The sequence below is a fragment of the Canis lupus genome, unplaced genomic scaffold (genome assembly GCF_011100685.1).
Source record: "Canis lupus familiaris isolate Mischka breed German Shepherd unplaced genomic scaffold, alternate assembly UU_Cfam_GSD_1.0 chrUn_S1783H1980, whole genome shotgun sequence".
Lineage (NCBI taxonomy): Eukaryota > Metazoa > Chordata > Mammalia > Carnivora > Canidae > Canis > Canis lupus.
Window position 1 is genome coordinate 1 of NW_023330638.1, and position 70,838 is coordinate 70,838.

The 70,838-nt window shown below is 47.5% G+C and overlaps 3 protein-coding genes and 1 long non-coding RNA gene across 5 annotated transcripts; 3 read left to right on the forward strand and 1 right to left on the reverse strand.

The window, feature by feature from the left end:
- The first annotated feature begins 2,436 nt into the window (after window positions 1-2,436).
- LOC119878653 (beta-defensin 107A-like) lies at window positions 2,437-6,111 on the forward strand. Its single transcript, XM_038589242.1, has 2 exons — window positions 2,437-2,625; window positions 5,962-6,111. Exons 1-2 carry the CDS (start codon window positions 2,556-2,558, stop codon window positions 6,102-6,104), a joined length of 213 nt encoding a protein of 70 aa, XP_038445170.1. The 5' UTR covers window positions 2,437-2,555; the 3' UTR covers window positions 6,105-6,111.
- Window positions 6,112-6,937: 826 nt separating this feature from the next.
- Window positions 6,938-8,715, forward strand: LOC119869259. 2 transcript variants are annotated; one of them, XR_005387044.1, is made up of 2 exons: window positions 6,938-7,059; window positions 7,630-8,715. It is a non-coding gene; the product is annotated as an uncharacterized LOC119869259 (long non-coding RNA). The 2 variants fall into 2 exon arrangements; XR_005387043.1 differs by having other exon boundaries at window positions 6,943-7,059; window positions 7,591-8,715.
- A 5,777-nt stretch (window positions 8,716-14,492) lies between these two features.
- LOC119878655 (ral guanine nucleotide dissociation stimulator-like) lies at window positions 14,493-18,387 on the reverse strand. The gene is made up of 6 exons (XM_038589244.1): window positions 18,212-18,387; window positions 17,714-17,824; window positions 16,919-17,112; window positions 16,291-16,347; window positions 15,197-15,390; window positions 14,493-14,957 (listed from the first exon to the last, which is right to left on the reverse strand). Exons 1-6 carry the CDS (start codon window positions 18,347-18,349, stop codon window positions 14,635-14,637), a joined length of 1,017 nt encoding a protein of 338 aa, XP_038445172.1. The 5' UTR covers window positions 18,350-18,387; the 3' UTR covers window positions 14,493-14,634.
- Window positions 18,388-27,716: 9,329 nt separating this feature from the next.
- Window positions 27,717-29,324, forward strand: LOC119878654 (ubiquitin carboxyl-terminal hydrolase 17-like protein 6). Its single transcript, XM_038589243.1, has one exon. The coding sequence runs from the start codon at window positions 27,717-27,719 to the stop codon at window positions 29,322-29,324; it is 1,608 nt and encodes a 535-aa protein (XP_038445171.1).
- The last annotated feature ends 41,514 nt before the right edge of the window (window positions 29,325-70,838 follow it).

Genomic DNA, 70,838 nt, shown 5'->3' on the forward strand with positions numbered 1-70,838 from the left:
GTATTATAATTATGGCTTCACTTCAATACACATCCAACTTAGGGTTGATGTTAATCCATTGTTCTTAAAATTTGGAAGGCTTGTAATCAATAGGTAGACCTATTTCTTCCTATTCTCATAGTTTTGCTATATTTTTTGTATGTATCACATCCACATACAGTATAAACCCACAAGGCAATGTTACAGATTTTGCTTTAAGAAGTCACATAAATTTCAAATAAATTAAAAGACAATGTATTTTTTAAGTACTTACACTGATATTTATCTTTTCTGATGTTTTTCATTTTCCTTGAAAACCACATTTCCTTCTGGTATTTCCCTTCAGCCTGAAGAATTTCCTTTTATAGTTACTGTAGGGAATCTCTCCTAGAGAAAAATACTTTCAATTTTCTTTGCCCTGAATATATGTTTATTCTATCTTCCCTTTTAAAGGAATCTTTCCTGCAGATGGAGTTTGGGGCTGTGGCAGTGTGTGCTTGTCTTCCTTCAGCTGCTGCAAGATGTGTGCACAGTCACCTGACCTCTTTCAATTCTGAGGAGAAGCCAATTGCTATTTCCCTGAACTGGACGTGTTTTTTTTTTCTTTGTGTACTTTCACAATTTTCTCCCTTTTCTAGACTTTAGAAGTTTGACTGTGATGTGCCTGAGCATAGTATTTATATTCTTTGTGATTCAAGGAGCTTCCTGGTTTTGTCAGTTTGTGCTTCTCACCAAATTTGAGAGTTTTCAGCCATTATTTCCTCGAACTACTTTTTAATGCATTCGGTTTCTCTCCTCATTCTCAGACTCCAATGACCTGTCTGCTCTAGCTTTTGATATTATCCCTCAGACCCTCAAAGGTCTATTTTCTCAATCTTTTTCTCTCTGATCTATAGGTTGCATAATTTTTATTGATTCAGTGACTCTTGATCCTGTCATATTTGCTATGCTATCAAATTTATTCAGTTAATCTTTTTCAGGTATTATATCTTTCAGTATCAACATTTCTTTATATTTTCTGTTCTCTAATGACATTTCCCATGTTTAATACTCATTGCAAGTATATTTTCTTTACTATTGGAGCAGATTAAAGTGAATATATTAAAGTCATTTGTCTGATTATTTCAACATCATTGAAGTCCTGGACACAGAGAATGTTGTGTGGAAGAGGATATGAATACTGCTATACCCTCTGAAGAAGGCTGACATTTTGTTTTAACAGGAAAGTATCTCTATTAAACTCAATTGACAGGTATTGCCTAGTGTGTAATGAGCAGCAGCTCAAATCTCAGAGGTATTTGTGTGTTTATCTTGTTTTGTTTTACCTTAATTAGATGCATGCATGGTTTGGGAGTCAACAAAAGTCATGGGGAGAGTTCATACAAAGAACCTAAGCTCCCTTCTCTGAGTCTTCATTTCCAGCAGCCATGGTCTTCCTTGACTCTGCCTTTATAAGTTCAAAAGAGGATAGATATTTTTGTTTTTTGAGTTAGCCTCTCCATGCCACATTGCAATCAGAAAGAATGTACTCTTTGCTGTTTAATTTTTCCAAGTTCTAACTTTTTTTCCAAAAAGTTAAATACGCCTGTATTTATTTCAACTTTCATATTCTTCAGGTAATTTTTTTTCCCACAGTTTCACTTGTTATTAGTGGGAGGGTCTTCTTGTCAGGAGCTCACTTTGCTTTATTTGAAATGGAACTCCTCATTTGAGTTTTAATATTTCAAATAACCCCCCTGCTTAAAAATCCTTCAATAGTTTCCCCTTGATTTTAGGATAAAATTCAAATTTCTTAGTAAAATGAATAAACATATACATAGTTCTCCAACCCATATTTGTTGAATGAAAGCTATTCCCATAACATATGAGGTATGGTCATATTTTGTCATAATACCATTATCCTTAATAATAATATTTACAAATGTAAAATCTTTAAAAGTTCAGTAAGATTTGTGAATTAACTGTTTGACTATTCAGGAGTTTCCCTAGTTAGACAGCTATCAATTAAGTCAAAGAACCTGTATATTTTGAACGGCTATTGCTGCAAAGCACTTTATGAGGAATCAATGGAAAGAGAAGAGGAAGGAGAAGAATTGGTTTCTTCCGTTGAGTTGATAGTCAAACTGGATGGATAAAAATTCTTCACATACTATAATTTTTGAAAAGCATTATTACAGGTACCCATTAGTAACTGCCAAGATAATCTTATAAGAGACCAAGTTGCAAGTAACATCTTGAAGAAGAAAAGGAGTGGGGGTTATAGATCTTCTGGAAGTGTAGGCACCTGAGATGGGGCTTCAGAGAATAGATGCCTAGGCAGAGACATAGAATGTAGGAATGCAGGCAGGGGGACTAGCTGTGTGCCTTACTCTCCGATAGACATCATTGAGGTAACACCTGATCCAGCAGCCCACACGTTACTCAGTGGAGCATGAAGAATAGCTTCCTTTTAATGGACATTTCAAACTGAAGTTGACTTCCAGCCCTTTCAGAGCTGTAGAACTTGTTTTAATCAACTTCCCTTGATAAAAGAGCTGGATTCTAGCAACTATACCTCCTTTATCCTCTCTCTACTGATGTCTGGAGCCATGAGAATTTTTTTCTTAGTTTCTGCTGCTCTCATTCTCCTTGCTCACATTTTCTCAGGTAAGAGGGAAATCCTAATAGATGTAAGGGTGGCAATCTGTCTTTTGAGAGAAAGTTCAGGCTTTAGAAAAGTGCATGACTAATCCCTGTATTCTAAAAATGTCCCAGCACAAAGCAGTTACTAGAAATCTTTTCTTGAGCTTAAATACAAAATTACTGAGCTGAACTATCTCCACCCAGAAGGGTATCTGGTTAATTTCCCTCAAAGCTCCACCAAGGGATTCAGACTTCTCTTCACAGTTAGCTCTTTTCCATCTTCTGTAATCATCCACACAGCTTCAGCGTGTGCCAAAGTGATAGCTCTAAAATGAGAGAAAATTTCAGAGGCAAATTTCAAGCACACGTGTTAATTTAGAGAAGTATAGCTTTTGTAGCCTAAATGAAAAAAAAAAAACTTATGATAAGAGATTCTTAGTCTCTTTTTTTGTGTTTTTTTCCTATTTTTATGTTTTATTAGTTGGTCTAAATCTCCTAATCTTAGATTACTTAGAATTTCTTTCTAGTTCTCACATACGAATAGAAAATTATGTCATTTAAACAACTAACATCTTGATTGGTTTGCTTTTACATGTTTGAGAGCTTTGAAATGATCTCTTTTTGCTCAGTACTGCCAAGACTCTATCCCTAAGACATTTTAAAAAGATTTATTTATTTATTTTAGAGAGAGAGAGAGAGCTGGAAGAGGGGCAGAGGGAAAGAGAGAATCTCAAGCAGACTCTCCAGTGAACAGAGCCTGATGTGGTGCTTAATCCATGACCTGAGATCATGGCCTGGGCCAAAATTAAGAGTCTGATGCCCAACTGAGACAGTCAGGTGCCATCGCCCCCCCACCAAGAAACTTTTATATCCATCCCTTCTCAACTATACTTCTGTTATTAAGTCATGACTAATGGGGGTTCCTCATGTATTATGAAGCACTTTACTACTTCATGATTTCCGGATTTCTGCACTTACTTACTACACAATCGGGCCTTAATAGGCCTACCAGACCAATACATATAGCACTTAATAAGCAATTGTTTGGGCACTATAGAAAAAGCAGGTAAAATGGAGATAAAAAATGTAATTAGAGTATGATCTTCATGCTTAATTTACTTGAAGTTTACTATTTTATTATTTGTGTGTTGGTAAAAAATAGGTTCCCTGGAATACTAAATAAGTATTTGATAAAATTCAAATGTACAAATAAGTGAATGGGTGATATGAGAAGATTCATAAAAACTATAACACAAAAACAGTTCTCAGAAGTGCCATAAATGATGCAGACTATAAAGGAAAGCCATGGGAGTAGAACCGTGGTTCTAACTGTGGGATCCGAAGGGCCTTCTTGGGAAGTGTTCTTCACCTTGCACTTTTGAAAACAGGTATAAAAACATGCCCTTACATTTCAAAGTCTCATTTATCAGGTCACTTACTTGGTTTCTGCTCCTGTCTTTTCCTGGAGGTCAGACAATGGATCCAGGTAGAGAAGCACATTTTAAGCCATCTTCTCCATTCCCATTCAACAAGTCTCTGATTCATTAAGGGTCCTTTGTTCCCAAACTCAGCTCAGGTACATTTGAATCCTAACAACAAGCCTAGTGTGGGCTCAAAGTAGGAGCGCCACAATCACAACAACCACACAGAATCTCAGAGCTGGAACTGAGAAGAGGAAATGAATACAGATTTTTTTACACCAAAACACCTGAAGTTGGATCTCAGGTCTAATCCTTCTAAGTTGTGTAAACCATTGTGCTTCAGTTTCCTTTCTAGAAGTGGTAATAATAATAGGATTGTTTGAAAGATTAAGATACTTGTTATGTTAATTAGAGGCAAACTTATTTTAACAAAGACATTTAAAAAGAGAGTAAATGAAAAAATAGTTTATTTTTCTTTTAGGGAAAAATCCAAAAAACAAGTAAGTTGACTATTATGGTTAGAAAGAAGACTCTTCTCCACCAAGTTACTTTGAGTCTAGGGAGGAAGGTCAACTTTGTGTCCTAAACATGTGTCTTCCATCTGGTTCTAAAGATGCTCTGACAGGAAGGGCTGAAAAGTAAGTAAAGCGCTTGATCAAAAATATTGCACAGAAGCATCTGCATCATTTGATTCCTGTTTCATTGGTCCAAACTTATCAATGCAACCATACAGAGACATGGGGCCTGGGACTGATGTGTTTTGCTGAGTCTCCTTGTGTTATCCAGAGATTCCATTACTCATTGTTTGAAGTGAGAAATAACTGTTTGGGAAGGTTTAACAATCCCTCTGTTTTTATAATCTGCTTAAACAAAGGCAGGCACATCCTCTGTGCCCTGAGAAAGTACAATATTATTATTGTCTGCTTATCATTGTTTTTAAATCATCATTCTCATTCTTATTATCTGCCTCAATTAAGTATTTAAACACCTTATGAGTATTCCATGTCAGTTGATTAGCTAGATGCCTGATGAACTTCAGTAGTCTATTACAATATCCCCAGTTCAACTTTGGACTCTATTAAAAATTTCCTCTTACTTTGAGCAGAAATCTAAGGCTGTGCAATTCCTTTCTGTTGGTCTGAGTCCTAACTGGGGTACAAACAGGCTCAGTGTTTCTTCAGCATGGCATTATCTCAGGTATATGACAGCAATATGTGTTCTTTCTCCTCCTCAAAGCTGTATTTTCCAAGAACTCCCTTTGGGAGTGACTGCCAGTTCTTTGTATTATTTCTCCTGAGAACATCTATCACCAAAAACTTTTTTCAATCATTTATCTCAAAATACCTTTACTCTTTCAGCTTAATCTTTATTCTGAAGAAAAACTTGTTGTCCACATCACCCTGAATTCCAGAATTAAACCCATTATTCATTGATATTTCTTACAGAACAGATCAGCCTCAGGTTTCTTTTATCTTTGCACCTAAATCTTGAAACTCCACAGCCACATGGCTGTGGTCTATCGTTGCATGTGGGCTATCGTTGACCTGCCTACAGTATAAACAGCACCATCTTTACCTTTTGTCATATATCTGAGACTATTAATTTGGAGACATGAAAACAATCACACATTGGGAAGGAATGTTATTGAAAATAGAAAGTAGACTGCCTCCATCCCAGGAAGACATACTCTGCTTCTAGATATCCTAGAAATGAATATGGCAAAGGAATTGAATACCCAGTAGGGACACTGTGTAAGTTGTGCAGGGAATCTGAGCTCCCATACAGCTGCTCAGGTGACATGTGCTTTTTTGATCGCAGGCGTGTACTCGGTGTCGCAGGAGACTCGGTAATAGGGAATTGTGATTTTGGCCTGGGTGATGTTATGTTGCTTTCTGGTCACCAAGTACTGGATAACTGAGGCCTTGCTTTCTCCACACAGCCCATGGAGCTATACACAGAAGGATGCAGTGTCAGAAGATGGATGGTCGCTGTGAGGTTGAGTGCCTTTCCTTTGAAGATAAGATTGGGGGCTGTAGAGCTGAACTGACACCACTTTGCTGCAAAAAAAGGAAGAATAATTAAAAGCCAAGCGGAGCTCCAGAAAGTGAGAAGCAAAGATCCTCTGGCTGTGAGCTCCATGCGGCAAACATCTCTGGATTTTTCTCTTGACCTCCAACATGGGCATTCTTTGAATGAAGCTGTCAATCCAGCTTCTGACACTGCAGAGAAATACGATCTGTAGGCCGTGAGGGGCCTGGGGGAAGGCACTGTGTTATGTTGACCTTCGGAATCCTCACTTGCTGGCAGAGGCCCCCTTAATTATTTTATGGATTGATAAAGTGAGTGAGCAGATTAACAGATTAAACAGGTAGAATGGAAAGGTGGGACCATGGTTGAAATGTTCTAAAACCCTGGCTTCAGACAGAGCTGTGACCCTGGGTCTTTGTCGTTCAGACTCTGGTCTCTGTAATATGAGACGACTCAACCACATAGTACATGCCCAGTGATGGACACAAATTGTGGCCGCCTTAGCAGTCCTGCTGGCTCATGCTTCTCCGGCTCCTTCACAGATAGCTGTTAGCATGGCTTCCCCTCCCTCTTCAATCTGGAACATCAAGTGCCATAATGAAAAGGGCCTGTGTCAAAGTTTAAGCTGGCCAAAGATTGGGTAGCGTCTTCATGCTGGCCTCTTGTAGTGAGAATGTAGCAGTCATGGCCTCTTCAAGAGCAGGGTTCCTAGAGATAGTCTAATTCAACACCTTCATTACAGCGGAGGAGATAGAGACCCCAGAAGATGCCACTGTTGCCGGCTTAGTCACAGCAACACTTTGGCTTTTGGTCTTATGTTCTTAGCATGTCCACAAAATGGGGTCCTGGCTGAGAGCAGAAGCCTGAACAGGGATTATTTATAGCAGCTCGGTGAGCAGCTGGGTGGAAGAAGAAGTGGAAACAGCTGCAGAAGAGTTGGACACTTTCCAAGATCCCTCCTGTGACCTTGTGATCCTTGCTTGTCTGGGCTGATGGTAACAGCACACAGGTTTGCTTTTGCCCTTATTTGCCAAAATTCAGACTCCCAGCTTTCAGGGCTAGCAATATATATGTCATAGGCCACTGTCATCCTAGACTGACAGCACACTGCTCCAGAACAGAAGAAAGATAGCCCCTTGGCTCAGTCTGGAGAATGTCCTTACCTATTTGACTAAGCCTGCTTTCTGTAGAGATGTAAATAAAGGAGAGCAGAAAAAACACAACTTACTTCCAAGGATGAGCCAATTTATAAAGGCTGTAAAATAAGAAATCAAAACATTTTTTCTAAAAAATGTTCTGGTGCTGCTACATATCTTCATGGCTAATGGGCTGATTTTTTTATTCTGAAAACTACACAAGAGACGAGTGGGTGGAAGAAGCTCTCTTTTTGCAAGTATCACAGGTCCTGGGGTCTTCCCAGAAGTTGCTTACCCAGGCCTCAGATAAAACTAACTGCCTTTGAGAATCTAAATGTATTTAGGCCTCATACCCTGTTCTTTCTGTTTTTTTTTTTTCTCCTGTTTCCTTGCAAAATTAACAGTGGTGTGTATAGTGTCTTCCTCTGCTTCTCGACTTACAGAAACATCCTCTACCACCTTCAGCCTGCTGGGATTTCTCTTAATGAGGAGACCATGACCTCTTAGACATGTGTTGGTCACCATGCTCTTTGTAAAGACTCCAGGGGCACCCTCGGCAATCTATGGTTGGTATCTCTTGTTACCTCGATACATCGCAAGCATTTCACAATGTGGTCTGTCTCCTCCTTCATTCCTGTCTCCTCTGCCCTTGAAGATAGAAGTCTTCCAGCTACTTTCTTTCTCTTCTTCCCTGTTGTCCTATGTTCTCCCTTTCCTGCGATTGCACACACCCTGGATTCATCCATCTTCATATTACACATGTCTCTAAGCAATTCCAGGAGCTCCTGTGGTTTCAGCCTCTCCTGTTGATGTGGCATTATCTCCTCACCAGCCTTTCCAGGCTCCAAGCCTCCATTCTCTACTCCACTCCACGGCAGTGCATGGATGCCCTGCACACTGCATCTTCCAGACCTTGAGGCCAGTTGCTTCCCATTAGCCCCTTTAATGCAAGACATTGGCAGTAGACAGGAAAATAAGATGAAGGGTGAAGACAGTCCCTTTCATTTCCAGCTCTGGCCAGCAGCACCCCAACAGCAACAGATGGTTGGCTCCAGGCTCCAACTCCTTTTGGCTTTCTCAGCAGCCTTGCAATAACCCTTGAAGGAACTAACAGCACCCAGCACCCATAAAGGCATGGCTGGGCCACAACCTGTTTTGCTGTGTACCCTGGTTCTCCATGGCCCCTGTTTGGCCGTATCTTCTCCTCAAAAGTCTGAACATTGGCTGCAGGATGTCTCCACCCCACTTGTCTGGGCCCCAGCCATGGAGCACTCCTTCCTTAAAGTCTTAAGCATCATTCATGAGCTGTTCTTGACTTAGAGGTCTGAGCACCAGCTGGCTGTGTCCCATACTCACACATCCAGCCTCCAGCTGTAGGTAGCTAACACCAGGATTTCGGACCCCTGCCGCTGATAGCGCCTTTCCCATGTCCTCCTCTGGGCCCGTAGTTATTAATCTCTGTGGACATTTGACCATCTGCTACCTGTGTAAGCAATCCTTTGCATTAAATTTCGTGTTCTGAATACCCAGCATGATTTTTGTTGACCTAAATGAGCTTTGTCTGATAAAAATCCTACACTGTATTTCCGACTTCAACTTCATGCTAAAGTTTTACAGGGCATTGGTCTTCCCTAACTGGATCTCTGATGGGCACCCACAAATAACTAGTTTTTATTGCACTTTATCCCTTCCTTTCCAAAACTGATCTTCATTTACTGTTCTAGATCTTAGTAAATATTGTTACCACTTACTCAGGCACTCAAGTTAAAAATGACTTCCTCAGGCTTCTTGTCCCTTACAAATCACACAATTCCCTCACAGCATAAATGTACATAGATTATTCCCCAGTATGTGCAAATTGTGCCATACCTTTTCCTCCCTTCTCTCTCCTCACTAACATTGTTCTCATTTACCAAGAATTAGGGATTGGATATGGTTCTACATTTCATGCTACATATTATGCATATATGCACACACGCATACACACCCACAGACCGGGTTTCTTGTTCAATCATAAAAACTAAGGATAAGTGTCACACTCAGATTTACAAGAATTCTTAGAATATTAAAATGTTAGAGCTAGAAGTGGCCTTGGAGGTAATATAAATCAGTGTTTCTAGAGCCAAATGGATTCTAGTCACCTAGGGATGCTTGGGTGGCTCAATGGTTGAGCATCTGCCTTTGACTCAGATCATGATCCCGGGGTCCTGGGATCAAGTTCCACATCGGGCTCCCCAGAGGAAGCCTGCTTCCCCCTCTGCCTGTGTCTCTGCATCTCTCTCGGTGTCTATCATGAATAAATAAAAAAAAATCTTTTTAGAAAGTTGATTCTAGTCACCTAGAATATTTTTGAAAATCAGAGGTCTGTTCCTGACTCTCACACTTTCATATTCGGAATTCTTAAGTTAAGAATCTGAATTTTTAAAACCACATGTCCGATCAAATCTCCTGCATAGTGATGTTTGGCAACTATAGATCACCGACCAGAGGAGCATCTGAGATTTGAAAGTGCCCTGGTTCTGTGTCCCACACTTCCAGTTAGAAGCCAGAGTGGAGCTTCAGCACTCAAATCTAGAAGTTCTGTCTTTCAGCCCAGTGGTATTTCACTGTCCTGCACTTTTTGAAAAGGAGATATTGAGAGGAACATAACAAATGGCTCACCTCCTTGCTCGGGAAAGAGAAGTTCAGACTTTATAGATAGATTTACTTATTGTTTGTTTGTTTGTTTGTTTGTTTTTCAATTGAGAGAGAGCTGGTATACACAAGTGGGAAGGCAGGGGCAGAGGGAGAAGCAGACTCCCTGCTGAGCAAAACGGGGCTGGATCCCTGGACTCCAGGATCATGACCTGAGCCAAACGCAGATGCTTAACCGTTTGAGCCACCCAGGTGCCCTAGAACCTCAGACTTTCATTGGAAAATACATGTCCAGCAAAGTAACATAGAACATGGCAGTTTCCACAGCCTGATGGGAAGCCTGTGGGAGCTCAGAACAGAATGACTGAGTTTCACTTTAGTTAGCAGAGTCTGAAACAAGTTCTCAGACAAAATACCCTGTCCTCGTTCAAACCAACTTCTTGTCAATCTAGTCAAAATCACTTTAACTGACCTGAAAGATTGCTGTTCCATTTTATTGCCAAAGTGTCCGTAGCTTATGTTCCCATTTGACAATTACCTTCCATTCAAAACTGCCCACTTCCATGAGCATCCAAAATAACAAGGACTCTCTGTCCTCCCTTGAAGGCCGTTCTGCTATCATAGGACACCCCTGTCCTCAGATACCTGTAGGGAGGTATTAAAATGTCCTCATGATGCAGGGACATTCTACTAGTCCTGGTGAGTGCGGACTGAAATGAAGTCATTTTCCACCTGTCTGTATGGACACCATCACCCATGAGAACCATTACTATCTTCGTGCAAATCTATTCTTTTTTGAACCAAGTCTCCTCAGGTAACAAAACAAGTTTATAAAAGACTTATTCAGTTTGAGAAACTGAGCACTTGAGAGAATCCTACACATAGGCCAAAGACTCCACGACCTACACTACCTACATCCCACTACGTCCTATGGGATAGTCAGTGTTTGAGAGACCATAGTTCCCTGGTACCTGAATGCTCCCTCCTGATTGTGTGCATCACATCCTAGGTCTGGTAAGATGGACTTGGATGAACTGCAGTCAGGGGCTTTCCAGGTGTTTAGAACCATCTGTACTTCATCAGTGAAACAGAACAGGAGATGGGTAACAGAAAATGGGGCATTTTCCTAACAGTGTTTTTGTCTCCAAACCTCCTCTGCTTATATTCTCCAAGAGTTAGTGACTTTCAGATAATAGCATGACAGAGCCATGATACAGCTCAGGGGCCCAGGCAATGGGAAATGATAAGGATCTACTTATAGGAAAACTGAGTCTAAGAAAATTAGCTCCATACAACTGATCTTTGGGGCTTAAGTCATTTTTTATGGCTTTATTCCACCCTTGGCTCCCCCTGTTACCTTTCAACTCTGGTCTTCTCAAATGGATTCCTCCTGAGATTCCAGCTGACTCCCAAAACCGAATGTGCCCTTCTACATTTAGGGTAGAAACAGGAACTAGAGGTCTTAACCATCCTGTCCAACCATGCCTTACCATAGCCTGCATCCAGACTCCCTGCTTTTGACCAAGGAAAGAACTGGAAGTATAAAAGAGAACAGCCAGTATCTAAAAGTCCTGGCCAAGTATATTCAAGGAGGAATAGGCGATATTATTACACTTGAGGTAGGATATTTATTCATTTGTTTTGATGAACAGAAACCTAGGGTTTGCTGAAATGTAATGAAGTAGACACAGAGGTGACAACAGTGCTTAATTACCAATGGTAGTAACTCAAATGGGGGAAGAGTAATGATGACGGTGGTCCTGGAGTTTTTATTAACACACATTGCAGACTTATGGACAAATGGGGCACACTCTCTAGTCTCAAGGAACCTACTAGATCTTCAATGAAACAATTATGTATACTTCACTTCTATATTTTCTCCATATATAATTTTACTAAGCAAAGTTATTTGCTTTTAAAGAACCAAGGCCAATTGTGAAAACTGCAGCAAAGTATTTTCATCAAATGAGACAATGAAGTATGTAAGAAACATAGAGAATCCATAGGGGTTTCTCCAGTGAGATACCACCATACGACTATTAAAATGACTCATTGTAGGTTTTAGGCCTCCAAACCTGTAAAAAAAAAAAAAAAGAAAGAAATATTTTCTGTTGTTTTAGTTACTAAGTGTATGGTAATTCATTACAGTGACAATAGGAAACTAGTGGAAAACTCAAGAGAACACTCTGGTGGGAATCCCAGGATGAGAGCCAAGAGACATCTCCATGCGACAGGGAGCAACATACACAGCTGGCAACAATATTGGTTGTGACACCTCAGAAATCTCTGAGACAGAGTTCTACAAGATGATGAGATTGATGGACATACCTGATCAGACTGAACTTTTTAAGAGGGTCGAACAAAAGGCAGAGAGCTTAGGATTGAAACACAGAAAAGGGGGAAACAAAATCAGATATATTAAAAAAGAGAAAAGAATGAGCCCTGGGGAGAATGTCACGTCGAGCAGGACAGGAACTCTGTAGCGCTCTCTAAACAGCACCAACTTCCAAAGCAAGCACTGACCACGGCTGTGCCTGAACACCCAGGGGATAAGGCTGGGGGCAGGGGTGAGGGGTGGGGAGATGTGCTTGTCTACTCTGACAGTTGGGGTTGGTGGTCCCTATTCATGGAGCTCAGGTTCCCTCCCCAAGTAGCTCTCCCTTCTCCTTTTATCTGCTCCATCTCTACTCCATCCTCATTTCAGGGAGTTAACTGAGCTATGCCTGGTTTTCCCTCTGAACGCCTCCTAGAAACCCTCTCCACATAGCAAGCTGCGGCCATTTCCGGGCATCCTTGGTCCACCAGAACCTCCACAAAGTTTTTAAAGAACACTTGGGGGCCCAGGGATCACTCGCCTCTGTGAAGATGATGGAGAAAGTTATCCTGAACTGAAGCATCCTCAGAATTATCTGCTTCAGCTCAGACCCTGAGAACTGATAGTGTCAAAACTTGAAATCCAACCAGGCTTCCCATGACCTAACTGAATCTCTAATAAAACTTTATGAGAGCTCCTGTAGGTCCAGATACCTCCTGTGATGAGCGGGAAGACATAGCGGGATTTTGTTCTTGGATGGCCAGAGTCGTCAAATGTTTTCGAGTCTACTTGGGAACCAAGGAGCAGCTCTTGTCTTCCTGGAGAGGTTTCAGCTGACACCTGCCCAAATATCCTTAGAATTTTGTACTTCAGCTCAGCGTCAGGGAACCACCATTGGACAATCTCAGCCAGCCTGAGTCCCTGGATAAGTTTAAAGTCCTCTCGTTGTTCCAAAAAAGGGGAACTTGCCTTTTGAAGGCACCGGGTGGTGACTGCCCACCTACTCCAGCAACTTCAGCACTTCCTGGGTTCACCCAAAGGCAATATGAAACTCAGATGCTTGCCTTTGTCACCCCTGCTGGTCTGGTTGACAGAGGCTCACACTCCAACAGCCCAGAGCCTCTATATGCAAATATGGTTACCTGGACCTCCAGTGGTTGGATGGAAGAGGTGGAAGAAGGGCAATGGGATGCTAAGGCTAAGAAAATGCTGGGGTTTAGTGGGAGTCATAGCATGGTTCATGGACCCTGGCTGTGAGTCTGGCTCCTGCCTTCTCTGCATGCACCCTGGGCTGGCCAAATACTTGAAATCTGATGGGTATCATGTGGCTGGCCAGCCCCAGACAGCCCCCCTTCCACCTCCATTCTTTAAAGCTCCCCCACTGGTATGTGCACACAAGTTCCCAAGATCCCCCATTACCTGGACCTAGTTGGTTTGACTTTCTATGCCACAGGCTACCTGTTTTGGCCTTATGAAATAATTTTCTTGATCAGAACATGGGGCTCAGAGCCTGAGATACCCCAGGAAGAAGGTCCTGATATCTTGTGATTTGACAAGGAATTTGAGAAATATGTACCGGAATCTCCCAACTTCTTAGGTTTGTTGTAGGAGACTTGGCAGTATTAATTGCTTTAATAGCGTTAAAGTCACTGTGATCGTCCTCCAATCATTACATTGCTCTTGATTATTACTTTTACTATTATGTCTCTTATTATGGATTGTTCATGGGTGGTTGTTATAAAACACTGACTACATTTTCTATTCAAGAGGAGGGTCTGATATTTGGAGACCATTTCTGATTGTTCCCCAGAAGACTTTTACACAACGAGGCTACAGTTCTCCCACTCCACTGCTTGGTTTCCTTTCATGCGGAAACCCTCTCAGCATGTTCCACATTCCTCTCCTGAGGCATATACCCTCCATGAGGGCAGGGAAGCCAAGTGGATAATGTCCCCAGGTTGGCAGATCCTAGAAAAATGTACACGTTCCGTCCAGAGATCAGCACCATTCCCTGTAGACCTGGGAGAGTCACACAACCCTCCTTGCCTCACTAGAGCCCGCATAAAATTTCTAATGTCATTTGGGTGCCCTGGAACTGCTCTTGCAATCCAAAAATACTGGAAAACAAATTAGCAGGGGCCTGAGTACCCTCAAAATTTTGCCGCGGCCCGGCGGCAGGAGTGACCTGATGTCCTGTGTCCTCCCGTCCTCTGCCTTTGCCAGGGGAGCACCGGATCCTGGGCTGTGTCCCCCGGTGCCCTGGGCTCCGGGCCTGCCACACTGTGAAGGACCTAAAGTACAACAATGTAGCATTTAAAAGCATCAGAGTCAATTTTGTGTGAAGTTAACTTATCCTTTATTATAATAAAACTCATAAGCCATTATACAGGTTAAAGGTTAAAGAAAAATGGAAAATATAGAAACAGTGAAATGCCAGGGGAGGGCAAGCCTCCGTTGGGCTGCAGCCACCACAAGCCCTGCGTTGGGAGCTGGGGCGAGCTCAGGGGTCGAAGCCAGTTGTTCCAGATGCAGGTGGCGGCTCTGGCACTCTGGGGACCCCGATTGCAGGTGCCGGGGCCTGCTCCTCCTCTGGGGTGGCCGCGGGTGCAGGGGGCTCCTCCAGGGCGGAGCAGTGAACTAGAGCAGTGACCACTATCTGCAGGGGCTTCACCTCCCCAGCGGGCGCTTCAGCGCGGGCCGAGCCCTCAGCCCCAGCAGCCGGAACGGCCTGGATCCCCGCAGGCCCCGACGGGGCAGCAGTCCCCACGGTCAGAGCTGGGACTTGCTCCTGAGCTGCTTCAGGGTGTTTTCCTTGGGCTGAAGCTGTAGCTCCAGGAAGGCAAAGTATCCCCATTAGGACGGACGTTCCACGTGCCTCCCAAGTCAAGACCACTCTTCCCACTGCTCCACGTGCGTGAGGGCATGAGCCCTGGGAGGTGTCCCCAGGCTGCAGCCCGTGGGGTGAAGTGTGAGTCCACCCCCTGCTCCCAGCCCAGCTGCATGGAGGCTGGATCGGCGGGGCCCACCCTGTCCCCAGCTCAGTCACCCCCAGGCCTCCTCACCCCCAGCCTCTGGCTCCACTGTATGGAGGTGTCTGAATTGCTGGAGGTTACGCCGGGCACGGAGTTCCACGTCTGAACCTGGCATGTGCTGTCTTACGAATTGCAGAATTTTCATAAGGGAGGGAAATTCGGGGAGCTGACAAAAGTCGTCCCCATAATAATCCAGCCATATTTCCAGCATGCAGGAGATGGCCCTGTGGAGGGACAGGCGGGCACAGGTGTCAGAAGACAGGGCTCTGTCACATGCAGGTGTCCCGGGGAAGCCGTGCAGGACCCGGGGACCCGGCCTCCCGTGCGGGGTGTCAGAGGCCAGTCCTGCTCCTTGTGCCCCTGCCACCTGGCGGTCCTGCCTGCCACAGACCTGCTCCCTGAGGAGGGGCTGATATGCAGCCTCTGTTCTGGGGAGCCCACGCCAAGCCGGGTGACCATCACCGTCTCTCCTGGGGAAGCGGGACTCCCTCCTCAGCCTGGTCCCTGCCCACCTGCCCCTTGAGTCCACCGGCAGGCGTCAGGGGACTGGGGGCGTCTGGCCTGTCATTGCCCTCACTGCACACACTGTCGCTCTGGGAAGCTCCAAGGCAGGAGGGCTCGGGCTCTGTGTCCTGCCAGGCCTTGCCAGGAGCCGCCCAGGACCGCCACCTTCCCTACTGTGGCTCTGGCCTGCCTCCCTCCAGAGGGGCCCCCGGGGGTGTCCTTCCACTGACTCTAATCTCTCATCTCCCACAGGGTGGGGGCCGCCTGGTCTGGAGGCCTCACCAGCCCTCCTGAGCACCTGCTGTGCCCCCTGGTCCAGGTGCCACCAGATTGGGGAGTGCGATGCTCCCCACCCCCTCTGCTCTGGGCCCCAGGTGTGGGGCAGAGAGAGGGTTGGGGGGCATGGAGAAGTTCTCATTAGGGTTCCCAGTGTCTCCCACCAAGACCGCACCCCATCCTGGCTCTCCTGCCCTCTTTTCCAGAAGGGGCCTTAGACCTTTACTCTGTCACAGGAATTGCAGATGTGTGAGGTGAGGGTGCAGCCGCCCCCCCCGCCCCACAGCCCCTTCGCTGCCCTCCTGGAGAGGGAAGGCCCTCCTGCAGGAGCCGGAGTCACTCACAGTTTCCAACGCTGGACCGTGTCGTCGTCACCACATGCAGCTACGATGTACCCATATCTAGAGGAGGGTGGGGGCATCCATGAATCGTCCTGTGGACGTGACCTCTCATAATGGGGGCTGTCACCCTCTGACCCCTGACTAGGCCGGAGCCCCGGGGGCCGTCAGCTCTGTGCGTGGGGCCACGGGCAGCTCCCGGAGAAGCGCCCGCACCTGCTGGGGCCTCCTGAAGGCTTGAGCATGAAAGGGCTCGGCGAGGCCCATGGCCCATAACCGAGTGGGCCCGGGGTGCCCCGGGGTCCCCCTGTCTGGTTGCCCGAGGACACAGACCCCCGATAGACTCTCAAACCTCCCTTTCAAATGGGAAACAGGCCGCTCAGGACCCTGGTGACGGGGTGGAGGAGGCCCAGGCCTCATGATGGGGGAGGAAGCCAGCTGCTGAGCACAGGCACAGACCCTCTGGGTGACACGCCACAGGCCAGGCCCCGGGGCTGCCCTCCAGGACCCCGCTAGGCCCTGGGGGACCCTGCTCCAGGCGGGGGAGCAGCCCGAGGCCGGGAAGCTCACACCATCCCCAGCCTCCCTAGCAGCAGGTGGCACAGCACTGGGCTGAGGAGGGGCAGGTGCTCACTCGGTGAACAGCAGGTCCAGCACCTCGTCCGTGGTGGCGAATCCACGATAGTCGTCTAAGAAGCTGCAAATGGAGATGACATCTCTGCGCTGCAAGGCGAGCAGCAGTTGTCGGTCTTCGTGCCCCAGCAGCTCCGTCCGGCTGAGCTTCTTCGGGACAATCTGATGCCCCTTCCCGGCCGCGGCCCCAGCACCCTGAGGTGGGACAGAGGGGACGTGCAGCCTGCAGGGAGCCGCCAGGAGACCTGGGATCCCGCCCCGGCAGGCCCTGCGCTGGGGCCCCGTGGGCTTGAGGAGCTGGGGCTCCCTCTCCCGCTCAAGCTCCCTGCCTGTCTCTTACACAAACAGGACCAACTATGCAATAAAGAAACAATCTCAGAGGATAAATGTTCAAAATATTTGGATCAATACGAGGACCTCAAGAGACACAGAGAGAGAGACCGAGAGAGGCAGCCACACAGACGGAGGGAGAAGCAGCCCGTGCAGGGAGCCCAGGCGGGCTCGATCCCGGGCCTCGGAGATCAGGCCTGGCGGAAGGCAGGCGCTAACCCCCGGGTGACCAGGCCTCCCCTGAGGGCTCTATTCTGATGTTCCCACACATCTGTGCGCAGGGACTCTGCATCTGGCCCAGGCAGGGGCAGGGCCATGGGGGCAGGTGTGGGGAGGAGGGGATCCAGACTCATGTGGGAGCAGGAGTGTCGGGGGGCCCAGGGGGTAGCAGGCTGGCTTCTGGGACCCGGGGTCCTTCCTGCCGCATCGGGGCCCGGATGTCGGGGGGCCCAGCCCCTGCACTCACCCTGAGCCCGCGCTGGCCTCCGTTAGCTGCGCAGGGCACCTCCCTGCTCCTGGAGGCGGTGGGGCAGACGACCCCTTCCTCCCGCTCGCGCCCCACGTCCCGGGTGGAGCTCTGTGGAGACAGTGCCCGGCAGCCAGGCAGGAGGCCTCAGCGCCTGGTCTGGCCCCCTCGCCTGTGCCGCACCCCCAGCTGCCTCCACCCAGACACACCACAGCGCAGGCGGCACCCACCGCCCCTGGAACGAGGAAAGGGATGTGGCTGCAGGGCCTCGGGGTGACTCCGGGGGGGGTAGAGGACCTCAGGAACCCTGTTTCCCCCCTGCCCACTGTGACATCAGGGTGACCCTGAAGGGATCCCCGGGGAATGTGCCACCCTGCAGCGTCCCCCAGCCTGCATGGGACCTGCCCACACATTTCTGGTTCCCTGAACCTGAGGAGGAGGGGATGAGGCTCCCAGGATGGTGGCACAGGGGGCCTGGCCTGGCCTGCGCTGTGTTACCTGACGGCGCCTCCGGATCACCGCCCTGACGCCTTGGTATCTATCCTGGAGCCACTGCCTACAGCATTGGAACAAGCGGCTCCCCCGGGGTTCCTGGGAGCCAGAGCCCCGAGAGGTGGGCCGGCAGCAAGAGAACATCCTCCAGTAGCAGATGTCTCCAGCCAAGTGAGCCTGAGCTGGGGCTGCACTGGATTTGGGTGCCTGGTTACGGGGGTTCCAAGTTCTGTTGGGCTCTGTGACACGGAAGTGACCTCACTCCCTGGGACCCCCTCCCTGACCCACTCCTGGAGGAAGCTGCAGGGGCAGTGCTCGTGCTGCCAATGCTTCCCCCCTCCCTGCAGGCGATGGCCTGTGCACACAGGGACATGACCGCAGCCCTGTCCACAGGCCCCAGGGAAGGACTGTGTGCACCCAGGACCCCAGCCTGGACACACGCCTGGGTTCAGACATGACTGTCCAGTCTTCCCCGGTTTGACACCAACAAGCCGTTGTGCCCATGGGGATGGTCGGCGTCTTGACTGTGGGACAGGGAGTATCCTAGCGGGTGCTTCCCCCAGATGTCCCCAGGCCACTGTGGCCTCATATCTATGACCTTGGAGGCGGGTGTCACCTGCAGGACATACCTCCACCCACACGTTCTTCCTTGGTGTGTACATGCGTCCAGGTCCACGAGGTCCTCTGTGCACACACGTGGGCACCGGTACCCTCATTCTGGAGGCCCAGAAGGTGACAGTCCCCTTGGGCAGGGATGGGCAACAGCTTCCCAGGATCCTAGGCTCCTGAATCCAAGGCAAACCCTGCAGAAGGTGTCGTCTGGTCTCCTGTTGTGATTCTGAGTCTCGGGTTGTGGATTTGCTCCCGAATGGGACCCTCTGTGCCCTGTGACCCTGGGTCAGGTGTTCAAAACTGCAGCTATTTCAGAAAACCGATCTATTCCTCAACTTTCGATTCATGAGTTACACATCCAAGAAGACTGACTCCACACAAATTATTCCAAATTTAATGATATCTATGCTGACACGCATGTTCACTATCTCATGTGCTATTTAGAAGAGTCCAGAAGGGGGTGGTTGTCCTATGTCTTCTGGAACGCTTGCTTTCACAGAACTGAAGCTCCAGTGCAGCTCGTGTGCTGACTGTGTCACAGCGATGGGGAAGGCTATGGGCCATGGGGCAAGCGCTCAGGAGGACAAAGGATCAGGCTCTGGGCCAGGCCACGTGCAGACATGTTCATGACCAGGTTAATGGAGGACATTGTGGTGTTTGTCCAAACGGGGGCTCCTGTGTTTCCTTTTTCTCTTCTCTTGGACATGGAGCTATTCACCAGGAAGCAGCAGCCTTGCAGGCAGGACTTTCTAGGAAAGAGAGGAGTCAACATGCCTGTGCCAATGTCATTTTCAATGGATTTATTCACAGGCTAAGTGATTTGAAAACACGAGACAGTTACGTTTAAAAACTACCATGTACTGGGCCAAGACAGTCCTGCCTTAGTAGTTTCTGTGAAATCAGGTGCAGAGTGGCAGGAAAGTCATCTCATCTCCTATTATGTGAAAGTGAATATGTGCATTGTGAGGAATGAGAAATTTCTAGGTGTATGATGGAGAGATGATGGAGGAGAGATGGATGACAGGGAGGCTCTTCAGCGATAGATGGACACACAGTCGATGGAGAAATAGATAGGGAGTAACATTGCTCTTGAGAGCTATTCCTCAGCCCTCCTTCCCTGCTTGGAAGGTCCTGGCCAGGGGTGAAGCAGGAGGACCCATTACTCGCAGGGCAATATTATCAGAAACTTCCTGGCACTTACAGGGTCACAACCTGATCTACTCTTTTCCAAACCAATATTGACCTCCCAGTAGGGCCTCCAGGCTTCCAATGAAAGCCATGGTTTCCCCAGGTGCAGGGGCTGCACAGGGGATGAGCAAGGACTGCGGAGCATTGGAAGCACAGCACAGGAAAGATTTTTCTCCTTTCCTCAGCAGGCAGTGTCCAGCTGTGGCAACATTAGAGTTGCAAGGTGGGAACCACGTCCCCAGACCTTCTGTCAATACTCATCGTGCCTCTGCAGCTCTAGCAAATGCACACGCTGCAGCCCAAAGTGTGGAGCTGCACACCTGCCAGCCTGAGCAGCTGCACAAAGTGGGGTCCTTTGGAAGCCTAGGAACAACTTGGGCTGGCCAGCGTCGCCCTCTGCTGGTCTGAGCTCACGGTGCAAGGCTCCTTCCTGTGACCTCCCCTATGCAATGGGAATAGGTGGGTGGACTTGCTCAGGTGTGGATAGCACAGGTGGGAGAAGGTCATCCGGGAGGTGCTGGCCACAGCGTGCAGGGAGCTGAATGGATGATTCTGTGGGTTTTCATAGTGTGGGTGTGTGAGCGTGTGTGTGTGTGTGTGTGTGTGTGTCTGAATGCAGATGTTAATCCAGCAGAGGTTTGGATACAGAAATTTATACACATTGACTTGCATATGTGGATTTTTCTGTGGCTTTTTCCTTCATCATTCATGTGTCCTGCCCTATTGCCATTTCACTTAAGATTCCTGTCAGTTCAGATCAAATCAACAATAAAAGACACTTCATTGGATGTAGTCATTCAAAATCTAACTCCACTTTGTGAATTTAAACCCTTTAATTCCAAAAATACTTGTCAGTCTTCATTCATCTAGAATTCCTGGATCCAGGGCTGTAGAGGATGGTTGGTTTTCCAAAGCGGCTCCGGCCAGAATGACCGACACAGGATTTCAGGGCACAGAGGGAACTATTTAGGAGGAGATCCACAGCCCAGGCTCAGAGTCACAACTCGACTTAGACATGATTGTTGTCGGAGAGAGAAAATTTCAGGAAGAGTGACAGGTCACTCATCACTAGAATTTTCAGGGTAGTTGGGGCTTTGGAGGACAGGGGTGTGGGATGGGCAAGGTCTGCTCTTCCTCCAGGTAGACCCTCTTTCCTGAAACAAACCCCCAACACACACAGATACTCAAAGAATACACACATTCATACATAAAGGAATGATTATAAATGCTGTATTAGAAAGTCAAATGGTTTTCCACATGTATTCATACCTCATTAGGTCTGGTGTCAATGTATTTTAACTTTTTGAAGCAAGTGACACATATTTATTTTACGTTATAAAAGAGAAGAGGATACTTTCTCTACATGTGTGTGGATTCCTCAGGATAGGAAAACCACCAGCTATGCCTGAGCATCCTCTATTAAATAAGCAAAGGTAGAGTCATCAGATCCTGCTACATCAGTTAAACAACAGTTGAGCAAGAAGCGTATTCTATATCCGATTTGAAAATTCCCAAATAGGATTCGGTGCATTTAACAGAAATTAGGAGGACGGTGGGCGTTCCGGCTTCCGATAAATGCATCCGTATCTACTGTTGGATTTGAAATAAGGTATTGTCATCCTCTAACCCTGTTCCTCTGCACATCATAAACTCAAAATTGATTCATCACAATACTTGTATTTTCATAATTACTTACTGAATATATTAGGCTTTGTGTATGTACCAACTCCCCGAGGAACCTGAGATAATTGATTATTGTTATCGCAAGAATAAATATATTTAAAAATTCAGTGAGCTCAACTGTGTAAAACACTGGCAAAATTACAATTGCAAAGAAATAAGATAGTGAAGGGGCAAGATTGTCGAAAACTGGGGACCTCCGCTCAGCTGGATCCTTGATGGTAGGTAGATGCTATCCGATCGTTGTGAAAAGGTAGGAATCCCACCTGACGTTTAATAAAAGAATTGCTGGAACTCTTCAGTAGAAAAGCGACCACCCTCTGCAAGGTGGGAGATGCGAGACGTGAATCCAAAGTGATATATCAGAAGGTGAATGGCAGGGCGGGCAGTTTACGCACCCCAGAATCGGGAAAGGGAAGGGCCACAGAGCCCACATTTCAATCTGCCTTAGCAATCTGATCCGGTGAGACACAACCTTGCCTGAAATGAGCTCAGGTGGTGAAATGGGCAGAGACTACTCTGGACACAGTGTCTCAGAATTCTCAGAGTCCCAGAAAGAATGGGGGTGCCCACGGGGGTGGAGTTCCCAAGCCTTGGGGTGTGGACACTGGTCATGGCCAACAAGAGTGCAAGGTGCCTCACAGCTCAGTTGGCCCTAAAACTGGAACCACTTTGCCTAATCGGCTGACCACTCTCCACATGGGAACCCTGCAAAGGACAGGGAAGTGGGGACCCTGCCCCTTCCCCTGGGATAGGCAGAGAGTGTAGGTGCACCCCCGGGGGACAGCTCTCAGTGCAGAGACCCTGGAAGGAACAGTAACAGGGCAACCCTCTCTCTTCTCCTGGCAGACTGGTCTGGGCACCCACCACAGGCATCTGCAGCATCTGGCACACCCCAGTGACTCCTGCTTGGCCCTGAGTGCTTACTGAAGAGCGGGACCCTGATCTTTCTGCTCTCAGGCTGGAGATCAGATTCCAGCCATTTCGTGTTGGTCTCCTAAAGAGGCACAGGGGGCTTTCAGGGAACAAAGCCACGCAGGAAAACCAGAAAGAGCTCACAGTGAGCCCAGCCCCGAGTCAAGGGGACGTGTAAGCCGGACCAGGAACAGACCCTGAGCATCAGTGCAGCAGGCCGCTCCCCCGGGAGATCAGCTCCCAAGATGCCATGAACACCATGTGTATGGACATCAAAGGGCTGCGTATTCCAGGTGTGGGACAACACAGTATAGAGAATTTGACTGTTCATCTAATGATTCCTATATCTGCAGTTTAAAATTCCGTGATGCTTTTTTGTCTTTTTCCCCTTTTCCACTGGTTTCGTGTTTTCTCAACTCTTTGATTTTAAGACATTTGGTAACTTCAATTTTTTACACTCATATTTTATAGATACATTCTTTATGTTTGGTTCTTGTCACTGGAATGAATTTTATTGTTCTCCATATATAAGTTTTGCTTCTTGACAATTTGAGATTTAGTGTCTCAGGCTCATGGTATATCCATAACCTATGCCAGCTTGTCCAGATAACTCTGTCTTCCTCCATATCTGGATGAGAGTTGATTTTCCATTGGGAAGATAGATTTGGTCTGGTTTGCTTTGGTTTGGTGTTTTGATGGCAGGGAAGAAAAGACACGTGAGGTGACTAGAGGGGAGAGCACAGGCCTGCTCAGACCTTCTTCCGCTAGCCTTTCTCCCTGGTCTCCCTGGGCACATGGACCAAATCCCCTTCAAGCACATGAAGTGCCAGTTCTGCTGGAGAGCCCAGCCTGAAGGCCCTTTGCTCAAGCCTGCCTGCATCCTCACCCCTGTGCCCTATACACCTGCAGGTCCAAGGATCCTTAGGCTACTTCACTAGCTCCAATCCCGACATCCCCTGTGAGGATAGGCCTTCCTACCCTTGGACCCCTGGGATCCTCATAGGCTTCCAGAAAGTAGGGAATATTTCTGTTGTGGCATGCATCCCTTGAGTGCCCAGGAAGCTGCATTTTCCTCTGAAGCCATGAGGCAGCAATAGGGCAGCTTTCATGGAATGAGACAGGGGCCTGAGGCTCCAGGGACCAGAATCTGACCCGGGTCACATAATGATTGCATGAATGGGAGTTACTTAGGGCTTGAGGGTGGGAGAAGGATCCCACACCGTGGCTTCTCTACTGCCCTCTGACTTTTAAAAGCCTAGTGTGCACATCGAGGAGCTCCTCTACCCTCCATATGCACAGAGAGAGGGAACACCCTTGAACAGGAGCTCTGGAGTGAGGTAAGAGCAGTCAATGTTTTTCCTAAAAAAGAAATCCTCACGACACAACTATGGATGTGCTTTGGTTTGGTTTCGTTTGGGTTGGTTTGGTTTTGCTGAGTTTCATTTGGTTTGGTATCACATAGTGTTGTATTGTTTCCATTGGCCCACTTCAGAGATATGCCTGAGAACGAGGGACAGAGAGAGAAAGACAGACAGTCAGAGGGAACTACCCAGTCCTGGGTCCTGTGCTATTTGGACCATTACATGCCCACTAGTCAAACTCTGCCTTCTTAGGAAATCATCTGGAGAGAGATAAATCTCCATGCTCAAGCCTCTGAAAGGAAGCATCATTACCCAACATTGAAGTGGGTTTCAGGATATATAAAGAATGAAACTGTCAACTCATCCCATTACAGACCATGTGCGACCGCGGCCCCATGTGGAGCACATGGCACCCATACTGGATGCTCAGGGATCCACATTGCCTGGCTAGTACTTCACGCAGAACACTGGGTGTGCAGGAGACCCTCAATGTCTACGTATCCCCTGAACCTATCAAGGAGCATGAGAGGCAGCAGGCTGTGGACCCAGGATTCCCATGCAAAGGAGCTGAGCAAGTGCTGATTCCCCATATCAGTCCAGGAGTGGCCACGTCCTCAGGTCCGCAGTCACCCCCTCAGGGTGCTTGGGGTGGAGGATAATGTCCGAGGCCAGGAGCTGGCTCATTCGCTCTCAGTGTCTTCTGAGGATGAGGACACCTGTAGGTCACCGTGGAGGACACTCCAGGGGCCACAGACACAGGCTCCGTCCGACAGGTGGGGGGCAGGAGGGCCCTGAGCAGGGCCTGGCTTCTCGGGAGGAAGGAATGAGGGAGCTGCGAGGAACCGGGAGCTCCAGCAGCTTCTGTTCAATCTGGTGAAGACCATTCTCAGGGGCTGAGTGGGGGCCGGCGCAGAGGGCGGCCGTGGGGGCTCGTGCACGGCTGCAGCGTTCCCAGGTGAGGTGTGGCAGGTGTGGGCTGGGGGCCCTTGCTTGGATGGAGGGCAGGTGTCTTCCTGGTCTGCGGGGGCCGGGCTGTGCATCCATGGGCACGTCTGTTTCCTGGAGGACACAGACTCCCCAATATCCCTAGAGGGGCTTCCTCAATGATCCTGCAGGTGTGCTGGGAGGGCCTCCATCCCGGTTTTTTTCGGGAGTTCTAGGACCTGTCTAGGGGCATCTGGGCACATTTCTTGCCTGGAGTCTGGAGGGGCATTTGGGAATTGTCTGCCAATGCGTTGCTGACAGCGGGACGGGTGTTCTCCTCAGGATACTTGGGTGGTGCCTGGGTGTGTCCCAGCCCATGGCCCTTGGAGCCAGCCTGGGGACCCTCAAGGGAGACTCTGCAGGGCCTCTTGGCTCTCTGCTGCACAACCAGGCTGTCAGCCCTGACACAGGGTTGGCGAGCCGGCAGAGGGGTGTCAGTGATCGGCACTTGCTGGGCACCTCTAGGTCCACCAGGTGGGCTGAGGCTAACTTTAGGGCTTCTGAGATGAGAGGTGGAATGGGACGGGAGTCTTATGTCAGGGGGCTGAGTACGTGGTTCCATCAGCAGGGCAGGCTCAGGGATAGAAGGCCTCCTGGTGGTGTAGACAGGCATCGGCATGTGTGGACACTGTGGGAAAAGAGAACACACAGGACTCCATGAGTTTGGCCCCGGCACCAAGGCAAAATGAACATTCAGGAAAGAAAGAAAGAAACCAACAAATGGCCAGGACCCTAGTAACCACCCCCTCCCCCGGAACAGGGAAAGAAAGAGTTGGGATCTGTTGACCTAGGAGTAGGAATCTGGCTGCAGGGCTCGTCCAGAACAAAGGCCTGACAGGATGCTGTTGATGCCCTTGAGACATGGGGGGGACACGCAAAGTCCTGCCTCACAGCGATGCTTCCTCCATTGGACCAGCGCTTCCATCCTCTCTGCTCATGAGGAGATAGGAGTCCTGCTGCTGGAGAGTCATGGTGGGAGCTCCTGAGTGGGGATGGGCAGTGTGGGATGATGTGTCACAAAGGACAGCGGCCTGTTCTTCTCTGAGGTTGGTATGTGCTCCAGGAGTGCCCGCCAATGACCTTCACACGTCAAACAGCCAGTGTTCACACACATAGAAGGTGGGAGGCAACATCATGGGCACCAAGGGAAAACTGGGTGCAAATCCACCCTACTCAACTGCCACTGGTCAGAGAGGAAGTGGAGCCCCGCTTCCACCAGGAGGCCCATGGAGCCCAGGGAGTCCCCAAGGGCACAGCCCGGGAAGCAGCGCACACTCACCCTCACATAGTCACAAGATTCCGTGTCTTCCTTCCAGGTGCGCTTCTGCCCCTCCTGGGGTCTCCTGGGGAACCTGTGGAGCAGGGCCTTCCTCTGCTCGGCTTCTTGCCTGCACGAGAAATCAAAGCAGGGAAAGGAGTAGGAACTCCCTTCCCTGGCTTCCATGCGGACACCTGCTTGGGGCTTGGGCCAACCTGGTCCTTTCCGTCCTCAGCCAATCTACGCCCACCTCTGCCCCTCGTCCTAACTACAGGGAGCTGAACAGGTCGTCCAGGCAGTTTCTTACATACAGAGTCTGAAAGGGTCTGCCTTGGCATGTGCCAAGCTCCATACATTCACTGGTGCAGGGACACTGCTCCAGCCACAAACCCCACACCAAATCAGCAGGGACAGCTCCATCACCCAAATGTGGACCCTCTTAGCCTGGGAGCTCCTCTGGCTGCCTCGCCCTGCCTGGCTCTGCCCGCAGCCGCCCTGCACACTGTGCATGCACACGGACTCGGGGTCTGTCGTATCAGCCCTGGCGTTTGGGTCACAAGCCCCATTCCTCACCTTCGTCTCCCTGCCTTCTCCCTCTCAGCCTGGTTCAGCAGCCCAGCCTGGTGCCGCTGGTCCCGCTGACTCCCCGGCTCCACATTCTCCTTCAGCCTCCTGGAGCCCAAGGCAAGGGGAAGGAAGGTTGCACCCCAGTGTGTTACCGGGCATCTGGTGCTTGGTGCCTTGTGTTCAAGGTCCCGCGGTCTTGTACAGGTAAAATGAGGCATATAAACACTGGATTTAGGATATAGACTCTTGTAGGAAAGGAAGTTTCAAAGGAATGTTTCCCAAAAACATTAAACCAGTGAGAAAATTCCTGTTGTGGTGGACCCGGGCCACACCAAGGCAGAAACTGGTATTCATCAAAACATTCACAATCTTTGTAGATTGGAATCATAGTCCCGAGAGATAGAAGTGGAGAAGCCAAGCAATGGATGCCATATTCCCAAATAATTGGTTTCAGCTACAAACATTCTGCTGGTGAGGAGAACGAGTTCCTATGTGATACCTGAGCTCCTTTGGGAGAGTGATCTTCCCTGTCCTAGAGCACTAACGTCTAACACTCCTTGGCTCCCTTGGGGTTACTCAAAGGAAAGGACATTCAAAAAGGTTTCCTCTGAACATAGAAACTCTGAACAAATTCTGTTGAGAAAGGTGCAGGGACAGTTGAGGTGGTTGAGAATAATCTGAAAGTTGCCTGTTGTGGGAGGCAAGAATAGGAGCTGGGCTGACCTGAATGGTCTCCGTCAGGGAGGGACCACACCCAAATCCCGTAATCCAATCAAGCAATTAGAGTGGATTAGAGGACTTTGTGCCTTATCCCAGGGCCCAAAAGCCATAAAGGTGGAGGTGAGGTTCACTATCTGCCATTTGAAAACGGCTCAGTGAGAGGAGCATCCCTTTGCGACCTGAAGCTCCTGGTTGAATGTATCTTGTGGACACTGTTTCTGCAGACATGGAGGCTGCCCACCTCCACCCCTCAGAGGAGCCTCAGTTCAGCGCCTCTCCCAAACCCCAGTCATACTGGTCAAGGAGAGGCGGTGCTGAAGTCCACGGAGGACCCACTGTGCCCGAGAGGACATCTCCTGCATCAAAGACGCTCTCCTCCCCGACTGACCCGTTGGCTCCCGCATCAGCAGGGCTGCCTCCCACCAAGACGCCTCTGAGTTGGAAGAGCCTTTCCCAGGTGGGAGCCGGGCTTCAGAACATGGGCAACACTTGCTATGTGAATGCGACCCTACAGTGTCTGACCTACACAGAGCCCCTCGCCAGCTACATGCTGTCCCAGCAGCACGGGACCACCTGTAGGAGGCAGACATCCTGCATGCTGTGTACCCTGCAGGCTCACCTGACGCGGGTTCTCTGCCATCCTGGACGTGTGCTCCGGCCCCTGCCACTCCTGCTCGCCGCCTTCCACAGACACAAGCAGGAAGATGCCCATGAGTATCTCATGTTCATTCTGGATGCAATGCAGCAAGCGTGCTTGCCTGAGGACAAGCTCTCAGACCCTGAGTGTCCTCAGGACAGCACCCTCATCCAGCAACTCTTTGGGGGGTACTGGAGGTCTCAAATCCAGTGTCTCCACTGCCAAGGCATTTCGAGCACTCTGGAACCTTACCTGGACATCAGCCTGGACATCGGGGATGCTCACAGCGTCATCCAAGCTTTGGAGCAGTTGGTGAAGCCCGAACTGCTGGAAGGTGAAAATGCCTACCATTGTCGTAAGTGTCTGGAGAAGGTGCCTGCGTCCAAGGTGTTGACTTTGCACACTTCCCCGAAGGTCCTCATCCTGGTCTTGAGACGATTCTCAGACTTGACAGGCAACAAAATGACTAAGGAGGTGCAATATCCTGAGCGCCTTGACATGCAACACTACCTGTCTGAGCAGAGGGCAGGACCCTTGGTTTATGTGCTCTATGCCGTGCTGGTGCACGCTGGGAGGAGTTGCCACAGCGGACATTACTTCTGTTTCGTAAAGGCAGGAAATGGCCAGTGGTATAAAATGGATGATGCTAAGGTCAGCGCCTGTGATGTGACTTGCGCGCTGCGCCAACCTGCCTATGTCCTCTTTTATATGCAGAAGACTGATCTGGAGAGAGAACTTGGGAGGGAGTCAGTCAAAGAGGGAGGACTCGCATCTCCCGAGGCAGACCCCACAGTGGTGGGTGAGGCCTCAGGAGAGCCGGCAACGGATCCCTCCGTGAACCTTCCTGAGTTGGAGGAGCGTGGGGAAGAGACCTCAAGGCAACAAATGACATTAGACCAGTGGAGATGCCTCCAAGAATGCAACCGCCCTAAGCCTGAACTTAATGTCAGGAGAATAGAAATTGCTCTTCCTGCGAACGCAGGCATCCTTCACCACTCCAAATACAGACCTGAGATGCCGAAGAATCATCCTCAGCAGACCGTCGACCTGCTCACCACTGCGGCTGGGATGCTCCCACCTCAGGTGGCCGGGGACGTGGCCAAAGTCCCGCGTGTGCCAGGGAGAGCCCGACCTACCAAGAGGACGAGCAAGAAGGGACAGAGTTCTGGGGAAGCAGTCCAGGGATGTGTCTCCTAACTTTGGTGCACATGGGCGCACACACCCACACACACAGCGTCACTCACACACTCCAAACCCGAACACAGACCCATACTGGAAATATTTTGTGTTGTGTGAAGTGTGTGTTCTGTATGTATGGAAGAACCATCTATCTGGTGTGTTCATGGGATATGGCCTTCAACTGAAACTAGGAGACACTGATATTTAAACCTGGGTCTTTGTCATGATCTTATATTGGGATAGTGTGGATTTCATATGGGGTCAATCCAGGAACCTGCCTCTCCTTCAGCCTTGTGGAGAGTGGGGGCCACTTGCAGGTGAGAGGCAGTGAGCAGTCAGGGTTGAGAGTGGATATGATGCTGAGGACCTGGGGTTGAAGTCAGTATGTTTGACCCTCTCATCATGCTCCCCACTTCCCAATGCTTTTCTTCTATTTATATTGAAAGAATTTTGTCTGAACACATAAGTATGTCTTGGGTCTTGCTAGCGATGTGTCTTGGTCAATGCTTGGAAATTGTAGGAAGGAAATTAAGTGCTTACTTTTGGGGCAATAACTGCATCCAGACCTGATTGAACCACAGTGATTTTATTATGTTCCCTTCACTCTCTCCCACATTAAGACTGAAGAGAAGCAAACTAACAAGGGCTCTTATTCCAAAGGGAAATGCCCAGCCTCCCACTGAACATAACTTTTTATGACTATTTTGCTACCATCTGCTCTGTGGCACCTCCTGACCCAGAAGCAGTGAACTCTGGATTTCAGACCAGTTCAAATTCAAATTTGGACCTGGGTTGATACCTCTGGAAAACAGTGCCAAGTTCATGAATCTAGCAAAAGCTTTTTGAGGTCAGGTTATAGGTGTTCTGTGTTATCATTTCATTTCTTACAGAGGAGTTTGACAAGTTCTTTGTAGAATGGAAATTATTGCATGACCAGCAAACGCCTCTGAGTGTGACCGTAGATGTGCAGTTGTAACATCACATCATAATGTTATTTTCACTCTGTATTCAAACTTGGACATGCACCCTTACTGGAGAGTAAGGGACAATAGGATCTGTGCAGAAGAAATCACGCTTTTTTTTAGATTTTCATGTAACAAAAACAGATTAGAGATATAAAGTGTCAGGGTTTCTTTCATGTCTGGAAATTGTGTTTCTTTTGACCAATACAGTTTACTGTGTCATAAAAAGTGAGGGAACCTGTGTGCATGTCTTGCCAAGGTTCCGTAAGAGGACCTGTAGGTATCCCCGTCCTCTGAAGACTGTCATAGGGAATGAGACAGCTCATGGACTCGGGGACTTGTCCTCCACAGCAGAGGACCCTGAGGAGGTGTCTGTGGGAATGAGGATATGTCCCCACCTGGACTGTTGTGGTGAACCAGCAATTCCTCCGCTGAACTGGATGGAAACGGTCAAGTCCACAACGTGCTGGGTGTCCTGCTTTTGTGCGCCTACACATACACTCCCCCCACTACACAGATGCTACAGTTTTTCGTTAGGTAAATCTATAGGACTGTCAAAGCGTGCTTCCCAATCCGGAATGTCAAGTTTGTCTTAGTGAAATCCATTTTCTAACAAATGTAGGGAAATCATCCTGGCAATTTGTAACTTGGTTGTAAACAGAAATTAACAAGTTAATCTGAAATTGTTTTATAAATGTCTGAATTTCTGATTTAGAAAAAGATCCCATCCAGAGTTCTGCAAATTACACCATGTTTTCTCCTAGAAGACATTTTCTGTACTTGTTGATATTATTTCTCTGAAATTGTTATGCAGAATATTGCATCTGCTTTGTTTGTTTTTGCTCTAAAATGTTATTACGAAGTTGTGTGGTTTTTTATTCTTAATAAAAAATTCCCACATATGATTTGGTGTGCAGGCTTTTTCTCCCCAGTATTTCAGAACCTTGAAACAGTTGTTTTATTTCCAGGCTGGCTCCTCACAGAGGCTTCTTTGCCTGCTTCCCCTGAGTGGAATTCCACAGCCACCTCTAGGTCACCTGCAGCTCAAATTCATATCCTCCCCCCATGGGAATTTCTCACTCCTACTCACTGGCTCAATATAGGGGAAGCGCCAGCAGCCATTTAAGAAGAAATGCAATGGGACATAGGGACATTATTCTTCAGGGTCTCTTCAATTATGAGAGCTCTGACCAGGAAGATGCTTGTATGAGAAATTAAGGGGGAGGAGTAGATTGAACCAGAAGCACACCATCTCTGCCCAAGGCTAGCAGAGACCCCTAGGAGGGATGACGGGAGATGGTTGGATAGCACACTGTGGGGACGGTGGAGGCTGGGCAGTCAGCAGATGGATTCTCTGGTTAGGTGTCTGGACGTCAATGCTCATCCTGTCCAGGTATCCATTAGTCAATCGAGGGGTGTCTCTCTATATCAAGATCTATTAGTCATGAGGACAGACCAAAGAATCTGCAGAGCGACCCACAGAACAGATTCACGAGTTCTTTTTTTTTAAAGATTTATTTATTCATTCATTCATTCATTCATTTATTTATGATAGACAGAGAGGGGGGCAGAGACACTGGAGGAGGGAGAAGCAGGCTCCGTGCCCGGAGCCTGACGTGGGACTCGATCCCGGGTTTCCAGGATCAGGCCCTGGGCCAAAGGCAGGCGCCAAACCGCTGAGCCACCCAGAGATCCCCAGATTCATGAGTTCTTTCCTGGGAAACTGGAATTGCCAATCCTGGATGGAGTTCTAGGTGGACCTCATACCTGTTTCCAGGCTACAATGTGTTGAGTCCTGGCTCCATCAACCTGCGGCAAGATTTCAGGCTGGAATTGTTTTCACAATAGAAATCTGGGCTGAAACTGGGTTTTGGGGACAGCCCCAAGGCTAGATTCCATGGCAGTATATGGAGGTTTAATCTGGGAGGCCACATCCAATTAATGATCTGTGAGCTTGACAAGGAGGGTAGGTTCCTGGCCATGGTGGGTGAATGTAAGCAGAAGGATTACCTGACTCCCCTTCCTGAGCTTTTCTGTTGTCCAGCAGGAGAAAACAAAGTCAGGACTTTTCACAGGAGATATCCTAGGGCATGTGTCTCGTGGCAGGTTTGAGCTCAGGCAGGAGACAGGAAACAGCTTCTAGGGAGATTGTCTCCTCCTGTGAGGTGTGCATCATCCCATTACCAGCTGCTCCAATAGAAGACACCACAGATGGACCACATCTTAGCTCTGCCTCTCCACTTCATAGAAATCAAGCACAGTAAAGGCATGGAGATGAGAACAATCCATTCCACGGTGATATTATTAAAAGTGCTCATTTTAATGGGAAAAGAACCCCACCCCTGTGGTGATAAGGGGACATAAAATACATTAGCCTCCTGTTACCAGAGGGTCAGATGAGAAGGTTTCAATACAGTGTTTTAGTTTCCTTAGAAGAAGCCATTGCATTCACTCTTCTGGCAGTGGACCGAGCTAATCCTGTCTTCAGAGTGTAGGGATAGAGGAACATTCCTCAGCATCTTAAAAGCCATCTACGGAAACAGCTCAGCAAACATCATTCTCAATGGGGAAACACTGGGAGCCTTTCCCCTAAGATCAGGAACAAGGCAGGGATGGCCACTCTCACCCCTGCTATTCAACATAAGATACCTAGGAATCAACCTACCCAAAGAGGTAAAGGATCTATACCCTAAAAACTACAGAACACTTTTAAGGAAATGGAGGGAGACACAAAGAGATGGAAAAATATTCCAAGCTCAAGGATTGGAAGAAGTAATATTATGAAAATGTCAAGGGTACCCAGGGCGATTCACACATTTAATGCAATCCCTATCAAAACACTGAGGACTTTCTTTAGAGATTTGGAACAAATCATCTTAAGATTTGTGTGGAAATAGAAAAGACCCTGAATAGCCAGGGGAATATTAAAAAGAAAACCATAGCTGTCTTTAAAATTTTTAGTGATACTGTGTGTGATACACGATTTGGAATATATATGGAATCAATACATTTTGTTGCATTAGGGATTTTTCCATTTGGAGACATCTCAGTAAATCAGTTCCACGTGGTGGCTCTAGCATGTTGGGGCTCACATGTCAGCGATCACACAGAAGCAAAGAATTGAAGGACACATGGAACCTGAAGACTCCATAAGCAAGGGAGGGAACTCGGGGAGAGAATGGAATTTTAAGAAATCCCTCACGGAGGAAGAGCATGGAGTGAAGACACTCTGGGTGCACAGACGGGAGACGGTGGTGGATAAGGAAGAGCCCCGCCGTCAGGAGGGAATCCGATGCTGCCAATTCCTTCCAATGTGGCTGCTTTTGCCCTTGGAGTGTCCTAGATAATGTCTGCTTGAGGGCCTTGCTGTCTCATGCTTCTTACCTGGAAATGAAAAATAACGCCAGACATGTGGGTCTCAGGAATGTGGGAGGGAGCCCCGAATCCAGCAGCACGGCCACTGGGGAGTCTCCTTGAGAATCTCTCTCCCTCTCTTTGTCGGGCCCCCTCTCTCCCGCTACTCTGTGGTCTCTCTCTGGTCTCTCCCTGTCTCAAACAAATAAACAAATAAATCTTAAACAGAAACAAACAATGAAACGTGTTCATGTCTTGGCATCTATGTCCCCACATCCAAGTCGATTAGATCCAGGGAGCCCGGTGTTACTCAGTATTTCAGGGTGTGGGAAGCACTGAGTCCTTTGCACTTTGCTACACTGACCTCCTCTCTCGTGTCCGATCCACCTCCCAACTCAGAGACATTTTCAAGATTTTTCCAACAATGTGGTTTGGTTTTGGGGTCTGCCGTGCACAGTCTGGATCCCTGCTCAGTGAGAGGCTCCATCTCACTCTCCAACTGGCACAGATCTATCCGCTTAGCTCTCTATCTCAATCTGTCTGATGAATAAATAAAAATTTTAAAAACCCTGATATTTTCTCTACAAAATTCAAACTGTCACATTATTTTTCTAATAACTGTGATTCGTGAATGTTATAATTCATTCTTAAAGGAAATAATGGAAACATTAAATGCATGTATATGTCACCAAAGTTTAAAACAGCATGAGAATGGCCTCCCAAATCATAAGAATCTGTATAATCACGCATTAATTACCTTTCAACAATGCATTAGTCAATCTTGCCCCTAAGAAATATAATTGTTACATAGCACCCATTAGTTAACCTCAAAACCCACATTCATTCAGTGGAGAATGTCTTTCTGAGGTGTCACCCAAGGACCAATATTGGAGTGGAAGTGATCTGAAATCCTGTGCCCACCTCTTCCTTGTCAGGAGATTGTTACACAGACAGATGACTGTCAAGTGTTCTGGACAGGTTAGAGTTGCTGGGATATGGAGCAATTCCCTGCGGGAGATGGGTCCTTGCCAGGCACCTTCTCTTCAGTCAAAGGTGGGGGTGGATTGTGAAGGGGCTGTGATTCAAGCAACATGATCTAATCAGGCAGGATGCCTTTAACTCCTGAAATATAAGCATTTCATTGCCTCTTTGCATTTCCAAATATTATCAAACGCCGGGTTTATAGGTTAACTTCTCAATATATATTTTGTGCCCATAATTTCCTGAAAAGAAGTCTGTCGCCATACAAGGCTGTAGGTCATTGACTTACACGGTAGTTTGTCATTTCTTTGTGTAGGTGCTCTGGGTTTTCAAATCGGTGCTGGTTGTATATGACCAAAAACATTGCTGCCAACACTCCACCCACGCTGGTTTGGACAAATGGTCTTTCAATATAAAGAGAAGATAAGCAATGGGATGAGGGATGCATGAGGACACAGTCAGACATGCTCACACTGACCCCAGGTCCTCAGCATCATTTCCACACTCAAAGCTGGCTGCTCACTGCTTCTAATCCTGCCACCTTCAAGTGGCCCCATTTTTCCCCAAGGCTGAAGGAGGGGAGGATTCACCCAATGTGCTTCCAACTGTGCTAAATCCATCTATTACTAATATCCATAACCTATACCAGCTTGCTCAGATAACTCTGTCGTCTTCCATATCTGGATGAGATTGGGTTTTGCTTTGGGAAGATAGGTTTGGCTCTGTTTGGTTGGGTTTGCTTTGGTTTGGTTTGGTTTGGTGTTTTGATGGCAGGGAAGCAAAAGACATGTAAGGTGACTAGAGGGGGAGAACAGGCCTGCTCAGACCTTCTTCCGCTAGCCTTTCTCTCTGGACTCCCTGTGCACATGGAAGGAATCCTCTCAATTGCACATGAAGTCCCAATTCTGCTGGAGAGCCCAGCATTAAAGCCCTATGCTCAAGCCTGCCTGCATCCTCACCCTTGCGCCCTATATTCCTGCAAGTCCAAGAATTCTTAGGCTACTTTGCTAGTTCCAATCCCAGCATCCCCTCATGATGATAGGCCTTCGCACCCTTGGACCTCTGGGATCTTCTGAGGCTTCCAGAAAGTAGGGAACATTTCTATTACTGCACACATCCCATGAGTGCCCAGGAAGCTGCATTTTCCTCAGAAGCCATGAGATAGCAATAGGGCGGCATCCATGGGATGAGACATGGGCTTGAGGCTCAAGGGGCCAGACTCTGACCTGGGTCACATAATGATTGCCTGAATGGGAGTTACTTAGGGGTTGGGGGTGGGAGAAGGATCACACACTGTGGCTTTTCTACTGCATTCTGACTTTTTAAACCCTAGTGTGCTCATAGAGGAGCTCTTCTACCTCCACCTACAGGCATCTGCACAGACAGAGGGAACACCCTTAAACAGATGCTTTGGAGTGAGAAAAGAGCAGTCAGTTGTTTTTCCAAAAAAAAGAAATTCTCTAAATACAAGTATGGAGGTGCTTGGTGTGGTTTGGTTTCATTTGGCATGGTGTTGTATTGTTTTTTCCCATGGGCCCATATCAGAGATAACCCTGAGAAAGAGAGACAGAGAGAGAATGAGATAGATAGATGATAGATAGATAGATAGATAGATAGATAGATAGATAGATAGAGACTGTGGCCTTGGTCTCGTGCTATTTGGACGACTTGTCAACCATTGCCTCCTTAGGAAATCATCAGGAGGGTAAAAAATCTCCTTGCCCAGGTCTCAGAAAGGAGGCATCATGATCCAACATTAAAGATGGATCCAGAATATGTATAGAGGGAAACCACCCACTCATCCCATTAAAGACCAACCTGTGACCCAGGGCCCATACAGTACACAGGGCTCCCTCACAGGGTGCACAGGGTCAATGTTCCCTATGCAGTACTTCACCAAGGAGACTGGGTGTGCAGGAGACCCTCAAAGTCTACATATCCCCCAAAACTATCACGCTGTTGTCTCCTCTCAGTTAATTAAGGCTGGAGGAATTAAATTAACTATAGAGAGTTTCAGAATTGCTGAGATTAAAAAAACCCAGAAACCAAATCAAATGAAACACATGCACGCTATTCATCAGTGGTAACATTTTATTAAGGGAAATAAAACACTACACACGATTCTAAATTATGGCTGAGAATAATCGAAATGCGCAGATGAAATATTGCCCATCACAGTGCCCACAAAGCTACCACCACAGTCTAGAAAACTCATCTCAGGAGAAAACACAGTGTCCATTTGCAGAGCCCACAGGGGCTGTTCGCAGCTGAAAACCCAAATGCAGACATGTGTATGCCAATGAGAGCTTAAAGTCTGAGTTTCTATTTCCATTGGAGTGACAAGTGCACATTCGAAATTCCCTCCACTTCTTGGAGAATCTATTTGCTGAAGAGAAAATTGACATTCCAGAGGGAAGAGTAGCCTTCTCCACAGCACACGGATTTCCCTAAAAAAAGGGCATTGTGTGCCTTTGGGGTTCAGTGTCTGTGCACGGCCCCAGGAGCATGAGAGGAAGCAGGCTGTGGACCCGGAAATTCCCATGCAAAGCAGCTGAGCAAGTGTTGATTCCCCACATGAGTCCAGGAGGGGCCACGTCCTCAGGTCTGCAGTCACCCCGTCAGGGTGCAGTGGGGTGGAGGACAATATCCGAGGCTAGGAGCTGGCTCATTCGCACACGGGACTCCATGAGTTTGGCCCCGACACCAAGGCAAAATGAACATTCAGGAAAGAAACCAACAAACGCCCACGACCTTAGTAACCACCCCCTCCCCCGGAACAGGGAAAGAAAGAGTTGGGATCTGTTGACCTAGGAGTAGGGAATCTGGCTGCAGGGCTCGTCCAAACAAAGGCCTGACAGGATGCTGTTGATGCCCTTGAGACATGGGGGGGACACGCAAAGTCCTGCCTCACAGCGATGCTTCCTCCATTGGACCAGCGCTTCCATCCTCTCTTCTCATGAGGAGATAGGAGTCCTGCTGCTGGAGAGTCATGGTGAGAGCTCCTGAGTGGGGATGGGCAGTGTGGGATGATGTGTCACAAAGGACAGCGGCCTGTTCTTCTCTGAGGTTGGTATGTGCTCCAGGAGTGCCCGCCAATGACCTTCACACGTCAAACAGCCAGTGTTCGCCCAAATACCAAGCATAAGGCAACATCATGGGCACCAAGGGAAAAAAGTGTGCAAATCCACGCTGCTCAACTGCCATTGGTCAGAGAGGAAGTGGAGCCCCACCTCCCCCAGGAGGCCCATGGAGCCCAGCGAGTCCAGAAGGGCACAGCCCTGGACGCAGTGCACACTCACCCTCACATAGTCACAAGATTCCGTGTCTTCCTTACAGGTGCGCTTCTGCCCCTCCCGGGGTCTCCTGGGGAACCTGTGGAGCAGGGCCTTCCTCTGCTCGGCTTCCTGCCTGCACCAGAAATGAAGGCATAGAAAGGAGAAGGAACTCCCTTCCCTGGATTCCGGCCGGACACCTGCTCGGGGCTTGGGCCAACCTGGTCCTTTCCCTCCGCAGCCACTCTACGCCCACCTCTGCCCCTCATCCTAACTATCGGGAGCTGAACAGGTCGTCCAGGCAGTTTCTTACATTCAGAGTCTGAAAGGGTCTGCCTTGGCATGTGCCAAGCTCCATACATTCACTGGTGCAGGGACATTTGTCCAGCCGCAAACCCCACACCAAATCAGCAGGGACAGCTCCATCACCCAAATGTGGACCCTGTTAGTCTGGGAGCTCCTCTGCCTGCCTCGCCCAGCCTGGCTCTGCCCGCAGCCGCCCTGCACACTGTGCATGCACACGGACTCGGGGTCTGTCGTATCAGCCCTGGCATCGGGTCACAAGCCCCATTCCTCACCTTCGTCTCCCTGCCTTCTCCCTCTCAGCCTGGTTCAACAGCCCAGCCTGGTGTCTTGGGTCCCGATGACTCCCCGGCTCCACATTCTCCTTCAGCCTCCTGGAGCCCAAGGCCACGGGAACGAGGGTCGTGCTCAGTGTTTTATGGGGCATCTGGTGCTTGATGCCTTGTGTCCAATGGCGCCACAGTCCCTGCACTTCACCTGTGGGAGGAAGGGGCAACGGTCAGTGCATCCACTCAAATGCCAGTGAATCTGTCAAGCACACGAATGGGAGGCCATCCTCATGGAGTGGCACATGGGATGAGGACAGGGGACATCGTATCTGCTAGTGAGGTGTCAGTACAGTGAAGACCCCTGGATGCTTACTCCCCATCCCGTGGAAGGAAGGAAAGGCGAAGAGGGATTGGAGGTGTCAGGTTGAGGACAGGTGGAAACATCATTAAGACTCGGGACAAACACAAGGCTCGATCTGATCTTATGGTGCCCTGGGGCTGATGCTCAGAGCCTCTGAGTGTCCCAGTGTGTAGCCTGGGGGATTTCCTGCCCATGTCACGATGGACAACTGAGTCCGGGCCACGATCTTCTGGGAGCCTAGCCTGTCTCAAGACTCCTGGCAGAGCTCCTGCTTCAAAACCCATGCCAGCCTCCCCACTCACCCTGCGATCCTCCTCCTCTGGACTGGGAACTCTGAGGGCCAGTCCTGCTATCTGTGGCCTCTTGCCTTTCTGGGGTCTCAAGGGACTGTCGGGCCCAAGGTGGGCATGACCAGCCGCCATCAGTCCCACCTTCTGGAGGGACAAGTCAGTCTGCTTCAGGGATGGGTTTCGGGTAGCCTGAGGGAAAAGAAACAAGAGAGTCCTATTCACCTGACCTAGGCGTCCTCACTGTACCATCTTCCCAAGAGGCCTTAGTGAGCTTCAGGACAGTGGTGCCAAACACATTTCCCCCTGTCACTTCTCTTTCCTCCTTCCTGCCTACGCTCTCCTGGCCAAGCCACATCCCCGCTCTGAGGAAGGCCGCCCTTAAGGAAGGACTCTTGTTGACACTATCATTAAGTCTCTCCAAATCCCCTGTGGGAACAAAACCAGGGACGGGACCTCTCCCGATTGAGGTCCAGTGGGATGCACCATGGAACACGCAAAGGGCAAAAGCGTCAGGAAAGTGGGCTTCTCTCTCATATCTGAATGCCCCTTGTGACTCCAGAGGAAGCCATAGTTAAGTCCAAATTCATTGGGAAAACACATTCTTCTCTACTCGATGGGAAGCTGCCCATCTGAACACTTCCATTCCATGTGTTCGTGGCAGTGCCCCCAATTAACTGCCATTGAAGGTTTGGGAGGTGAATTTCTTTTCACCTTGGGAACCAGGTAATTCTTCTATTGAAAAAAAGGTCAATTATTTATGGGACAGTGAGTGTGTGTGTGTGTGTGTGTGTATGAGGGAGAGTGATCACCTGAGCTGTAGGAAGGACAGAGGGAGAAGCAGACACTCAGTTATCAGAAACCCAGTGAGGGCCTGGATCCATCTCCAGAGCCTGAGATCACAACCCGACCCAAGTCAGTCCCTGAAAAAACGGAGCTGCCCAGGCGCCCTGATCCTGTGTCTTCTCTAGGTCTGCAGGGCCCAGTGAGACATTTACAGGCCTTCTGTCCCTGCTCGTCCACCACCCCACACCAATGTGACACCTGAGGCCCCATTCCACTGGCATTGGAACCTCCGGGTGTCCAGGGCATTCACAGCCATGCCTTGGTTCAGTCTCTGTCCTCAGAACATGTTAGACCAGAAAGAGTCCTTAACCTGTGGAGGAAGGGCCAATCCCTCCATCATTTCCTCACTGTCCCATTGCTCGGTCAGGGAAGGTAGGACCAGTGGCCCGAAAACTCACCTGAAGTGCACTTGTGGTCCTCACGCCCATCAGGAGAGGCTGAGAAAGGTCCTGGACAGACTCCGCTGCAGGAGACTGGGTGTCCCGTGGGAGAGAGGGATGGTCAGGAATGGCCACTTCCGTTGCTCCCGGACTTTTATACTGCCCCAAGGTCACGTGACATTTCAGCCACTTGAAAGACATCCACCTAATCCTCTTAGCTGCTGCAGGGATTGAGCCAATCAGCAGCTTCAACAGGCTAATGATGTCCTCATGAGAGCGATTTCTATGACTCCGTGTGTGTGCCTGTGTGTGTGTCTCTGTGAATGGAGGTGTGAGTCCATGTGGATTTGGTGGAGATTGGAATTTCTGCAAGTGAAATTATATTGGTACATTTTAGCATGGGAATTAGCCTCAGGACTCATGTTTCCTGAACTATTGGTATTTTACCAACACTTCTGCTGAATTTAGACCTAATGGTATTAAAAATGGGGTCAGGGTTTGAGGTTATTCAAGATGTTATATCCATTTTGTCAACTAACTTTCAGTTAAAAACTGAAATATCATAAAGAGCAAGATCTTCCAATCGGCTATAATTGCTTGATTGGATTAAGGGATTTGGGTGTGGTCCCTTTCTCATAGAGACCTTTCAGGCCAGCCCAGGTCCTAATCTTGACTCTCTCATCAGACAGCACCTTCAGGTCTTTCTCAACCTCCCTAACTGCCCCTGCTCATTTCTGAACCGAATTTGATCAGTTTCTATGTTCAATGGATATCTCTATGAATGTCCTTTTTCTTCCTCAGTAACCTCAAGCGAGCCAAGGAGTGTTAGTCGTCAGTGCTCTAGGACAGGGAAGATCACTCTCCCAAAGGAGCGCAGGTATCACATAGGAACTCGTTCTCCTCACCAGCCAGAATGTTTGTAGCTGTAACCAATTATTTGGGAATATGGCATCCATTGATTGGCTTCTACACTTCCATCTCTCTGGACTATGATCCCAATCTACAAAGATTGTGAAGGTTTTGATGAATACCAGTTTCTGTCTAGGTGTGGCCCGGGTCCACCACAAGAAAAATTCTCTGGCTGGTTTTATGCTTTTGGGAAACATTCCTTTGAAACTCCCTTTCCTACAAGAGTCTCTATCCTTAATCCAGTGTTTATATGCCTCATTTTAACTGTTCCTCAGGGAATTCCACCCCAATATCCTTTATATTCTCTTGATTCAGTTGGAATATGTTGTAGGCTTGTGCCTTTTTCCACATTGTGGGCTTGGCAGGTGTAGATGCAGGTAGGAGGGCACCTTGTTAGCTTGTGGTTTGAAAGTGTCATTATGGCTTCTTCCGCCCACAGAATTGGTAGTGTCTGCTGAAACATTTTTGAGTCGTCACGACAATTCATTCCTACTTGTGACCATGATCCTTTGCATTGGGAAAGGAGGCATCTTTGTGCAGGATAGAATAGTGAAGAATAATGAAGTATAGGAAATTGTATAAGTCTAGGAAAGGTTGAAACCTAAGTCTATTTGTCTTCTTTACTGACCAGAGGCCAAGAGAAACAGGAACATTTTGACAGGCCTTGGTCAGTGACTGGGCTTCACAAGCCCTGGGGCCCTGGTGAATTCTTGATGTTCACTTGTCATCCCTGGACACTAAGAGAATAAAAGTGTCATCTCTGAAGCCACCATGTTTTAGGATATTGATTCTGTACCCATGGAGTTCAATAAAAGCTTGTGTAGGATGTTCTATATGATATCTCCATTTTTACCTGAAAGTTTTAATCCCTGAGCCTAACCTGCCAATGAAGACACATACTGAGACCCCTGATGAGACTGTCCAGTCCCATTCCACATCTCCTCTGAGTAGCCCTAAATTTAGCCTCAGCCCACCTGGTGGACCTCCTGGTGCCCAGGAAGTGCCGATCGCTGACACCCCACAGCCAGCTTGCCAACCCTGTGTCAGGGCTGACAGCCTGGGTGTGCAGCAGAGTCTCCCTCGAGGGGCTCCAGGCTGGCTCCCAGGGCCATGGGTTAGGACACACCCAGGCACCACCCAAGTATCCTGAGGAGAACACCCGTCCCGCTGTCAGGAACGAATTGGCAGACAATTCCCAAATGCCCCTCCATACTCCAGGCAAGAAATGTGCCCAGATGCCCCTAGACAGGACCCAGAACCCCCAAAAGAAAGCGCGGTGGAGCCCCAGCTAGCACACCCGCAGGAGCATCCAGGGAGCCCCTGTGGGGAATTCAGGGAATCTGTGTCCTCCAGGAAGCAGTCATGCCTGTGGATGCACAGCCGGGCTCCCGCAGCCCAGGAAGACACCTGCCCTCTGGCCAAGCAAGAGCCCCCAGCCCACACCTGCCACATGTCACCTGGAGATGCTGCAGCCATGCACCGAGCCCCCTCGGCCGCCCTCTGCGCGGGCCCCCACTCAGCCCCTGAGAATGTTCTTCACCAGATTGGACAGAAGCTGCTGGAGCTCCCGGTTCCTCGCAGCTCCCTCATCCTTCCTCCTGAGAAGCCAGGACCTGCTCAGGGCCCTCCTGCCACCCACCTGTTGGACGGAGCCTGTGTCTGTGGCCCCTGGAGTGTCCTCCACAGTGACCTACAGGTGTCCTCATCCTCAGAAGACACTGAGAGTGAATGAGGCAGCTCCTGGCCTCAGACATTGTCCTCCACCCCACTGCCACCTGACGGGGTGACTGAAGACCTCAGGACGTGGCCCCTCCTGGACTCATGTGGGGAATCAGCCATTGATCAGCTGCATTGTGTGGAAATTCCCGGGTCTACAGTGTGCTGCCTCTCATGCTCCTGGAGCCATGCACCCACCCCCAAAACACACCTTGTACTTTCCTTAGGGAAATCCATGCACTATGACAAAGGCTACTCTTCCATTTAGAATGTCAATTTTATCTTCTGCAAATAGATTCTCAGGCCTCGCGGCGGCTCCCTGCAGGATGCATGTCCCCTCTTCCCACCTCAGGGTGCAGGGGCCTTGGCCGGGAATGGGCATCTGATCGCCCTGATGAAGTCCAACCGGACGGAGTTGCTGGAGCACAAAGTCCGACAACTGCTGCTCGCCTTGCAGCGCAGAGATGTCATCTCCATTTGCAGCTTCTTAGATGACTATCGTGGATTCGCCACCACGGACGAGGTGCTGGACCTGCTGTCCACTGAGTGAGCACCTGCCCCTCCGCAGCCCAGGGCTGGGCCACCTGCTGCTGGGGAGGCTGGGGATGGTGTGAGCTTCCCGGCCTCGGGCTGCTCCCCCACCTGGAGCAGGGTAACCCAGGGCCTAGCAGGTCCTGGAGGGCAGCCCTGGGGCCTGGCCTGTGGCGGGTCGGCCAGAGGGGCTGTGCCTGTGCTCAGCAGCCATCCTCCTCACTTGTGAGGAGACTTGTGCCTCCTCCACCCATCACCAGGGGCCTGAGCTGGCCTGTTTCCCCATTGAAAGGGAGGTTTGAGAGTCCATCGGGGGTCTGTGTCCTGGGGCAACCAGACCGGGGGACCCCGGGGTGCCTCAGGCCCACTAGGATATGGGCCATGGGCCTGGCTGGAGCCCTTTCATGCTCAAGCCTTCAGGAGTCCCCAGCAGGTGCGGGCGATTCTCTGGGAGCTGCCCGTGGCCCCACGAACAGAGGTGACGGCTCCCGGGGCTCCAGCCTAGTCGGGGTCAGAGGGTGACAGCCCCCATGATGAGAAGTCACGTCCCCAGCACAATTCATGGGATGCCTCCGCCCTCCTCTAGGTATGGGTGCATCGTAGATGCGTGGGGTAACAATGACATGGTCCTGCAGCGCTGGAAAATGTGAGTGACTCCGGCTCCTGCAGGAGGGCCTTCCCTCTCCAGGAGGGCAGCGAGGGGGCTGTGGGGTGGGGAGGCTGCACCCTCACCCCACACATCTGCAATTCCCGTGACAGGGTAAAGGTCTAAGGCCCCTTCTGGAAAAGAGCACAGGAGAGCGGTGGATGGGATGCGGGCTTGGTGGGAGGCATTGGGACCCCTAAGGAGTCCTTCTCCATGCCCCCCAACCCTCTCTCTGCCCCACACCTGGGGCCAGAGCAGAGGGGGTGGGAAGCATTGCACTCCCCAATCTGGTAGCACCTGGACCCGGGGGCACAGCAGGTGCTCAGGAGGGCTGGTGGGGGCTCCCGGACCAGGCGGCCCCCGCCCCGTGGGAGATGGGAGATTAGAGTCAGTGGAAGGACACCCCCAGGGCCCCCTCGGGAGTGAGGCAGCCCAGAGCCACAGGAGGGAAGTTGGCGGTCCTGGGCAGTTCCTGGCAAGCCCTGGCAGGACACAGAGCCCGAGCCCTCCTGGCTTGGACCTACCCAGAAGACAGTGTGTGCACTGAGGGCAATGACAGGCCAGATGCCCCCCGTCCCCGTATGCCTGCCGGTGGACTCAAGGGGCAGTTGGGCAGGGACCAGGCTGAGGAGGGACCCCCGCTTCCCCAGGAGAGATGGTGATGGTCACTCCACTGGCCGTGGGCTCCCCAGCACAGAGGCTGCGTGCCAGTCCCTCCTCGGGGAGCAGGCCTGTGGCAGGCAGGTCCGCCAGGTGGCAAGGGGACGAGGATCAGGACTTGCCTCCAACATCCTGCAAGGGATGCCGGGTCCCTGGGTCCTGCAGGGCTTCCTCAGGACACCTGTGAGTGATGGTGCCCTGTCTTCTGACACCTGTGCCCTCCTGTCCCTCCCCAGGGCCATCTCCTGCATGCTGGAAATATGGCTGGATTATTTTCGGGATGAATTTTGTCAGCTCCCAGAATTTCCCTCCCTGAGGATGATTCTGGAATTCATGAGGCAGCACATGCCAGGCTCGGACGTGGAACTCCATGCCCGGCGTTACCTCCAGCAATTCAGACGCCTCCAGGAGTGGAGCCAGAGGGGGTGGCCGAGCGGGGACAGGGTGTGCCCGGCGGATCCAGCCTCTATGCAGCTGGGCCGGGAGCAGGGGGTGGGCTCACACCCCACCCCACGGGCTGTGGGCTGGGAACACCTCCCAGGGCTCTTGCCCCCACACATGTGGAGCAGTGGGAAGAGTGGCCTTGATTTGGGAGGAACGTGGACAGTCTGCCCTGATGGTGATACTTTGTCTTCTTGGAGCTACAGCTTTGGACCGAGCAAAACACCCTGAACCCGCTCTGGAGTGTGCCCCAGCTCTGACCGTGGGGCTTACTGCCCCGTCGGGGCCTGAAGGGATCGAGGCCATCCTGGCTGCTGGGGCTGAGGGCTTGGCCTGCGCTGAGGCACCCACTGGGGAGGCAAAGTCGTCACTGGTCTAGTTCACTGCTCCGCCCTGCAGGAGCCCCCTGCACCCCTGCGAGCCTGGAGGAGGAGCAGGTGCCACCCCTGCTCTCGAGGTCATGGATGTGCCCGAGCAGCCTCCTAACTCGATGGAGCAACCAGCCATAGGACCGAAGCAACCCTGTGAACCACCTCGGGAGCCCGCCCCAGCTCCGACTGTGGGGCCTGCTGAAGCTTCAGGGTGATGGAGCTGGTCCTGGCTGCTGGAGCTGAGGACTTGGTCAAAGCCGAGATGCTGGCTCCTGAGTTTAAGGTAGTGCAGATGCTGGTCGAACCTATGGTTCCCTGCCCCGATGAGGAAGAGCCACCTGCACCCGTGGCCACCCCAGAGGAGTAGGCCCAGGAGCCTGCAATTGGGGTCCCCAGAGTGTCAGAGCCACCACCAGCCTCCGGAACAACCTGCTTCGACCCCTGAGCAGCCCCCTGGTCACCTCGGGAGCCCGCCCCAGCTCCTGCCGCGGGGCTCGTGGTGGCTATAGCCCAATGGAGCCTTCCCCTCCCTGTCATTGCATTGTTACTCTATTTTATGATTTTCGTAAACCTTTTGTAAGGGCTTATATATTTTATTTGTAATAAGGGATAAGTTAACCTGGTACAAAATTTACTCTGATGCTTCTGAATTGCACATCGTGGTACTTTAGGTCCATTCACAGTGTTGCAAGCCCCCTGGCCCAGGGCGCCGAGGGACACAGCCGAGGATCCGTTGCTCCCCCGGGACAGGCAGAGGCCGGGAGGACCCAGGACAGCCAGGTCACTCCTGCTGTCAGGCCCAGAGCTGTGCAGGTCAGCAGCCCCGCCCTGGAGCACCCAGGCCCTGCACACTGGGGGCTGTTGTAGTTACTGCGGGAGCTGACTCCAGGGCTGCACAGCTGGCTGCCTGCACTGTTGTTGTCCCTCCTGGTGTCACCCTGTACCTGGGACTGAGCAGGGGGCTCACAGGATAAACTCCCACTGAGCCGTACACCTGGCAGAAGGCGGGGCAGCTCCCCAGGTACACACACCTGAGAATCAGCACAGCAGGACCCTCCCCCAGAAGAATTGCTAGAAGGTAAGGGGAAAAGCCAGTTATTGACCAAGCAGCACTGGAAAGTTCCAGGGGAAGTGGAGGGATTTACAGTATATAGAATCAAGATTTGTGGTTTCCTGCCTTGTTAATTTTCCCCATTCTCACTGGTGTGAGGTGGGATCTCATGGTGGTTTTGATTTGTATTTCCCTGATGGCAAGTGATGCGGAGCATTGTCTCATGTGCGTGTTGGCCATGTCTATGTCTTCCTCTGTGAGATTTCTCTTCATGTCTTTTGCCCATTTCATGATTGGATTGTTTGTTTCTTTGCTGTTGAGTTTAATAAGTTCTTTATAGATCTTGGAAACTAGCCCTTTATCTGATACGTCATTTGCAAATATCTTCTCCCATTCTGTAGGTTGTCTTTTAGTTTTGTCGACTGTTTCCTTTGCTGTGCAGAAGCTTCTTATCTTCATGAAGTCCCAATAGTTCATTTTTGCTTTTGTTTCTCTTGCCTTCATGGATGTATCTTGCAAGAATTTGCTTTGGCCAAGTTCAAAAAGTGTGTTGCCTGTGTTCTCCTCTAGGATTTTTGATGGAATCTTGTCTCACATTTAGATCTTTCATCCATTTTGAGTTTATCCTTGTGTATGGTGCAAGAGAGTGGTCTAGTTTCATTCTTCTGCATGTGGATGTCCAATTTTCCCAGCACCATTTATTGAAGAGACTGCCTTTTTTCCAGTGGATAGTCTTCCCTGCTTTGTCGAATATTAGTTTACCATAAAGTTGAGGGTCCACTTCTGGATTCTCTATTCTGTTCAGACTTTTTGGTAAAACTAGAATCTGCATTCACAGCTTTCATATTTGTATCTTTACCTAAATTCACTAGAGATGGGTTCCTTCTGCAAACACTTGCTTCTCCTATTATAAAAAGAAAGGGAAGTGTAGCAGCCTCGAGGGAAATGCTACTGTTAACCCATCACCAAAGAAGAGGATCTTTATCACATAAGCAAAATAGTAGCCCCAGAATGGCCTAGAACAAATCTATGCACAGAGGAAATAAATTCTCAAATGGTAAGTCAGGAACAGTTTGGGGGAACACTCATGGATGGGTCTTTTCTCCCCTCTTTTTTATAACCTTTGTCTAATGCATGCCTCAAGGATAGTCACTCTCGAAGATCAAATATTCCATTCACTTTCCAGGTGAAAGCCTTCATTCATTCAAATCTTTCAAAATAAATTGATTGCATATTTATTATGTACCAGGCACCGTTTAAGCAAACAAAACAGATAAGGGTCACAGCCTCATGGATCTCACATACTAGTCAGAGAGTCAGATAATAAGCAAATAAAATAAAGTTCAATTTTTACACCATCAAAAATGCCCTGAAGGGTCTCTCATTTTCCAATACACACAATCATTATAATTGACAAGCTGACTGCACGATATGTTGAATCTAACTGGGTAAGATAAGGAAATCATTATTCTCAGTATGAAACTAAAAAGATCTACTTTTTTTTTTATTACCATGGTGTGAATTAGTGACCCAATTAAACATCTAACTCCCAAAGCACACCTGTCATCACCAGTGCATTAAATAACAAGGACAAGAATCCATTTTAAGTGCAATTTCTTCCATGTCTGGAGCACTTTTTAGAATGCTTTCGTAAAGCAGTGTCTTATTCTTCTGAAATAATTACATTCTCTCAGGCATTGGATTCATAATCTACTCGTAGCCTAAAAATCCACATTTGAAGTTGATCATGGTTTTTTGAAGAAATTAAAAGACTTAGGCACCGCAAAGAATTTTACTTTAAGCAAACCAGGGGTTGGGTACCCTGACGTTGGCCACAGAACCTGACACAGGAAGAATACAAATGTATTTTTGTGCCCATCTCCCCACATGCGCCCAGCACTGTGCAATTTACAGGCATGATTGCATGAAATCTTGCAACAACGCTGTAAAGCAAGTGGTGATATCTCAATTTAATAGTTGAAGAGAAAGAGTCTACATGGCTTTCTCAAGACTGTGTTGCTAGTAAGTGATGTGGCTCGGGGCGCTTGAGGCAGAAATTCATGCTCCCTCTCTATATCCCTTTTTTTTCTTGGGCATATCACATCTGGGATTGGTATCTGTATCCCATGTGAGCACGAATTATCAACTTTAGTGTGTTCTTTTAAAAATATGGTAGTGTGTTTCATGAGTTGGTATTTGTTGAACCCAGGGAATGTTGTGCAGAACTACATGATCTACTGACAAAAAAAAAAAAATATATATATATATATATATATATATATATATATATATATATATTCCTTGACTTCTTCATATATAGCACTTTTCTGTGAATGCATTTCTCAAGGTTTAAATCTGGAAAATACAATTCCGAACAATTGGGCGTGTGTATCAGTGCTAAAGACTTGGCTGCTTGACAGTCCCCGTCGCATGACCATCAGCACCGGCGGGCTTCTGGACCTTGGCCCCTTCCCAGGCCCTGGGAACGCATGTTCCCACATGGCCCACCTGTATTCTTTCTGGGATTGTGTAATATTTACGTAACACTGTATGAAGATTTATAGAAGCAAGTAGACATGTGCCCACTTTTCACTCCCCTCCACTGAATGAAGGCAAGTTTCCAGGTCTTTTATTGTCCCTTGAGCAGCATCAAATATTTCTTGCCATGTTTCTTACCCGGTCATTAATACTCTTATTGCAAACATGCCTGGAGGCGATGTCGAATCCCCTTGCAATTGCATCTCTCTCTGTGAGAATTCTTTTGTTTGCACCTGCTTTGTTTTGACATGTACATTTTCCTTTGGGAGCCATATTCAAGAAAAACTAGAAAATCCTAGGTTTAAAAATATTGCCTCAAGTCCCCTGTACAATGCTGCCTGCCTTTCACTCTATATCCAAAGGTAGATCTATAATGTTCTTAATGCTTGTCATTGGCTCAGGGGTTCTTTTTTTTTTTTTTTTTTTTATTTATGATAGTCACAGAGAGAGAAAGAGAGGCAGAGACACAGGCAGAGAGAAGCAGGCTCCATGCACCGGGAGCCCGACGTGGGAATCGATCCTGGGTCTCCAGGATCGCGCCCTAGGCCAAAGGCAGGCGCCAAACCGCTGCGCCACCCAGGGATCCCTCAGGGGTTCTTGTAAGAAAGCCCCGAGGCACACATCTAAAACTCTATGCTCTGTGTTTTTCTGTTTGTAAGTCACACATCACACTAAGGAGCTGGATGACCCAACCATTCCTCATCTGTTTCCAGTGAAATACTTGGGGGTGCCTGGCAAAATGGCAGGTGTCATTTCCCAGAAAACCTTACATTTCACAACATACATAACACTATTTTAATATTAATTCTTGATGATTTACTTCCTAAATTTTGAACAAAAGGAGTATTATTTTGGATGCTTTTATGTAAGCCATTTTTCCTAAATATCACGGAATTGTGACTTCATTTCTTAAAGTAGTTTTGTTTCTGGATCTATCCGAGGGAGAAAAAGAGCAGGAAGTGCTTTCTAGAGTAAATGCCAGTGCTCCCTGGAATCTGCCGTTAAATAAGGCACTTTGGAAGGACAGCACACTTACGGCGGGTTGTGAGGTTTTGTGTTAAAACTCGTAAATTCTCTACCCACAAACGTAGGAGACAAAGGTTTTCAAGCTTTACAAGCTCATTTTGATTTTTGTAATGTAGTTTGAAGGAATCTTTTCTGGAACAGCATTCTACGCTCCCATCTTCCCAACACACACACAGTGCCTATCCAATAGGAATATATTTTACATCTCTGTTCTTTTCTTTGTTAGGGGACATAACTGCTAGTTTCTGGGGAAAAAATGATACACAAATGTTTGTGAACAGACCCCCTGTCATCTATCACAATGCTTGCTCTTCATCCCAGAGAAATTACCTGGAGAACTTGATGCCAATGAATTGCATATCTGAGGTATTATTTGTCCCATATCTTTGGGAAATTCAGAGAACTGAGACTTCACTTTTTTTTCTAGCAAGAACAGATCTTGTCTTACATGAATGCTGTGATCTTAAATACTTCAACATTCCATGATGATGTGAAGCATCCATTTTATATATTTTCAGGGATATCGGTGTCTTTTGGGGGATCACCCAGTTAAATGCAACTCATAACAACTTAATTCTTGGGATATCACACTTTATCACATGCATTCTCTGCGATTTATATTAATCTAGCTACAAGAAAGGAGACAATAATCATCGGATTGCTTAGGGTTAGATTCATAAGAAATCTGCCCATTTTCTTGCTCTAATATTTTCTTTTACTTAATGATGAGACTGGGGCTTGGGTATACTGCAAATTTTCATAATTCGCTCACAGTACAAACACAGTCTAGAATTTATATAGACAAAGTCACTGACACTAGGGAGGGGGTGTCCAATATTTGGTGTCTGGTTAGGGCAGTATATTGGTCTGTGCCAGCATCCATGTTCAGAGACTCGAAGCATCTTCATGCTCCCTGACTAACTTGGGAGCACACGGGGACCAGGTGACAAATGAATTCCTGACTAAATCTGTCTGTAACGGGCCCACTCAGTCCACAGACCCACCCCATGGCTATGTCTTCAGTTCTTTTTTTTTTTTTAAACAAACACCCTTGTCTTATTCTTTTTTTTTAATTTTTATTTATTTATGATAGTCACAGAGAGAGAGAGGCGCATAGACACAGGCAGAGGGAGAAGCAGGCTCCATGCACCGGGAGCCCGATGTGGGACTCGATCCCGGGTCTCCAGGATCACGCCCTGGGCCAAAGGCAGGCGCCAAACCGCTGCGCCACCCAGGGATCCCCTGTCTTCAGTTCTTTTTTTTTTATTTATTTACTTATGATAGTCACAGAGAGAGAGAGAGGCAGAGACACAGGCAGAGGGAGAAGCAGGATCCATGCACTGGGAGCCTGATATGGGATTCAATCCCGGGTCTCCAGGATCGCGCCCTGGGCCAAAGGCAGGCGCCAAACCGCTGCGCCACCCAGGGATCCCCTCCTGTCTTCAGTTCTTAAATGAGTAAGTAGAGTGGGCATGTCTGAGTGTGTCACCGGTCCCATACCGGGGCCTCACCTAGTGGCTGAGAAGCTGTCGTATACACATGGTCACATGGAAGCCTCTGAAACTGCCCCGTCCCCATGTGGCCAAGACCTCACATCAGCGGCAATACCCCATCTCTTGGGGATTAGGAGCCACCCTTACAAACATAAAGGGTCTGGAGGTGGTGCCCGTCATCTCAGCATTTCAGTTGCCAGTCAGTGTCCTGCGAAGCCCATGTTGGCCGTGGAGGGTGAAAAGAGGCTTCTCACCACTTAATCAGACATCAGTGTCCATGCCTGAGGCTGTGGCCTTAGCAGAGTGGGTAAACACAGGTTAGCTGGTGACAATCAGAAAAGGGATCAGAACAAGTTCATATCCACATGGATTAAACCCCCCCCCCACACACACAGAAAAAACAGGGTACATTTAGAGCTTGGCCCAAGGCTGGGTTAAATATCCTACCCTCTGCCAAATATCCTCCAGAGAGGCCTGAATTATCTGAACATCCTGCTGATACCACGTTAATCCACTAAATCGGTGGCATCGTGCTAATGTATCATGTACCCGTGCAGAAACAGATGTGTTCCGTGTGATGGGGATGTCCTCCGTGCACGTTCAGAGTCCCACCATGTTATGTGAAATATTTAGATGCAGCTCGGGGGGGGGGGATGCTGAAACACATTATCAAAATTAAGGGAGAAATCACTGATCACACAGCTCCCATCACAAAGAAGGCTCAACACTGCCTGGGACGGTCAATCCCATGTGCCAACCTGGGTAGGCTAGAGTGGCCAGCTGACCGGTCAAACCCCAGGCCAGATGCTCTGACGAGGGTATATTTCAGATAAGATTAATGTTCAGAAACATTTGAACTCAAATGTTCAGTCAACTTTGAGGACCTTTCATACTATGGGTGAGCTCCGCCCAATCAGTCTAAGGTCTTACGAGTAAGATCTTTTTGGATTTCCCAAAGTAGCGGGAATTCTGTCCCAATTTCCATCCTTCTAAAGAATCCTGACTCATCCGGTGCCTCGTAGGCCAGGCTGTGGCCACAGTGTGCTCTACACCCGAGAATACCGCTTCAGTTCAGACAGCAGTTGACTCCCAAGGTGGTTGCTCTAAGGGGGCTCCAAACAGGAAGGATCCTGCTGTGGTCCCAGGTGAAGGTTTGAGCTACAGTGACACGTGGGCCATAGGACCTGGCATGTTCTAGTTCTGGAGATATCAGTGATGAATTAGTGTGAGCCCCATTGAGGAGCCCACATCGTGGATGCTTCGGGCTGTGGATCAAGCGCATGCTGTCCTCTATGAGCATGTACGTCTTTTGTAGAACAACTCCCGATGTGCTACTGAGTCTTGATAGGGACAGAGCACCTGTCCCACAGGCAAAAAGTAACCATATGGCCACTGCTACTCTCTGTGAACTAGGCTATCATGTACCCATTCAACCATCAGTGTGGGTGGTCCAGAAACAATCTATTGCAAGATGGAAGGTGAGCATTAAGCAAATCATAGGTTAAGTCTCACACATAGGTAACGAGTGGCCACATGTCACCCATCACTAACTGCACTCGGCCTGCCAGTCAGCATACACACATATGGGTGATCCTTTGTGACGAGCTGACATGGGAGGAAAAAGCTTGAGCTTGGCTCACGATGGGCCAGCTCAGTATTTGGCTGTGAGTTAGAAGTGAATGTCATTTCACAAATGAATGACAGCCCAGCCCAGAGAAGGTACTACCAGAGAGTGGTAAGGCTACCTTGCTTCAAGCAGGGCACCTGGTGGGCCACACATGTGGAAATAGAAGTAGCCTCAGGTTGGACTGTATAGAGAGATGTGATCTGCGTTGAAGGGCTTGGCTAACATATCCTGGGATGAGAAGGAGAACGGTCAGGAGGGTGGGAACAGGAAATCTTGGTGTAGACATGGTGGCGGTCATATGGGATAAACCTAGAAGGTAGAGATCTTTGCATTGCACGGCATGCCCCCCAGAAAGCATCCACCCCAGCAGAAGCACTAGGCAACAAGGTGGACAAAATTACTTATGACAACATCTGGCCTTTATCACTGGCCACACAAGTGCTGGCATGAGGGTCACATGAGGTGAGCCTGCTGGCAAGAAAGGACACTGTGTGTGAGACTCACCTAGCAAAGGGCACGTAGCTGCTGAAACTATGGAATTCCCAGCTTGCCAGTGACAGAGTCGATCCTAAGAAGCATTTCTTTAGGAGACCTTGGGATCCCTGGGTGGCGCAGCGGTTTGGTGCCTGCCTTTGGCTCAGGGCGCGATCCTGGAGACCCGGGATCGAATCCCACATCGGGATCCCGGTGCATGGAGCCTGCTTCTCCCTCTGCCTGTGTCTCTGCCTCTCTCTCTCTCTCTCTCTCTCTCTGTGTGTGTGACTATCATAAATAAATAAAAATTATTAAAAAAAAATGACCATAGAGTCCTGATCAGAATCTAAATATTCCATGAGTCAAAGAGGAAGTCTCACAGTCGGTTCAAAAATACATTGACTATGGGGCACCTGGGTGGCTCAGGCGGGTAAGCATCTGGTTCTTGATCTCAGCTCAGGTCTTGACCTGTAAGAGACAAAGAGACAACATCAATTCACTACACTTCATCAAAAGTAAACACTTTTATGCTTCAAGTGACTGTTGATAGGATAGAAAAACAGCTACAGAGTAAAGGAAATCCTTGTGAACCATATACCTGGCAAAGGATTAGTATCTAAAGCATATGAAGAATCTCAAAGCTCAACAGTAAAACAAATTCCAAGTAGAAAATGGGTAAGAGGTATTTCACCCAAAGGGTACATGGAAGGCAAATGACACGAAAAAATGTTGGGCAGCCCTGGTGGCGCAGCAGTTTAGCGCCGCCTGCAGCCCGGGGCGTGATCTGGAGACCCTGGATCGAGTCCCGCGTCGGGCTCTCTGCATGGGGCCTGCTTCTCCCTCTGCCTGTGTCTCTGCCTCTCTCTCTCTCTCTGCATCTCTATGAATAAATAAATAAAATCTTTAAAAAAAAAAAAGAAAAAGAAAAAATGTTCGACACCATCAGCCTTCAGGGAAATGCAGATTAAAATAATCAGGAGCCACCCCAGTGCACCAATGAGAATGGCTAACGTGACAAATAGTGATGGTTCCAAATGCCGGTGGGTATGCAGAGAAACGGGATCCCAGAAACGCTGTTTATCAGAAGTGGTACAGCCTCTCTGCAGAACAGCCAGGCAATTTAAAGCACAAGGCATGCCCCTACCCTAGGACCCAGTCCATCCAACCAGGGCTTTTGTTCTCAAGAAACCAAGACATAGACCAGCAGAACTCTATGCAAGTATTTACGACAGCTTTGTTCACAGCAGTCCTAACTGGGAACAGCCCAGCTGCCTTTCAATGATGAGCAGGTAAACAGAAGGTCGTACATCAGCTCCGAGGGGCACTGCTTAGCAGCACGTAGGACTAAGCCAGTAATGCACGCCATGACGTGGATGGACCTTTAGAGACTTGCTCTGAGGGGAAGGAAGGAAGGACAGAAGGAAGGAAGGAAGGAAGGAAGGAGGAGGAGGGAGGGAGGGAGGAGGAGTTGAGTGCGGAGTGACGGAATTCCGATTCGGAGTTCCTTCCTGCCTTCCTTGCCGGTCCGGCTTTCGCCTTCCTGCCTGCCTTCGGGGTGCCTGACGGTACTAATGGGAAAGTTGAAAAATACACCCCCAATGCCGCAGGTCTTCCCATCCCATTAAGGCTCCTGAGTGAGAGACCATGGGAAAGGAGCCAGGATTCCGCGTCCCCAGGGGGTCAAGGAGCAGGGAGGGGAGGAAGACAGGTGCGTGGTGATAATGTCCTGCTTCTGGACTGCGTCAGTACCTATGGCCTCGTGGAGGTGTTGTGCAGGAGAGCCGCAGGAGGTCACGGGCGGGGAGATGGGGAGTGAGCACACGGAGCCTCCACGTAGTGTTTCTTACAACCGTATGTGCTTCTGTAATGCTCTCAAAATAGAGAGCTTAATTTAAAAATAGTGCTGTCTCTTCCCAGGAGCAATTTAAACTCCCACTAGGAATATGATGAGCGCCTTTACTCCCACTGTCATCAGCAGCGGGTATTGCCAATCACGCCTTACTTTTTGTCAACCATCAATCTCTATTATTACATATTTATATTTCTCCTTCATTTGCTTGTTCTTGCTTTTGCCTTTTATTTAAAAAAATTTGAGAGATTTTTGTTTTATTTATTTGAGAGACAGAGAGAGAGACAGAGCACAAGTAGATGGAAGGAGAGAGGGAGAGGGAGAAGCGGGCTCCTCGCTGAGCAGGTGTCGGGCTCAATCCCAGGACCCTGTGATCGTGATCTGAGCCAAAGGCAGATGCTTAGGCGACTGAGTCACTCAGGCACCCAAATACGTTCTTAATATCCAACATACTTATGCATCTGATTTTCTTTTTATGTAATAGATTTATAAAATGCTTTTCGTGGTAAGATTTGATTTCTTTTTTAAGATTTGATTTTTCAATCAAAATATTTTTGATCAAAATTACATGTGATAAATACACGCTTAGATACGTGGTGTCTGGCTCTTAGTCATGGTTGGGAAATAATGCCCTAGAAACATTAACAATCCCAATCTAGACACATTTTAAATTGTATTGCAGTGGCACCCCGGGGTCCCTCCCAACGAAAATGTGTGTCATCGGGAAAGCAGACACAGCCCTTGCCCGATACGCTGCATGTTTTTGGAAAATCATTTTATTTAAACTCTCAGTCTTAATGTCCACAAACCAAAACTGAAAATAAGGATGGCACCTGTTCCCTACGTCTGTGGGAGGAATCAATGCGAAAAGCCTTCCAAAATGCTTCAGATCCTGCTTCACGCTTGCAAAGCCCTAGGCAAGCATGTGCTGTGCCATCAAGACCCGACGGCCGAGCGAGGACCGTTCTGACTTCAGGTCGGGACCCCACGCAGCCTCGCCTGCACCCACGCTGGCGAGGTGCCCACGCTGATGCCCGCGGACTGCCGGCCCGTCCCAGGTCGACTGCGGCTCATCGCGGGGTCTCCCCGATTCCCTCTCCAGTCCGCTGACTGCGGGTTCAACTCCCGTCCTCTGCCGCCTGGGAACCTGTGTGTCCACCACCCGCACCCCAGGCCATGTCCTCCTCCGGGCCCGGCGGCCCACACCCGCCAGCCGGCCCTTCCCAGGCGGCCGCCTCCTGCACCTGTCCCTGCCCCGCCTGCTGCACAGGTGCCCGCGCCCAGCCAGGCTGCGGCAGGGGATGCTCCGGCCTGCGACCCCACCGGCTTCCCGGCTGCACCTGCCGAGCGCGGCCCGCTCCCTGCCCTCTGGGATCTGCGTGGAAGTCAGTGTCACGGGGCTCAGATGGCTCGCAGGCCCCTTCTGGTTCAGGACTTCCTTTCTAAGTATTTGTTGAATTCCATCTTCCCATCCCTAATTAGCGCCCCCCAATACTCTTTCCGCATCTGCAGAATTGTTTCCAGAATTGTTCTGTGGTTGAAGAGTTTTCCTATTGTCCTCCCTATTCAATATACCGTAAATTCAGTGACTTCTTATACATAACCTTTAGGCGTTTCCCTTCCAGTTGTCTTATATCTTTCCTCTTCTTTCTTTTCCACCTTTTTGGCCAATTTGCATTAGCTAACCATTTAGAATTCTGTTTTATATCATCTTCATAGTACGATCCTTAAGCTCTGGTGTCATCAGTTGATTACTCTTCAAATGATCTTTTCCTGTTCTCCACTGTCTTACTTTTTAAATGTGATTGAAATATTGCTTAAATTTCTGTTTTATTTTTTTATTTTTTATTTTTTTTTTATTTTTTTTATTTATTTATGATAGTCACAGAGAGAGAGAGAGAGACAGAGACACAGGCAGAGGGAGAAGCAGGCTCCATGCACCGGGAGCCCGATGTGGGATTCGATCCCGGGTCTCCAGGATCGCGCCCTGGGCCAAAGGCAGGCGCCAAACCGCTGCGTCACCCAGGGATCCCTAAATTTCTGTTTTAAAAGTCATTTCATATTCTGCTAATAGTAGCCTCAGAATTTCATAAACAATCTCTAAAAGGATTCTGATGCCTTTATTGGAATTAAATTTGAAAAATTCAATATCTAGTAGTTTAGAAATGAATGAGTTAGTTGATATTACTAGTACGTGGACACTCTTTTCTGCATTTTCAATTCTTTTGTTAATATTAACTGTGATCAGTGACATTAGATACACAAAAATGTCCATTAAATATAATTTTGAGAAGCAAGTGAAAATCTACATATAACTAACAGCTCAAAACCCTGGGTGCTTTCAAACCATGTATTTTATATGTATTATATTGTATTTTATATTTATATTAGAAAGGTGGAAACTCTTCGTATCATTAACAAATGGGTGTTTTACTTGTAAGAAATAAATTTAAAAATGACCAAGTACAATGTATTTTCTAAACAATGGCATCCAAAGGTAATTCTAGAAGCGTGAATCTGGAAGTGAGTTTGTAAAAAAAAAGATCACAGGAAGTTCAAGATAGGCTTCCAAACAGCCTTTGTGGTGATTAGTCAGAGAAAACATAGTAGTTTATTTTTACGTAAGATCTTCCTCTATATTTTCTTCTTAGAGTCAGCTCTTGCAGTTAGGTCTTTGGTACATTTTGAGGTTATAAGTTAAGGGTCCATCTTCATTGTGGATATCCAGTTTTCGTATTTCTATTGGAAAGATTATTCTTGCCCCTTTGTATGGGCCTCGCATGTTTCAAAAATCACGTGGCCGTTTACGTGAGAGTTTATTCTGGGTTCAGCATTCATTGGTCTGTATGTCAATTTCTAGGCCAGTATCACACAGTTTTAATTGCTAAAGCTTTGTAATATGTCTTGAAATCAGGAAGTGTGAGACCTCCAACTTTTCCTTTCTCAAGATACTCAGGGTCTTTTGAGGTACCATGTACATTTTAGGGTGGATTGTTCTATTCTGGGGGGGGGAGCCATTGGAATTCTGATAGGGATTGCACTGAATCTATAAATTACTTTGGGTTGAATTGGCATTTTGGCATAATTAAGTCTTCCAATCTAGGAACAGATCATTTCTTCCCATCTTTTGTGTCTTCTTTAATTTATTTTAGCAATATTGTAGTAGCTTCCAGTGCACAAATCCTTTACCATCTTTGTTAAATTTATTCCTAAATTTGTATTCTTTTAGGTGCTATTGTAAATAGGATGGTTTTCTTAACTTTCCTTCTGAACCGTCTATTGTTAGTGTACAGAAGCACAAGTGATTTCTGGGCATTGAGCTTGTACTGCAACTTTGCTGAATTTGTGTATTAGTTCCAACACTTTTTTTAATTTTTTTTTATTCATTTATGATAGTCACACAGAGAGAGAGAGAGAGGCAGAGGCACAGGCAGAGGGAGAAGCAGGCTCCATGCACCAGGAGCCCGACGTGGGATTCGATCCCGGGTCCCCAGGATCGCACCCTGGGCCAAAGGCAGGCGCCAAACCGCTGCGCCACCCAGGGATCCCAGTTCCGACACTATTTAAAATGGAATTACCCCAGTTCTTAAGCAAGCCAAAACTTTCTATGGCCTCTAAACGCGGTAAAATCAGCATTTTACTCTATAGATGCTAGAGTGGCATCTGGCAACTGCCAGTTAAAGTTAGCCAATGTTATATTTAGGTTCAAATTAGTTGTATTTTAATATTATGTTTTCTACATGGTTTAGAGGAATATGTTGTGGGGAAAAGAATTCAAAAAAAAAATTTTTTTTCCTATACAGCTGGATGGAAACTATTTAGGAGTGTGAAACATCCACAGCAGTGAAATTTAGAACTTTTACCTAATTTTGTATTATTATTATTCTCATAAATCTTTTCTATGCCTGAGTAAGGGCAATGTAATCCCCATAAATCAAGAGTTAATGTGATGCTGAGAAAATGCTGTTTACCTTGAATTACGTAGGCTACAAGGGATAATATTCAAAATATTTAAAGACGCTGTGGCACAAGCTTCAAACCATTACTCCAGAAGGCTGGCTCAAACCTCTCTCCCAAGCACACTGACCTTAGGCAGGGAGATTTTTTTTCTCCACGCCCCCTTCCTGTGCTCCCAGGCTTCATCTGAAAGCAACTGACACATCTTCTCTGCGCTTGACCCCACTTTTCTGGAGGCTTCTTCCTGCCCAGCAAAGTGTCCCGCAGGAACAGGTAGGTTGCAGATCCCTGTCAAGTGCTTAGAGCACCTGAGCTGGAGAACATGAGAAAACGTGGATCGACCTTGACTCTTGTGATGTGACCCAGGAGCCTGTGATGAAGCTCAAGGTCCCAAATTTGCCTCATTATTTTCTGTGCTCTGAAGGCACGGTGGTTTTGGAATGCCTTAGCCTCAAAACCTATGTGAATGAAGAAAGGGTCATAGTAAATTTTTAAAAAGATGTAAAAATCATGTAAATTATTACCTTTTATATGTAAAATTATAGCGTGTTATTGATAGAGGACCTGGCTGCCTCTAGAATTATAAGAAACTCTCTTTTCTTTTCATTCAACCTCTTGGTTCTTGACTCATGGTTGCTTGAGAAAGTCTAGCTGTTGTGTAATGCTGCCAGTTACCCACAACTGAGAAGAGCCCCCGAGTGACACACATACCCATATCAGCGGACATGTCTTTAAAACAACATGTCTTAAAAAGAAATAAAAAATAAAAAATAAAAAATAAATAAATAAAAATAAATAAATAAATAAATAAATAAAACAACATGTCTTTAAAAAAAGAAAAAGAGAAAGAGAAAAGAGGAGAAGGACTAGGGGGGTGGGGAGAGGGGAAAAGATCCAAATGAAGAGCCCTAAACACAGGGCTCTCACGAGCTGTGTAAGGATAATGAAAAGGGCCCAGACAGGACCCCATGACCAAAGGTGGAAGTGGTTATTTGGGGCACCAAGGAGCAAAGCAATCAAGGTGAAGTAAGTGAGTGCAGACAGGAAGAAGCTCATGCAAGGGGCAACCACAAGGGTGCACACACTCCGCCTGTATACAGGTCTTAAAGTTGTATTTGATCAACTTAATCAATTCGATGAGGAATGGGAGATGTAATAGAAGCACATACTTTTATTGTAGTCCTGAAGGATAAGACAGTGGAAAGACCTTCTAACGGAGTGAATAGCTGCCCGAGAAGCTTTGTGTAGTATTTTGTTTCCCTTCTCATTCAGGACATTGGTGATGGGGGGCAGGGACGATCTAACAGACAGAGACTGTCTTCTGAAGAGGCAATGATGCTGAAAGACCAACAAAATTCTGTTGTATTCTTCTTTCAAAAAAATTAAAAGAAATAAAAAGAACTGTGTCTATCTATTATATATATACACACATATATAATATATATGCATTACATTATACACAGTATATTTATTATTGTATATATGTCTATATTTTATATATAGTTCTCTTATGTTATATATAGTTTGTGTTATAGCACATGTAATATAATTATATAGTTTCTCAGTAAACAAATTTAGGCAGTTTCCAATGAGGAACTCCGTCCACAAGAACGCCATACCTTCTGCTGTTGCCCCCTTGGAGACAGAGAACTGGAGAGATGGTTGATTTGACCATAATCGTCACTCTTCGTTTTTGTCATTTATAAAAGCATTTCACAAAAGAGGTCTAACTTTAACTTAATCATTGGCAAAGTTGAGGGGATTTTTGCACTATTCCATAAGTTCTGATCCCGTGATATTGTTGCCGAGTCCTTCTACTGGTATTTTTCACGGAGACTGAGTGTACGTTGGCATGAAAGATGTCATATATTTAGAGCACTTTGGGCAGACCATAGGAACTCTGTGGCCTGTGGAACAAAGATGTTCCTAGAGATTGTCACCTACCAAGTAGAGTTTATGATTCTGTAGGATTGGCATTATTATCATATGGGAAGATGGCATTACATGTATATTCTCACTTAATTTTCAATATTTAATATGACCCTTATTTGAGTCCTACACTCAATTGTCCTATTATTTTTTAAAGAAAAATGTGTTGTTGCAATCTCAAAGTAACTTCATGCTGACGAGTAGAAGGTACTTCCAATAAAATGAAATATGGTGAAGACCACCTTGAATCAAAAATCACTAACAATGATTGAGTTTTATATGGCAGCTACTTCTCCATTTGTTACTTTTATTAACTCCTTTGACCTTCAAAACTATATAAACCAGTTTACTATCCATTTCCCCCATTTTATACTTGAAGAAGGTGAGACATAGAAGGATTACTTACTTGGTCCAACATTTCAGAGCTGGATTCTGAATCCTCGGTGGATTCTGGAGCCTATGATCCTAAATACTACTCTCTATTGCCTCCAAATTGAGTAGGATATTCTCCTTTTAACATGCTACTTCTTCCTGAACTCAGTGGTCTACAACACTCTATAGTAAATTATGGTCACATATATTGTATATTTACAGAACTCAGTTAATTTAGAATAATAATGAAATAAAGAACAGGGAATAGACATTAATGGAGTGAACTATTTTTCAGAAGTTGAACCTCAAAAAGAATATAAAGAAAAGCAATGTTAAAAGAAATATGTGAGATAAATAGATCATTTAAGAGCTTCTTCAAAGTATATTTCAGCTCATCCATTTCCAGAAAATTAATTTTTCCCTAAATATAGTCATTTTATAAACATAAGAAAATATGCCACTATCTACAGTCATTGGTTAAAATAAATAGGGTAGACTTTTATATTCCTACATTTAGGATAAGTTATTTTTGCTTCAACCAAATCTATTCGGAGGGGTTTGTACTTTGTGGTTGTTCAAAAAATTTAGTTGTGACAGAAATGATATTGAAAAGGTTGATAAAGATCCATTTTGACTCAGAGAGGTTAAAACTACCATATATTTGTGTACGATAAAATGTATTGGCATTCAAAATAACTTGTCTGGGAGAAAAAAGATGGTTTCCCACAAAATCAATCTCTAGTGCAATAAATTTTTTTACTATTATGATTTATTGAAAGCCTAGTGTCCCAACTTCAATACCTACAGCAACTTAGATTCTTAGAAACTTATAAAAGAAATTCAGCTTAACTTAAATGAAAAAACCCAACTCTACTTATCACTAGATGCTTGCTCTGATAAGGGACACTGGAATGACCTAATGCAATTGAATATCAAGTAGGACAATTACACTATGGAGTGTGTGTTTGTGTGTGTGTGTGTGTGTGTGTGTGTTGTGTATAGAAATATATGTTTTCTTTCAATGCTATGTTATAATAAGTATGTAGTCTCATGATGCTAATAAATTATTTTAAGGAATAATTATTGTTTCTGGAAATGCCTTTGTGTTCACAGTTCATATCTTTGGTAGTTTTAAAGCTGATGATATAGAATTCCATTGTGTTTTTTTCCTTTTTTACTCTGGATATTATCTACCATGTGAGTGTTCTGTCTTTAGAGATTCTTATTCTCATCCACCGGGAGACTGTGGGTATCTTAAGAGAAAACATTTACTTCCTTCCTCTCTATATACCCTGAGCCTGTCACCATGGCTGGTTTATAGCAGCAATTCACTTACCTATTAACTAAGGCATTGACTCACACTTCCGTGTTATTTTTTATCTTAATTTTGGTTCTTTTTCATTAGTGGCATGACAATTACATTCTTTAAGTATAATCCAATCTTATCTTTCAAAGTGTTTTTAATGTTACGATGACTACTGTTATTCTTCCCTAAATCAAGAAAAGTCAGACACAGTGTTTATATTTTAACAGATGAGAGAACTATAATTCTAATTCAGGTAAAGAAGGGTGTAGGTCATGCATTCAGGCTTCTGATGGACCCGGGTCACATGGGGACCTGGGAAACTAGCCTGTGGTGGAGACCAGGAGTGTTTGTGGGCAGTTACCAAATCAATGTCCTGCATCAGTCTCAAAGTAACTCTATCTGAGGTTCCTCATCCATGTTATGAAACAGGAAGGTGAGCCAAGATGTGAAGCCTGCTGTGCTAGCGATCAGAGTAAATGGATGATTGGATTTGTAAAATTCTAAAATTCTAAACGGTGGCAAGAACAGGTCTCGGGGAATTCCTGAGCCAGAGCGCAGTAGCAGATGGAACTTGTGCCCAAGTCTTCTCAGCCTCCAATACTGCGTGTGTGTGTGGGGGGGGATCATGTGGTAGGGACAAGCATCCACCGTGGAGTTGGGAATGAAATGGACAAAATGTTTTCAGACTGACATGATGGAAATCCAGTGGCGTATCTAAAATCCCAGGAGACAAAGGTTCAGGAGAAGCCAGCGATTGAAAGGGCTAAGTGCATAGTCAGTCGTTTTTCAAGTTTCACTTGGATAGTTTGGAGAACAAACCAATTACATGTTTATGAAATCCACTGAAAAATGAACTCGACAACTGGGGACAGCATTTTATTTTATTGTTCTATATGATAAAAGAACATTGCGTGAGAGAGATCATCACTGAAGGGGTGAAGGCCATGAAGCCCTCACGAGGATCCTGAGACCCATGTCACATAATAGTCATGGATGAACACCCATAACTATTAAACAGCAGGGACCAGGCTCTCAACAGGAGATATTGTTCTGATGCCCTGAACACCAGAATAGGTTATGAGCTAAAAAGAGGATAATGTAATTTACTGGAACGATAGCTCCAAGTACCGACCACGACCACAAAAACGCTGAGCATATAAACCCTGGACAGGTCTCGAAACAAAGCAGCCCTGAGAATCCAGAGAGGAGTATGTAATGAACGTCCTCGTCAGACAGAACAGTGGAATAAATCGGGCACACGCAGTTTTAGTCGAGAATGACTCCATTCTGGAGTTCAATGTCAGGGGGAGATGGGCTGATCATTTGAGCCGGGGGCCAATCCCTTTCCAGGTAAAGGAGGGGTATCTGCAGTGGCTACTCCATCAGGATTGTGTGGCACGGGGTAGGGGTGACTCCCTCAAGGCAAACTAAATCACCAGAATAGAAGGAATGAGACCTGTATATGCCAGGAAATAAAAATGAAATGACAACCATTAAAATATTATTATTCCTAATGACTGGCACAGTCTTTCTCTAAAATTTGGAAAGTATCAAAGTCCCCATCAAAAACAAAACAAAAAAGCAACAGCCATTACTTTGCTAATTCTTGGCCTCATTTGGTCGCTCTGGAAATCTGCATTCAGATGATAAATCACATTAAATTGCAAAACACAGACAAGAATCTCCTAGAAGCAATCAGAGAAAAATAATTGAAGAAGACTTTTTTTAAGGAGATATGTACCACTGGTCTCACAGTAGGCAACAAGACGGAGTCAAGACAAATGCTCAGGGAACAGTATTTTGCAGAAAGCATTTTTTTTTTTTATCAAAAGCAGTAAAGGACTTGCAGATTCAGCTCATGCGTGTTAAGAGCTTGGAGGTTTGTCACCCACATCCTTGTAACAGGAAAAAAAAGGGTCAAACGAAGACTCAGTATCTTTCCTTACCCATCCGAGAACCGGGATGACAAAGGACAGTGGCACCCTGAATTCTGGAAAGACCGGCACAGCCAGGGTCTGCTTCTGTGGGACAGAAGCTGCAAGGCCGTCCACCCCTGGAACATGCAAGTGCAATGCAGCGTTCTGACCGAACAACGCAGAGGATTCCAGGCCTGCGCAGGCTCCCCGAACCGTGCTCGGCGTGGCTCCCCGCTCGCCTCTGGCTCCCACGTGGAGGTCAGTCTCCGAGGGAGCATCTTCACACTCAGCAAACACCCCGGGAGCCCCAGATGCAGATTGCTGGACCTTCCCGCCCCCTCACTCCGGAACTCCACGCTGCACCCTAACATCAGTTAGCCCGCTTTCCTCCGATGGTAGCCCGGAACGTGCCCCCGGAGAGCCGGGGGCCTGGGGGCTCCTATCCTTCTCGTCTCCTCTTCCAGGGACCGCCGAGCCGAGTTGTCTGTGGTCCATGGCTGGGAAAGGCCACCCCCACGTGTACCGCTCACCTTTCCAGTCGTTTATGGTGGTCCCTTTACCCCGATTAGCTGTAATCGGAAGTCTTCTGCTTAGTATATTTCTTAAGGTGAGAATCATCTAAATATCAAGGTTTAAGGATATTTAATTTTTTTTCCTTTAATCAATGGATCTTGAGTCTTTTTTTTCCCCAAAATTCATTGGGATATTTTTTCTTTTCTTTTTGTTTTTAATTCATTGGGATGGTATTGACATAGGACACTGTGGTAAGTTTAAGGTGTGAGGTGGGGTGATTGATCCACATCATCTGTGCTCTCTATTCATCCTTCCCTTTCCCCAGCTCCCCACAACCACGGATCCTTTTCCTGTCTCCATATTTTTGCTTTTTCCAGAATGCCATAGAAGTGGAATCATAAGCATGTAGGCTTTTCAGATGGGCTTCTTTCACTTAGTGATGTGCATTTAACATTCTTCGTATCTCCTCATGGCTTCAGAGCCCATTTCTCTTCAGTGATGGGTCATATCCCCTTGTGCAGATGGACCACGGCTTATTTATCCATTTACCTCCTGATTGGCATCTTGGTTATTTGCAGATTTTGGCGATTGTGAATAAAGCTGCTAGAAACATCTTCGTGCAGGTTTTTGCATTGACAGCTTTTCATTCATTTCGGTAAATACTAATGAGCATGATTGTTGGATCATATTGTAAAGGATGTTTAGTTTTCTCCTCAAGCTTCATAAAATCCTTTTTTTTAAAGTTCTTGTGGAACCATGATATGATTTTCTGGGGTTTTTTGAGGTTTCAGGGATCATATTTACTCACAATTCAGTTCAATAAATATGGCTTGTGGAAAGGGGTTGGAAGGCCAGGGAGGGTCGTCTGCATTGCTGCAATGCCCCTGGGGTCAGAGTGCCAGAGTTTCCAGCATTTGGGGGAAAATTCTCAGAGGCAGACACCCCTTCCAAGTCCTAACCCCTTTATGAACTATTGCAAATGTGGCCTGAAGAAACAGTACACCCCGCCTTCCAGGAATAACCCAACGTTTTGCCTCTTGATTGGGTGTCGCATACAGTTGATCATCTGTCTGGGCTGTGTTCTCGATGCACAGTGAGTTGCATCACCCAGCACGGGTCTTGCACAGATCTGCAGGCAGCCAGGCTGCTGAGAAACAGAACACAGACTTTGAGTCCAAAATGCCCTAGGTTTTAGTGTATCTCAGCCACCTTGTATCTCTATGATTTCATGCCAATTACTTGCCATTGGCAATTAGCTTCTTCATCTGTAAAATGGGGATCATGGTAACACAAGTCTCAAAGCAAAGAGTAGATGGGCTCCCACAGACGAGGTGCTGCCCTCATGCACCGCAACGGACCACTCAGGCTGGGTTTGTCAGCATCCATCCTGATTACACTACCTCTGTGGCTGCGCCAGTGCAGGGCTGGGAATACCTGGCCAGCTCCACAGGCGGGACGGTGGGGAGGATCTGAGGTCTCATGACATCACAGTCATATTTTTTTCCCTTTTCTTCAACTGTATCTCAGAATTGCTTGAGTTTAAATGAGTATGATGCAGCTACTAAGTGGGAAGAATTATCTTAACAAATCTTTGCTTTCCCTCATGCTGTATCTCTATAAACCAACTGTTGTCGCTCTTATTAACCAGACATCATGACAATTTTTTAATAAGTAGCCTTGCTCTGTGTGGAAAGTAATGCAGCTTTTGCCTCTTAATCCAACCAAAAGTGCAGACAAATCAAAAGAGACATCCAAAGTAACATGTTTTCGTTTTTAATAATTTTCAATGCTCAACGATTATCGGTACTTATGTACTTAAGTTCTCAGGTCGGATAGTGTTGCGGCCATGTACTGAGACCAGAGATTTGACAAAAATAAGAAATTTTACTTGAATATTGTTAAAATAATTGGTAAGCCAACTTTCTGCCAGTTCCCATTACTATTTTTTGATGCAGCACTTTTAGATTGTGAGCTTGAGGTGTGTAGTAAAATACTAGCTTGCATGTAACATGATATGGGGCACACGTTCGTTTATGCTGAGAGGAGCAGCGCATAGCACTTCTGTTGCTATTGCTCAGACAGAACAGTGAGGGAAGGAGGAAAGCCAACAGCTGTGAGATGTAGGTGCCTTATTTCAAAGAAAGTGTGAGTGTGGGTGTTAAAGGAGCCATCAGCATCTGCAGCCCCTTTGTCTCCTCTAACCGCACGAATCAGACAGATAAGGCGTTATTAACTTCCATTTCCCTTCTAAAATCCACTGCAGGAGGCGCCTTCAGTAGGCGAAGCATCTGCCTTTGGTTCAGGTCATGATCTCAGGGTCCTGGGATCGGCCCCCACATTGGCCTCCCTGCTCAGCAAGGACTCTGCTTCTCCCTCTCCCTCTGCTGCTCCTCATGCTTTCTCTGTCTCTGAAATAAATAAATAAAATATTTAAAAAATTAAATCCACTACAGGATATGAAGAACACAGCTACTCATGTTCTAAGTTCCTTTAGATGAGTGATGGTGGAAGGGGTCTTCCAGAGATACGTCAGTTTGAGAATTAGATGTACCACCCCTGGGGACATCGCAGGCTGGCCAAGAACACCATGCTGCTTATTTGGGGAAAGATTTCAACCCCTTGAAATCCAGAGGTCAATTAAAATGCAGACTGTTGAGATGATTTTAATACTATCAAGATGACCAGGCTTTATTTGTTGCTGTGTCACTGATTGTAGAAGAGGCAGGGATGAGTTACCGCCCACATGGAGAGCAGAGCTGCCCTACACAGCACATACGACACGTTACATACACATATAACATAGACCTGCTTCTCAGCTTACTTTAACTTAAATGTAATCCACCTGGGCATGATGTGGTTTCTTTTTATGTTTGTGAATTTAATTTGCTTTGCATTTTTGATTGAACATTTACAAAATTCATGTTATAGAGAAAGATGATAAAAGGGCTCCAAGCTCAGATTATGACCAATATGACAGCTCATTTAGTCAATTGATTCCACATTTAGTTATAGGTCTTAAAAAAGTAAATACAACTAAACCTAGAGGTAATAACGTTTTGTTTTCTATTACTCATAGTATGCCATTCCTTTAAATTAATAAAAAAAAAACAAGACAGAGCTTACTGTGTGACGTTAGGATGAGATGTTGTATGTGCATATGCACCTGCACATATGTGTGACTAGGAGGACACACGGGTGAATGGCTTAAGGGTTCACAGAGTTCTGGAACTCATGGTGAGAGAATAAGATTCATACATAAACAAATACTTGTTAGAAACAACTATATGAAGGAATAAGTTAGGCTACAGTAGGAAAAAAACCCACAAGATTTGTGCACTTACGGAGCTCCTAGTATAGCGAGGGAGGTAGACAAGAGCTTCTAGTATAGTGAGGGAGGTAGACAAGAACCAAGTAAATGTGTTCATGATATATTATCTTCAAGTCTTTTATTTTTTAATTTTATTTTATTTTTTAAGATTTTTTAAAATTTATTCATAGAGACAGAGAGAGAGAGAGAGAGAGAGAGAGAGAGAGAGGCAGAGACACAGGCAGAGGGAGAAGCAGGCTCCATGCAGGGAGCCCGATGTGGGACTTGATCCGGGGTCTCCAGGATCATGCCCCGGGCTGGCGGTGCTAAACCGCTGTGCCACCGGGGCTGCCTTCTTCAAGTCTAATAAATTCTACGGACACATAGAATACAGCTGTAAGAGGTCATCACAGTGGGGGTAAATGAAGGCAAAGGGACTTGTGTGCCAATCAGGAAAAAAAATTTTTTAAGTAAGCCCCATGTACAGCATGGAGCCCAAAGTGGGACTTGAACTCACTACCCTGAGATCTAGACTGAGCTGAGATCTAGAGTCAGTTAACTAGATCTAGACAGTTACCTAGATCTTAACTGACTGAGACACTCAGGTGCTCCCAGGAAAGATCTTTCTGTGGACAAAGCATTTAAGCTGAGCCCCAGGAGGGAGTAGATGAAGGAAACACTGTGTTCAAGGAATGGGAGGAGAAATGTCTTGGCAAATGCAAGGGCCAAAGGCCTTCAGCAGTGGTAGCATGAGCCAGTGAAGACAGTAGAGGCATGGCACCCACAGAGCGGTTGCGGGGAACGGATATGGCAGGCCTTTGAGGATGCTTAAGACACATGCTGCCCGTCACTCTAGACTCAATCCCAGGACCCGGGGTCACGACCTGAGCCAAAGGCAGACGCTCCACCCCGAGCCCCTGCCCCCGGGGAAGTAGGCACTTCCTGTCGTTTCAAGCTGTTTCAGACCCCGAGCACCCACAAAGTAATCTCCATCCTTTGAGTTGTTTTCATATTTCAAAATCAAAGCATTCACTCCTCCTTCTAAGCTTAGATTTACGTTGTCTTTTCTAGGATCTCAGCCTCCATTTGACGTAGCATATGATTTTTGAAATGTCCCGTTTTCTCAATGTACGGTGACGTCGTTTGGAGGTTTCTGAAAGTATCGTCGTCTTGAAGAGACTCCCTGTTTCTCCTCCTCTCACAGGCTCTTGTGTTCAGCTCACCCCAGGGGAGGCCCGGAGGGGCGCCTGCCACGCTCTGTGCAAAGCAGCTCCCGGGACGTCGGCCCGTGGTCCCCGCCAAGCTGGTCACGGCCGTCAGCGCGCGGAAGCCGCCCTGGTGCCCCCGACGGGCGAATGCACGAAGGATCCGGGCAGGGACGCCTGGTGGTCAGGCCCCGGGTGGGGCTGCGAGTGGCACCTGGACGTTGTCACCACCACAACCACGACAACGACAGCGAACCGCTATCTACGGGAGGTGGAGGCTGTGCTACGCAGTCTCTCAGGGCAAACACCCCCTTGTACACATATCTCGGACCTTTGCACCACCCACCGACCGAAACGTGCACATTCTATGTCAATCGTGTTGCGGTAAACCTGGAAAAATAATGCGCGTTTATTATGCGGTCTTCTAACGTTCTATAGTGCCATAATTTAGAAAGCGTCTGAGACTTGATAAAAAAATGAATAAATTCTCTTTCAATTGCGTGGTGCACGCTGGACCAACGCTGGACACGAGCTGTATTTGGACTCGCGGGCGGCAGCAGGTCAGAGAATTTGGCCGTCGGTCGCTGGCATCCAAGAAAATTTTTTTTTTAATTAGGAAACAATCAGGCAATAATGTGGGGTGTGACATACAAATGTCCCCTCCCCACCCCCGGGAGCTG

What these genes read in the sequence shown, in the direction of transcription:
- LOC119878655 (XM_038589244.1), bottom strand. Translation starts at nt 18,349, where the DNA reads ATGTTCTCTTGCTGCCGGCCCACCTCTCGGGGCTCTGGCTCCCAGGAA. An exon ending in TGATCCGGAGGCGCCGTCAG is followed by an intron (nt 17,825 to 18,211) that starts GTAACACAGCGC and finishes CTGTCTCCACAG; the next exon opens with AGCTCCACCCGGGACGTGGG. An exon ending in GAGGCCAGCGCGGGCTCAGG is followed by an intron (nt 17,113 to 17,713) that starts GTGAGTGCAGGG and finishes GTCCCACCTCAG; the next exon opens with GGTGCTGGGGCCGCGGCCGG.
- LOC119878654 (XM_038589243.1), top strand. Translation starts at nt 27,717, where the DNA reads ATGGAGGCTGCCCACCTCCACCCCTCAGAGGAGCCTCAGTTCAGCGCC.
- LOC119878653 (XM_038589242.1), top strand. Translation starts at nt 2,556, where the DNA reads ATGTCTGGAGCCATGAGAATTTTTTTCTTAGTTTCTGCTGCTCTCATT. An exon ending in CCTTGCTCACATTTTCTCAG is followed by an intron (nt 2,626 to 5,961) that starts GTAAGAGGGAAA and finishes TTCTCCACACAG; the next exon opens with CCCATGGAGCTATACACAGA.